The sequence below is a fragment of the Gymnogyps californianus genome, chromosome 1 (assembly GCF_018139145.2).
Source record: "Gymnogyps californianus isolate 813 chromosome 1, ASM1813914v2, whole genome shotgun sequence".
Taxonomy (NCBI): Eukaryota; Metazoa; Chordata; class Aves; order Accipitriformes; family Cathartidae; genus Gymnogyps; species Gymnogyps californianus.
In genome coordinates this window covers 103,940,213-103,995,610 of record NC_059471.1, presented here as the reverse complement: position 1 = coordinate 103,995,610, position 55,398 = coordinate 103,940,213, and the positions used below count along the sequence as shown (strand labels likewise).

At 39.4% G+C, this 55,398-nt stretch overlaps 1 protein-coding gene across 3 annotated transcripts; it reads left to right on the top strand.

The window, feature by feature from the left end:
- Nucleotides 1-27,452: 27,452 nt before the first annotated feature.
- On the top strand, nt 27,453-54,815 carry BACH1 (BTB domain and CNC homolog 1). 3 transcript variants are annotated; one of them, XR_007766297.1, is made up of 6 exons: nt 27,453-27,515; nt 40,427-40,724; nt 44,492-45,883; nt 47,643-47,849; nt 49,386-49,475; nt 52,865-52,930. XR_007766297.1 is itself a non-coding variant. In XM_050894972.1 (5 exons), exons 2-5 carry the CDS (start codon nt 40,485-40,487, stop codon nt 53,324-53,326), a joined length of 2,301 nt encoding a protein of 766 aa, XP_050750929.1. In that variant the 5' UTR covers nt 27,453-27,515; nt 40,427-40,484; the 3' UTR covers nt 53,327-54,815. The 3 variants fall into 3 exon arrangements, 2 of the variants coding, with proteins under 2 accessions (XP_050750929.1, XP_050750936.1); XM_050894972.1 differs by lacking the exon at nt 49,386-49,475 and having other exon boundaries at nt 52,865-54,815; XM_050894979.1 differs by lacking the exons at nt 27,453-27,515; nt 49,386-49,475 and adding an exon at nt 35,298-35,379 and having other exon boundaries at nt 52,865-54,815.
- The last annotated feature ends 583 nt before the right edge of the window (nt 54,816-55,398 follow it).

Sequence of the window (55,398 nt, the reverse complement as noted above, 5' to 3'; positions counted from 1 at the left end):
ATGAAAAATATATGAATACCACCATCGTAGTTTCAACTGAGAATATGTCAGTAAAAGTACTGTAAGGATATTTTGTTCTTATTTTCTGGTCTGTTTTGAAACATAAGTGGCTGTAAGTAGGGACAGGAGTTCCGTGATATACAAATAACCTGGAAGTAAATTGTTAGTTTTACTTGCTCTATTTATCCCTGTGTTTTCCTAGATCAACTGAAAATTCTTTGCTATACTTCCATTTCTATTCATACAGTATTTTTTTCATTAAAAGTGGATATAGAAAAGCCATTTTATGTTCTGAATGATGTTCTTAAATCACTCTGTATTTTTAACTCTGCATTGACAGATGCAGCTTGTTACATCTTCATGAGGTTGGAATTCAACCTGATGTGTCATTAGTACTGAAATGTGTCGTAGTAATTGGAAACTATGAACTTAAGATTTCTGCCAGATCTTTAGCTTTGATTATTATCACTAATCTGTTATAAAAATGGGATTTTGTGTTAATCAGAACAATTCCTGGGGAAGTCTTTTGGCACCAAAATGTTCCCCAGTAATTCTGGCAGCAAAGGGAGCAAAAGAATACAAGCTGCCCTTTATTTCTCTGTGCTCACTACCTACAGTATTCCCTGCAGCACAGGCGTGAAAACAGGCTCTGCGTTCCTACAAGCACCTGGCTTTGCAGTAAGAGAGTATGAGGAGGTAGCGGGAGAGGACAGCCTTGTCTCCACTTCTCCTCCTGAGGCGCCGGGGCAGGGGCAGCATATGTGCCCCGCACTGCTTACTACCTTACCCTTGCCAGTGCGGAGACACGAAGGGAAATCACCACTCTGAGGCATGTGCTTTCTGCTGGGATGCTCCGCGGGCACTATAACACTGTATTTATTCCTCTCTCATTGTTACCTGAGGGTCCAATTTTCACTATATCTTGTGAAAGTTGAAGAGAAAAAAACCATAATGAATAAAAAACACTTGGGATGTCAAGCCTGGCAATGCTGGAAAAGCCTCGTCTGAGTTTTGCACTGATGGGAAACACACCCTGTACAGACTTCAGGGTTTTGCTTTGAGCACAGGACGCTGAATAATCTGGGATGTATTATTTTTGTCTGTATTTATGTGTTTTGAACAACAGGATTGTAATTTTCAAAATTAATCTGTTGATTTAGTCACAGATTTTTCTATCTAGCTTTGAAAACGTCAGCCAGTCTGTGGTGATTTCAGTAAATTCATTGGACACTGCACAAAGCACATGAAATTATTTCATTAGCACACTGCCTTTGGATGCAGATGGATCAGACAGCAGAACTTTACTTACAGATAACTTTGTTCACCTTGAAATTTTCTATTTAAGTGCAACCGTTATGTTTTAGGTGTCAGAATAATATCAGATCATACTCTTCGAGAAAAACCTGAGGGAGAGCCAAGGTCATGTAGAGAAGGAAAGCTGGGCATGATTTGTGACACACAGCAATTTGAAAGTAGCCAGGGAATATGGCTTTTCTAACCTATAGAGACTGACCAGTATGGAAGTCTTCAGGAAACATTTTTATGGGTGTACAGACACCAAATCTGTGGTGTGGTCCAGCTACCAGCCTGGCTAAATATGGAACTCTTAAAACATCCCAAACTAATTGAAGTCAGAGATCTGTATTTAATCTGGACTGTGGCTATTTGCAATCAAATTTTCTTCCTACTTTTAGTTATGGTGAAAGTAAAAAATAACTGCTTTGTATCAATATATTTGCCTGCCAGCATGGATGCTCGTGTGCCTGAGAATAGTGACTCAGAGAAATTGCATCACAATCCAAATGGGTAAGACTGAAATAGAAGTACCAAGGAAGAAAAATTAAAGTATCTCACGAAAACAAATTTTTAAAGAAAAAATAGCAGCGAAATGGGATTCAAAGACAGGAGGGCAGATAAATGGAATTTTCCAGAAATATTCATAGGCAAGTGAAATTAAAATGCAGAAAACTCAGCACAACCCAGAAAATCATTCAGGTGTTGCAAAGAGTAAAATGGCTAGAACAGCCTTCTGAGAGGTAAATGCTGTATCTATCATCCATCTCTTTTTTTATCAAGAGCATAATAATGATAAACATTTTCATATTCAATAAATCTCCAATTTTGACATGCTGAATTTTTCTCTAGATATTACTTCAAACTGCGTGGCTCTGCTGACTCGATAGCTGAAATTAAGTTTTTTAAGAAAATGTTTGTTTGTCATATTTATGCTGTATTTTCCAAATAGACAATATGATTTGTGTCCTTCTGGTATTTAAGGAGAGACCTTAAATTGGTCTGCTAGCTAGGTCCATTGTAAGTATAGCACTGTAAAAAAGAATTTTATACAATTATTTCAAAGGTGGTGTTTTTACATCATATTTCACCCAAGAACTTAGAAGCGAGTTTCAGCTTTTGAGTTCAACTGCCAATGAAACGTTCAATTTTGTAACTTCTGACTACAGCCTGTGACAACTGCAGTTGTATTCAGCAAAACAGCAGTGCAGTCTGAGGCTCTTGCTGGCAATTCACCAGTGGTCAGAAGGCAAGGAAAGACATGTGAAAGGCTCAGATGACAAAAGAAGTTGCTAAACGCATACAGCTACATAGATACAGTCTGTTACACAGATAAAGTGTATTTCCTGCTATTATCCAGGTTATTCAGGTTAGCAAAAGTAAGCATGCCACTACGATGACAAATGCATTTGCTTCAGACCACTCAAGAGAACAGTGAAGGACATGGGTTTAAAAAACACGGGACCTGTGCTTTCCATTTCCTATCATTACTAACTTCCGTCCATCATAACAAATGCTGAACAAGCTTAATTTAAGTATTCCAGTTAGCAAGGATATGAGTCATGCAGTCTTGAAACAGCCAGAGGCTAGGGCGATTTTACACTTGAAAAGTCTGGAAGATAAGGACCTGCAGCTTTGGGTTGGGCGGCTTTTCTTTAATGTTTCCCTTTCTAGGATTATCTTTATTCCGGCTGGTTTTGTGAATTAATGACCTTTGGAAGTGTGTCACCTCCCCCCAGAGGCGTTGATGCCATCTAGGCCTTTGTGAGCATTACACACTGTTCATAGCGGGTACACATACGCACGGGTACGACACAAAGGTGTTCTCAGCCTTCCTTTGGGCTATGTGGTTGGGGAGCTCTGGCACGTGTCCATTTGCTGCTCGAATTCCAGTCACAGACCACCTTGCAGAAATGAGCTAGTCGCAGTCTTATTCATGGCGTCACTTGGTGTTTTTTCCTACACAAAATTCTTCGCTTGTTCAACGCACAAGATGGAAGTGTCTAGAGGAGCAGGGGAGACTGTTGTCTGGGAGGAGCCTTGCCTCTCTTCTTGTGGAGGGTGCAAGATGTGCAATGATCGAAGAAGAGGGTTGCAGGGAAAGGAAGTTTGGTCCAGGCAGTGACGTAGCAGGAGGAGCGCTGGCCCTGGCCAGCAGGATTGTGAGGAGAGTTGACAAAACCTGGGTACTGGCATGACTTTGCTCTCCCGTGCACATACTTCCACAGACATATGTGCGAACCCACAGCCCTGAGAGTCTTCTCCCTCCTGTTAGAGTGTCCTGGCACATGTATGCATGGATAATATGGTGGTGAACATCCTTGGAAAACCCATGATGAAACTATTAACTGTGTTCATGGCAGGCCTGGAAGGTGTGCAGCAATGAAGGCCTAGGGCTATTACTGAACAAATATCGAAAAGCTGGCCCCCGTTGTCCATTCTGCTGGGCTTCTCTGGGACAAGACCAGACTTTTTAAATCCAAAGAAGTCAATTATTTTATAAGAACGAAAAAAATCTACCTTGCTTGAGTCAATGCCAGTCACCTCTAGGTTCTTCAGTGGTCCTTACAAGGAATGTCATGCGTTACTCATACCCATATGAATGAAAGATTACAATTCACAAATTACTGTTAACCTCAACCCAGGCTTTCTAGACTGCACAGGCTGGTGGTTTACACTGTAGAAAGCACAAGATTTAGCGTATGAGTCGCTCAGCTTTTCTACCCACGAATCATCAGTTCCCCCTTCTAAACCTCAGTTCCTTTAATCCCCCCGCCTGACCACAACCCATGCATCTGTACCCCCTACTGAGTAAGCGGCATCAGTCTAGAGCTCAGATCCAGTTGACTGGTGATCTCATGACGTGGTCTGATGATCGCCGTGTGCTTGAGATGGTTTCCAAACACTACAGTCGTACAATGTTGTGTGATTCGGTGCTGGTATATGGCAGCAAGGCACTCTGCCAACCTGCAGGTGCTGTCTGTGAAATATGCTTGCTTTCTTTGAACTGGTTAGGAAAATATGAGAGCAGGTGGTCTGTGGATTTAGTTATTTGTCTGCATTTTGTATTGAATTTTAATACAGAAATTAAGGAAATGAAATGAGGATGTGTGTGCTGATGTAACAAGTGTGCGGCCAGATGCCAGACTGTGCCTTGGGTGCTCAGAATGAGTAAAGTGATATGAGAACTGTAAGTGACGGAAAGGAAGTAGTTACAGCTAGGAAGAGGAACTGGTGAGTGAGCTGTGTGCCTTAACTGCTTGCTTTCTTGCTTTTTATGGCTTGCACTAGTGGGATGTATAGGCTGTTGTCCTTAGCTCTGTAATAAAGATGCTCACAGCATTGCAGATGGTTTTTCTATAGAAAGAGGAATAACCAGTATCAGTATATGACTCTATTCTGCTAATCATAGAATCATGGAATATTTTGAGTTGGAAGGGACCCATAAGAATCATCGAGCCCAATACCATGCCAACTGCTGTATTTGCATTAAAGATAAATAAATTACAGCCTTGATAAATAGCCTATGTATAGTAAAAACTACACTGAAGCTAGAGCACTTTAGTACTGAAATAAATGCATCCCCACTAATGGGCTTTTGCTGCTTTCATTGCATGAGTTTGCTGCTTTTATTAACTAGATCCCCCGTCACCCACATGAAGGGATAGTGATGTGATGTTCCGTGATCGAAAAACTTCGGAAAACCTCTGTCTTGTGACTTTCCTACAAGCGTATGACACATCTCAGTGCACAACCCAGATTGCCCTGTGCCTACAGACTTTCTCCACAGCCATTTCATCGCAGTGCTCTCCCCAGCTTGTTCCTTTGACTCTTGCCTGTCACATCCCTCTGCTGTGCTTGGATAGCTGAAATAAGTCAACCACTCTGCATTTTTAAGAGTAGTCAGAAGCAAATGCATCATTTAAAAACATTACCTGCTAAAAACCTTGACTGTCTTGTGGTCAGACCCTTTTGTATTCATGTTCTGCAAGTACATCAGTATTTAGGTTTATTGATTAGATGTCAGTACAAAATAATACCAGGCAAGTGTTAATATTCAGGGAAGACAGAGGCACATTCAAACATACTCCTATAAATACTGTTCTAAATATTAGGCTTATTCAGGGAGCTCACTCCCTGGTTGTGTGTTTAATCAGAAAAAAAGCCCACTACTCACATATGAAGTAGTACCTCCTTATGAAGTTATCTGCACCAAGAAGAATGTGAACACTTATTTTTGAAATAATTTCAAAAAAGGAGTGTTCTTTCAAGGAAAAAAACCACCACATTACAGTTCCCAGCTAATATAAATTACATGCAGCTATGCACTAACTGCTAAAAATGTGCTTAAATCTATTTATAACCCTTTAAATAGCTCTCATTAGTTTACGTCTGTAAAAGATACCTTTACATTTGACTGTATGAGCTCCCTCTGGTGGGTAATGTGACATCTACCACTATTATTACGAAGCAAATAGAGATACCTCTGTAAATGTTTTGGGTATACAATTATGTTTGTCCAAGTGGAGTTTCGTTTATTTAAGTATTTATAGCTACTAATTCTTTATATATCTAGGTATAGAACAGTATACTAATTTCTCACCATTGGATCATATCTGAAACTACCAAAAGAGTGATATCCAATATTTTTAAGATACTAGAGATACTTGCACAAAGGTATAGTTTTCAACAACACATTGGACAACAGCTAACATGAGCACTCAAGTTAAATGAGTTCTGGCATCCTACAGAAGCTGAAAGAGTTCATAATACTTACAAATTATCTCATAATATCTTTATTTGTCCAAAGCACTTCTGTTGAGTTCGGTTGGATTTATGTGCCTGGAAATCTGGCCTATACGGCTTTACTTTTTCAAAGTACTAGACAGTACTAACTGATTGCAGACACTTTGTGTAAACAGTATTTATTTAATGGTACAAAACCTAAGAATTAAATATGCTTTAAATAACACAGTACAGAACAGCTGACTAAGGTACCTCTTTTTTGCTGGCAAATTTTAATATGCCTTAAATCTCATACAGCCTGGTGTTCATGATTTACACTTTTCTAAAAGAAAACATAAGTCTTATCTTCCTATTTTTCTCTTTGTATTTAGGTTAAGTAATCTGAACACGGGAAGTGTTAGACTTCGGAAGAGTGCCCTAATGCACGGGCAATGTTCCAGCCACAGTTCGAGTTTCAATGACCTGAAGTGGTTCTGCTGGAGTATTAGGATTGTTTTACCAGCAATGAATTTGGTGGCTTTTGCACACCCCACAGTTTATTTGAACAACCACGTTTTTGGAAAATTTGGGTTCCTAGAATGTTTTGGAAAGTAAAAGAGCAGAAAAAGCATGCTAGTAAGTTTGCTTTTCTACCTTAGCTATTTCAGAATTCCTCTTTAATTAATAAAAAGAAGTTTATGTTTTGTCACTTGGTTGAAACCTGGCAAGAGAAAATTCTAGTTACACTGTATTTAAAGGTGAGGCATGAAGACAAAAGAAAACAAGCGGGATTTTACCAAAGGCAGTGAACAACATTTTTACTAGCAGTTTTTGATAGCTGTGTATCTCCTGAGTATGACTGTATGTGCAGTGTTTTCAGATGTTTATGATATTCTCCTAATCCTGTAATTTCTATTCAAGAGACTTTTAATTCACAGTTTGACTGCCAGAGTGCTCTGATGTAAATCTACCACTATATTACTGTCCGAAAGGGAATCATCACTGAATTTTTATCATGAGAAAGTGGCATTTAAAAGTGCTTAACATATTGCTTCTGAAATGAGGGTGTCCACATCTAAGTGAGCAAGGCTGCCTGGTAGGTAATCAGCAACGCCAAGAAGGCACCACATGGTAAACTGGATTTAGGCCCTGGTTCAACACAGCACTTACCGTGGGGCACTGTGGCCACATCAAACAAATCTCTTGAACACATACCTAACTTTAAGCGATGAGTAGTTCCCACTGATTTGCCAATAGGACTATTCACAGTGGTAAAGTTTTATTCATGCACTGAAGTGTTTTGCTGGCTGAAGGCCAGAGAGACCAGCACCTCAGCTTGAAACTTGACTGTTAAAAGTTCATTGGAATTACGTGCTTGGAGTGTTTCAACACCGCGCTGCGTCGAGGCCTTTCCATTGAGCTGTCTGTCAATGAGCTAAACAGGTCCTCACAGCATCTAATAGCAGGGAGAACCTTCATGCTGTGAGGTGCGTACAAAACTCGGGCATCTTGCTCCAGCGCCTTGAGCTGGGTCTAGGTCCAGTTGCAGCTGCTGAACAAGCCAGATGCTGGCATAAGATGTCAAATGTCATGAAGAAAACATTCTCTTTTGTCATTCCTGGTAAGCACATTTGTTCCCACTCACACAACTGCAGCCATGCCAACCCTTATGAAGTGGCTCTGTAGGGTCATTATATGGAACTATATGAGTTTAAAAAAAAAAAGGCAAGCAAACACAGAAGAAATGTCAAATATTTACAAAGCACTATAAAACACATCTAGAAATGGCTCTTAACTAGAAGAGTAACAGCATAATACTGTTAAAGAATTTTAGAAATACTCCTCTTGCTTTTCTTTTCTTTGGAAAAATTTAGCAGAAATGCTGGACTAGGACGAAAATGCCATGAGTGTCTCCATCAGATAGGTCCCATTCCTCCTTTCCTCTCCCTTCACATACCCCTCCCTGTTCTTCCAGTAAGAGGAGATGTCAGCTGCTTCAAAGATGAGATAGCGAAATAAAATGTTTCTCAGAGTTGTGGTTGCGGCACCCTTTTCTTGGAGAAACTCCCCTCTGCTTTTGATGTAGCAACAGGGCAGAGGAGGAGTGCTTGGGTTCAAGGTGTGTTCTCTGCCCTCCATGTGAATGCCTGCTCAAATCTGGATGTGTAATAAGCACATGAAATTTTCAGTTTGCATGTGGTAAGTAGAGACTTAGAGCTAAAATATTTCCTAGCTGAACTTACTCCGTAACCCAAGAGCTTCAATGCATTGGGCACTGTTCAGCACACAGATTGCTCTCCCCCACAAATGCATACTTCAGACAGGCATATGTGACCACAGACTATTTTGCTTGTGATTTCATCTCGCAATTTGATTCTCCCATGCTGTCAATACCCTTCCTTTGGTCATTGTAAATTGTGAAGGAGGAAGATGTCATGTTCAAATACAAAATGATCGAACACCTGGACCCAGGAAGGAAGAAGACTCTGCCTTTACATTTGGCTAGAACCCATTGCTACTTTTCTGATTTGCTTTATCATCACTAATCACTACTAATCAAAACCAAAGCTTTCCCTTGCCTTGCCTTGCCTTGCCTTGCCTTCCTCTTCCCCTTCCCCTTCCCCTTCCCCTTCCCCTTCCCCTTCCCCTTCCCTTCCCCTTCCCTTCCTTCCCTTCCCTTCCCTTCCCTTCCCTTCCCTTCCCTTCCCCTTCCCTTCCCCTTCCCCCCTTCCCCTTCCCCTTCCCCTTCCCCTTCTCCTTCCTCTTCTCCTTCCCCTTCTCCTTCCCCTTCTCTTTCCCTTTATCCTTTCTTTTTTCCTTTCTTTTTTCCTTTCTTTTTTTCTTCTTTTTTATCTAGTCAGGAGTATTAAAACATATGCTTACAAAAGATAAAGAACTTAAAGTGGAGTGCCTTTATAAGGCAGACGATAGGCACTGAGCTCAGACCTATCATGATATGTACAGCTGAACAAACAAAATGACTATTTCAGTATGATCTTAAGCATTTGGAGCTTTTTGTCTGATGACGCACTTTCCTATTTCAAGAGTAGAAATTACTTAATATCTGTCTGAAGCAAGCAGAGGATTTATGAAACACATCATCTTCAGCTAGTCTCAGCCTTACTGGAGCATTATTGAGGACTTTTATTTAAAAATAAATAAAGAAAAAATTCCAGCCCCATTTAGTTATTTATTAAATACATTTTTAAATATCATTTTAGTTACAAGAGTCAGTGCCAGCTAAAGGATGAGGTTAGAAGAAGAGGAGTAGTCCACAGTGCGCTTAGATCGCTCACTATATAATTTAAGTCAAGTTTTCAAAACTAAGTAGCGTTTGAGTAAGCAGCATGCAGTAGTCTTTCTGGGCTTCATTCTCAGGGACTGGGTCATAGGGCCTTCTGAATATCTTATTTTTGAAATAAATCAAAATTGACACATCACAGCAAGGCAGACTTCACCTTTGAAAATTTAGACTGTATGAAGGTCTCCTCTGACATCTGACAAGGACTTGGACAACACAGAAAGTGCCCCAGTTCAAAAAAGACATGAGCAATTCAGATTGCATGTTATCTGGGGCTGATGTTATTCTGGGAACAGAGTCAATAGCAGGGAGCAGGCGTTTGTTCAGACTGTAAGTACTTCCTATAGAGGTCTTTTACTTTTCTACTTACTGTATAGGGACCTTGGGGTCCAGTCATCCACCATCTGGGTCTCCATGGGCCTCTTCCTTACTGCATCTTGCATCTGTATAAAAGAGCCATTCATTCACTTAAAACTTGGCTCTCTGCACTTAGCCTTCTGGGAATGCTGTTAAGACTGAGGCTCCTGGTACTCTGAGTCATGCTATGTGGACATAAAAAGTACCTAAAACTTGGATTCTGAGTAGCAGCAGCACCAAATTGTTCTGTCTTCACTTGAAAACCCCCTCTCAGAAACCAAATACGTATCAACAAACTATTCTGCCAACCACACAAAGGTGGGTATGGCATAGGTACGAACTGAGCATACATGAAAGGGAACTTGAAATCCTTATGGTTATGTTTGTGCAGCTACAGTCATTGCTCTCTTGAATTTAGGGGTCTGACGTAAAGCCCCACTGCGTGCCATACACAGTGCAGCAGGTTTGTGTGACTTCCCTTCCTTATGGAGCCACCTCCAAATTTTGCAGGGGAAGGTGGACCGAAGGGGACTGCTCCACACCTTGCCTGGCTGATTCTGCCTGTTGCTCTTCATGTGACTGGCGAAAGGCAGAGAGGTCTTCAGAGGACAGAAAATGTGGCCATTTGTCACCAGGGCTCCAGAGGCACCATCAGGTGGCAAAGAAGCAGCCAAAAAGACTTCAAACCTGCAGAGCAAATGCTCCTGCATCTCCATAGAGGCTCTAGAGCACTCGACAGTAAGAGGAGATACAATGGAAAACAAGATGGAAAATACAATGGAAACATGTACAAGATACAAATGGACAGTTGTCTGTACTATATGGACAACTACATTCAAGAAGAACTTGAGCTTTTTCAGGGTTCAGCCTGAAGTGTCTTCAAAATGGAACAAGATCATTTGGTACTCATGTAGTCTGTGAAAGAAAAATACAAAAAAAACCCAAATAAATGCTGTCTCTGTACTGCTTCTGGTCTGAAGCCTGATAAATGGAAATCCTGGAGACAGACAGCTGACCGGTGGTAGGACACTGCTTTTTTAATATGCTGAAAGAAGAAATTACTTGGTGATTTGAGCTAAAAAATACGGGAAATATACCCTACAAACAAGTTTGCTCATCTGCACTCTTTGACATTCAGAGGGTTTTGATAATGTCTTAGCTTAAGAATAGACTTTTTATTCTATCTTAGCAGAGTAATAAAGATCTGGAAAGAAGACAGATATGCACTGTAAACCTTGTAACAGTGTACGTGGGTCTTTTGGGGCATCCTTGGAAAACTGTTTTGGACTGTTTCCTTCACGTGCAGAGGACAGGTGGAGAAAAGCATGCAGTGATTTCTTGCCACCCTCCTCCTCAGAGTCAGTCTGTAGGACCTAAAAACCCAGGACACATCTGCTGACTCACCTCCGCTGCTGCAGGAACTCCTGGGGACTCCAAGCAGGAGAACACCCACGAGGGAGGGAGGGGAGGGAGGGAGGCGTCGTGCCTGGGCTCCCCGGCATCCTTTGCCGTGCCCCCACCTGCAGCCCACTGTGTCCGTTCACCCTGAACAGCTGACAAGCTCATCTGGATTGCTATTTTTTTCAGTTGTTATTCCAGGTGATTCCTTCCTGGATCTTGTTACTAATTTTCTTTAAAGCTGGGCTATGCACTCTGTGAAGTCAGCTCCAATTTCATCCTTCCTTCTGCATAATTATTTCTGGAAAATCTGTGTGCACTTTATCCATGCATCATTGGTATGAACCATCAGTCCATTTTGATAAAGCAGAAATGTTTAATTTTAATGCTGTTTATAAACAATCTTTGGACTGAACTTTTCTGTTACCTGTTCGTTCTGCTAGAACTTTTGTTCCACATTTCCTTTTGTGCATTTAACCTTTTTGTTGTTTTTTTTCATTAGAACTGCTCCAACCTGCTGTCAGATGGCTGTTTCTATAGCAAAATTAATTTAATACCCACACCAAAACTTTACTAAAAAAATTGAATTTTTTGGTAGCAACATAACTGTCTTAATTTATTAACAATTAACTTTCCTGATGAGCAGCTTTTCCCTGATTGTAAGAGTCTCTAGCAATAAACTACTTGTTTTATAATTATTCTGCTTTCCAATCTCTTACTGACCAGTTGATTCATTTTTCCTCAATGCTCTTTTCAGCCTCTTCTTTACTACTTTTTTTTTTTTTTTTTTAAAACCAACAGCAACAACTTTTCTCCCCAGTATAAGCTTATTTCTCTTTTACCACCTGTAGGGTAGGGAGAGGACTCTATCTCTAGTATGTCTGCTTTGGCACTGATAGTCTGGAGGCACCTTTCCTGCCTGGAACCCATTTTCCTAGAAGTTTGTTTCCTGCCTTTACTTGATAACACAAACATATTTTGTACTTTATCAGTTTCTATAAGCAGGATGACTTTAAATTCAACAGGCAACAATACAACTTTTTTCAGCATTTCTAATTTGTTTGCTGGAGGAGTTTTTGGTTAACTAATTCTACTTCATTCCATCAGTGGTTAAATTTTATGCTTTCACTGTAAGGATTTTCCAGGGCATTATCTACCTAAATACTATTTTTTTCCTTTGGATGAAGCTTCATTTTTAATATATATATCCCATAATACTTGCTCAACTATGGTGGCCATCTAGCCGATGAATCAAGTACATCTTGGATCTAGAAGTTAGCTAGCATAGTTGGCAATATGTTGTATTTTGCTGTTTGAAACCTTGACAGCATCTGAACAAGCTCAGTTTAATCCAACCTAATTTTCACATTTTTAATGGCCTGCTGCCTATTTTTATAACCCATCAATTACAAGCTTAAAATAATGCACATGGATTAAAATAAAATCCTTGTGATGTGTTCAGGAGAGTAGCTTTTTGATCAACAGAAAGAGGCTAATGTCTGGAGAACTAATAAACAGAAGGAGATGACAAGAACTAATGAAAACTGATGATGGCAGTTTTGTTATCCATGACTTTTCAGTAATTTCTACCAAAATCATTCAAAAAATGCTCAGAGGAAAGAAATGGAAAGTCTTGTCAGCTTTGAAGACAGTGTCCCCGTCACCAGAAAATAGGTTAAATAGGTCAAAGCACACATGCAGAGGATGAATGCTGATCCTCTCATGTTGCAAGCGGGTCCTTGTGCAGCAAATTTTGCAAAATCTGTGAGCAGGGGGAGAGCAAACAAGAAACAGGGCCCTAACGTTTGGGTACGGGGGCTCCCCACCCAAATTTTACGCTTATATTTTTTGATATAATTCGTAGCCCTGAGGTAAGGGGCTGAGTACTTTCTGTTTCCAGCTAGGTGCCCCAGTCAGAAGGCAAGGTGCTGCATTTTGCGGGAGGCCAGGCCTTGCCTGTGCCCATCGGATGCGCTGGGCTCGCAGACTGGGGACACTGGAAATGCTACTCGGCACTCCTGCACCCTGAAGTTCAAGCAGAGCACTTACGAGGCACCAACTTTCTCGGGCCGCGGCTGGCGGCCACGTGCACACTGAGAAGCACAACCGGAGGCACTGAGAGGATGCTCAGGTCAAACAGGGAAGGATGGAGTAAACTGAGCCATGTTCAGGAGGAGAAGCAAGGAACCTATTGCTTGGTTTAACATTTTGGATGTAAGTGGACCTCAGTTTTAGATAACCAGGTATATTTGTATACCTAGATATACCTAGGTATATTTCCAAACTCCTCCCACAGTCCAGTATTTGCAGTTGTGCTACTCTATCACCAGCTCACGACTGCTGTTTTAACTGCTATACCAAATGCAGTATGTTTAAAACACACTAGCTATTTGATTTGTGAAGTTGCCTCCCTCCTCTTTTTCTCCGGTTAATATTTTACATCTTCTAGCTCCCCAGAAGAATCACTGAAGAGCAATGCTTGCAAATAAAATGTTGTTCTTTAATTTTTCAACGCAAGCTTTTGTTAATGTCTTTGCTAATTATTTAAGCATAAGCTAGATGTCCTACCTAAACTTAGGGTAGAAGTGCAGATGCGTGCACAGACCCCAGCTAATATCATGACCCTTCTGAGGACACTGAGCACAGAAGACCCCCTCAAGGCTGGGCTGTGCGAATCACTGGAAAGTTCCTGGGGTGTGAGTCTGCTCAGCTCTCTGTGGGGACACTTGCTTTCAGATTATGATTAAGGGCCTGTAGGATCGTGCTTTGCTTCTCAGAGAGCCCCATCACAGGCCTCATCTGGGGAAATGCTGGCTTTCTTGATTGAGAGACTCATCATCTTTATTATCATTCATCGGGGTATACTGATTTATAGTACCGGTGGAGTTGTGTCACCTTGCACCAGTGCACATTAACTCACATCATTCTGGTTGTTCCCCTGTTCCAGTAAATCATAGCTATCTGCAGCAGCGGATGGCTGCTCTACAATGTACAATATTATTCTTTATGTAACTGTTAAGATACAATGCCATTTAAGGAATGTCATGACAAATAAGATAAACAAGACATTTAATTTAAATGTAATTTTATATTTAATACTGAAAATAACAAGACATGACTTAAGAAGTAGCTTCTAAGGTAGATTTCTCTATTCTTACCAGCATCAGCAGCGTAAAAACTTGGCAGAAGCTGAATTCAAACAACTGCACCACTTGTGATAATCTACAGTGTTATTTTGAAAATCAGAACGTACCTAGAAAATACAACTGACTCTTCAGTCAGCAGTTTTTTGTGCTGCACCATTTCCACTGCAATTGGCAAATAAGGAAAAAACAAGCAAGCTGTTCATGTCCTGACAGAACTAAGGCTTCCTTGGCACTGTACAACTGAGAACTTTTAAACCCAAATCTATACTGCAACATGCATTTGAGAAGGTTCTACCAATTTTTAAGTGGTTATCTAAAGTATTTCTCGCTTTATGCAACAGCAAGTATTGATATCAACGACAGCCAACTTCGTATTAATAGAAACATGTGAAGCTTAGTCATCACGCCCTTACAAATACAACTGCCAACAACATAAAAGCAGTTATAAGTTTCTTGTTGGTAGAAGAACAGCCACTAATCCGAATAAACATGACTGTGCTGACACATGACCTCTCTCAGTCAAAGTGACAAGATTTGCACAATGAGAGACAGAACTGGTAGAACCTCAAACTGTGTTTTATTTATACATCTGTTTACATTTTAGCTGATCTGAATGAACTTTGACAGACAGGTTTAGAAGCCTCATATAGGGACCAGTTGGGGAAAAAAGTAATTTTCCAAAGACAGTAAAATTGGTTATTATTGATTATTACACAAGAGCATTTTCTCAAAACTGTTTTTATACAAAATATCTGCTATTCCTTGTTTTTTAAGATTGGTGTTTGGAAGTTTCCTTCCCATTCTGCTACATTATTTCAGTCTTCTGAATTATATTGTGCCACCAATGACACTGCCAAGCGGTATTAAAATAGCACAAATCAAAATGATGGAGAAAAAAAATCTCTGATATTTCCTGATGTGCAACAGAACAGAGTATCTTTTGAATAGATTTTTAAAGGGTTGCTCATTCAGATCTTAGCGGGACTACTCCTCTGCTTATTGACATGTACTCTGTTAAGTGTCTTAGCAGATGAGGGACGCAGCGTATACTATATTCCATTTTACTCTCTCTTTGGAGTATTTAGCACACAACCCTAGAGTTGTGTAATTTTGCATAAACATTATTTACGTAGGCTATAAATGCCAATGCCAAAGCCTATGTTCCCAGCTGGAGTGGCAGCTCATTTGCGTTCCTGAATGCTTGTGTTTCATTTATTGCTTTGTTCCAGAAACATTGTAAAAATGCCCCTGGATTGTTCATTCTTACCTATGCCTTACAATCTATTAATAAGGCAATATTCACTACTGTGTATCTACATGCAATTTCTGCATGTGTTTATTAAGATCATAGAGAAAGATATCTCAATTGTGTTCTACTCTCTGCATGCAAAAAAATTGTATGTTTTTGTTACTTAAGCTATCATTTTAAGATTTATTCTCCTAGCACTGTGCCAACTGCACAGTTTCTGCTACGTTTCTCTGCCTGAAAGGAATGCGCAGTGTAATATATCTCATGGTGTCATATAATAACCACTGTACAACGCAGCCACTAGCTGCCTCAGTTCAGTACGTTCTCCTCATTTTCTGAGACCGTACGTGAAATGTGACAGGTGGTGTCATTTTTTACAGGGTTGTGATTCATAAGCATTTGACTAGAACATTGGTATTTTATTCTTTCTTAGAGGGACTTCATGTGAGGTAATTACCACAATTTCTGATTTACAGCATTTGTCATAAAGTACAAGGCGTTTGCATTTTCTTAGGCAGTAACTTGCTTTTACATGGTGGGAAGGCATGCAAATGAGCACTCAGAGCTGAAGGTTTATATCTTATCAGGACCAAACACGACTGTGCTTTGCCATGGCTGCATGTAGAGACGTAAACAGGTTGACCGTGACTTGCAAAATTCCACCTGAACCCCAGAATCCCAGATTTTCCAACCCATTCTTAGGTGGAGGGATGCGAGGAGAAGTAGGTAATATGCACAGGTACAACACACCCCAGAGAACATTGCCCCTGGGAGCAACTCACAAACCCTAAGCAGACCTGGATGTTTTGAGAGGTTAGTGAACAGGAGACCACTCTGCTGAGCACTCCCTCTTGAAGCCCCAATAGTAGCAGCGTGCTTGGAAAAAGCAAGTAGAGAAGATATTGCTCCAGAGATCCTATAAACGGTCACATCCCTTAGAAAGGCTGTAAGGGTCTTGACCTCCTATGGAGTACACCCAACCATAGACAACAGCCTTGCACAAAGTCGTACAGCCATCCACTATGTACTCAGATAGTCTTTGAGTCAATATAGCCAGAATTTGCTAGATAGACAAAAAGATGAGGATTTTGTACAGGAGAAAAGAGATCATGGTGGCATATGAAATAATACGAGAAAATTAATCTAAGCTAAACAACAGTCGGAATACACCTTACAGGGAATTTAAGGTCATGTTTGCGATTCTCCTTATCAGGAAACAAGTCTGTGTGCAAAGAAGTACCCACAGGAATTTGATTCTCTCCCACCCTTCTGGTAGAGCAGCAGCCCTTCCCTCCCTCTGCCTTCCCTTCTCTTCCTCACCCCTTCAAATGCTTGTTGAGAGGTAAAGCAGCCAACATGTAACCCAGCTGGTCTCTTCTGGGGACTGAAGACCATATGTGAGCTCTGCAAACAAGAGATAGGGGCTCATTTCAGGAAAGATACAAAATATGCAATAGGAACTATCAACAACATACTCATAGGCTGCTTTTCATGACTACACTCAAGCCTAAGATACATTTGTCCAGCTTGGATATTGAATTTGGCACAAGGCATAAGGTAACAGTAGGCTGCTGTGTGGTTCAGGATGTCTAAATAAGTCTTCACCGACTTTTTCAGGTGTTTTTGCAGGGTGTTTTGAAAAGTTCCCAGGCTAGGTAAGCTCTGGCTGGGCCAGCGTCCAAGCTCCAACAAACACCCAAGACCCACACTGTCATTAAGTGCAACATTACACATTTGCCTGAGAAAAAGCAAGTCTCAAAAAGTGTCGTAATCATTCGACAGTAGCAGGACCAGCACCAGAGGTTTTTGCTGAGGAGATATGTCAGCTTAGTCCCTGACTAGGCAGCTTGACCTATTTGAGCCCTTCTTTAGTACTTCATCCCCGTTAAGGGAAGGCTGAGGGGGGATCTCATCAAGGGGTACAAATATCTGAAGGGAGGGTGTAAAGATGACGGAGACAGTCTCTTTTCAGTGGTATCCAGTGAGACGCAACAGGCACAAACTGGAACACAGGAGGCTCCATCTGAACATCAGGAAACACTTTTCACTATGAGGGTGGCTGAGCACTGGCACAGGTTGCCCAGAGAGGTTGTGAAGTCTCCATCCCTGGAATATTCAAAAGCCATCTGGACATGGTCCTTGGCAACTTGCTCTGGGTGGTCCTGCTTGAGCAGGGGAGTTGGACCAGATAATATCCAGAGGTCACTTCCAACCTCAACCACTCTGTGCTTCTGTGAAGGGAAAGGGGAAAAGAAACTGTGTTCCTGAAATAAACGTTGAAAGTGGTTTCAAGAAGTTCCTACCTTGCACCATGAGAAACCCAACTCCAAAAAGTTTCTAAAAAAGTTTGTGAGTCTCCACCAGTGCTGGCAGAATCAGTCTCCACAGGTGTGGATCATCAGCTGTCCAAACAAGGGAGAGGAAGAGCAGGAACAGTAGGAAACTGTCCGTCTATTGTGTCCTAGGCAATACCTCATAAGACGAAAAATTAACAAAGAACCAAGTTATCAGGAAATGACACTATATAATCAGTTCCATTGTTTCTATAACAAGTTCCAGATTTGCAAGTACACTTCCCAATTGTCAACTTGCTGTTTTCAGCAACTTTCATCCTCTGACAATAGGTGACCACTAGTTTGTGTATCACTTAATGCTCTGTTTTTGAGAAAAGACTCCATCACAGTCAGACCCAGCACAGAGAATTGCAGGTATATTTCTCTCTTCTTTTGCATGTTGATGGTGATACCTCCTTCTGTGTCTTATTTGCACCAGGTTACCTTTTGCTGTGTGTAGCAGTTTTGGGCTCTTTGTGACTTTCACAGAACTAAGCTACAGATAAAATGAAAAGTAGAGTTAAAATTGGCCTCATTCTCCTTTCAGTATGAGTTGTACACTTAAACCGTGACTCATCATGGCTTGCAGTCACACCCAAGCGCACGATGAGCTGACTGGCCAGTCGCTTGAGAACAGGAGGAAATCCAGATAGACGCAGCAGATGGGTGAAGATTGGCTCCCTCCTCTTACTGGATCACCGCAGTGACAAACAAACTAGTAATCACTCCAGTTTCTCAATTGAGACTCCAACCTGGTAATGAGTTCCAGAAACTGAACAGCTTCTGTTGTGGGGCATTTAACGTGCTGCTCTAAACAGAAGCAGGCACTGAATCAATTTTTCCTCTGTTACGACAAACGGGAAAATGTACAACCTCAGAAAAATAAATCCCCTTTTCAGAAAGCTGTAACAGTAGAGTTAGTATGTCGAACAGTCAAACTGTCTTCCTGGCAAGTCATTGTGTGATCAATACAGAAGCAGTAGGTTACATTAAGAACCTTATGCTGTGAAATTAAAACCTAGCCAAGTATTTGAATGTATGGTATTCTTTCCTAATTTTGGTATGCTTTCCAGTCTTAGCCAGGTCTTCAAATACATCATTCACTTTTGCAATCATCCTGTGTAGCAAAAGCAAGCTGGGTGATCATAAAGAAGAACTTATTTAAGCAAAAGAGTAGCTTAATTAGGTACTTCTAAAAAATAATGTTATACCATGCTGCAAAAAATCATATGTTGTCTCTTCTTTATGCCACTGTCAGACATCTCCAAAAGCAAATGCAATTTCGTTGTTCACCGTTCTGGTCCTGGTACGTTTACAATAGCCTTCAGACAGCCTAAGTGTAAGTCCTTCAGAAGCTTTGTACCAAAACATTTTAAAATTAATCCTTCTTCAGGCATTAGACTCAAAAGGCAAATATGCTTAGATATACTGGAATGACAATTCATTTCCATATTTTCTTTCAGAGTGCTTGAAATGTTTCTGTCTAATGCCAGAAAACCTAGCCTTTTGAATCATTTAACCAGTGTTTTTGTTGTTCATCTGTCTGTCTTGGTTGCGTCTGACCTCTGGGACGATTGTAATAGAAAAAACATTCAGCTTTTCTTTCCTTTCTTCACTGTGACTCAACATCCTTCTCCTCTCAGGGGTATGACTACAGTTCTTAGGGAATCGGTCCAAAGTTTCAACGTTCCAAGTATTGCAGAGATTTATGAATCTGCATGTGTGTGAGAGAGAAGCCACTTCTTTCCTACTTTCAAGGGTCTCACCCACAAATACTTCTGTCATTTAAGAAAACTCAGGGTACCTCCTCCCACAGATATAATGAATGTTCCCTGGGTTTTCAGCTGGGGCAGGGTGGGGAGGGTTTGCATTTTACTAGAAGAGCAACAAACCGGGACTCCAGATAGCACTGATAATGTAGCACTAACGAGCAGACTCCTCAGTTAGAGCAGTTTAGAGTGAAAGCAAGAGAAGAGCCCCGAACCAGACACACATGGGAATAACACACTGCCAGCTCTTAGTTCTCCTAAACTAAGGGTGTGCAGAGGAGCCATCCCAAGTTGCTAATTCAGGAGACTGTCAATAGACTATATTATAAATTAAACAGATGGGCTCTGCTTTCCCTAGTACTGCAAAGGCTATTTTCTGAAGAGATTACTTTCTTCCCCAGCATGACCCTTTCCTAGGGGAAGGGCACACGGAAACGGTGGGGGCTGCTATGCATTTAGTTTGTGGTCCTGTGAATGCACATCCTCAGCCCCCCAAGCACGAGGTGTTTCACCAGGTCTCCCTCCATCTTCCCAAAACCTCGGTCCTTCCATGAATCTACTTGCAGATCTGCATCTGGCTGAAAGCTAAGCTTCTGCTGGTTTCAGGCTTAGCAGTTTTCTGCTGCAGGGAGCGAATTCATCTAAAGCCCACACAGCTGCGATCCCACAGCATTACTTGAGACTGCAAACACTCATCGAGCCCCAGATGACGTACACTGGCTTTCCCACATACATCGAGGTTTCCTCCCAGGCTTCAAAAGAGCCACTGTGTGATAATGCCTGGTCTGGACAGTCTGGCTGCAGTAATTTCACCTCACCTCTTCAACATTTCTGGTCTTTTCCCAGATCCCTTAGATCAGGCATTGCCATCTGACAAAATTACAGCCACTACCAGTTTTACTCCAGGTTTCTAGGAAAGCAAATCCATTTTTCATGAATAAATCGTCTCCCTCTTTCAAGCTAAGTACCCGGATGGGGCTTTTTTAGCCTGCTGCAATTCTCATTCTTTGGTCTTTTCATACACCTCTCTCAGCCTATCTAAGCAAACCTCTTATTTTCCACAGCTAGACACTTTTAAATCTCTTTCCCAACTTTTGGCATTGTTTACACACGGTTTACAACCCTTCTCACAGAATAAAAAAAAATTCTCATTGTTTTCAAGAAAAAAAAAATCCCACTTTTTTCCCATTGAAATATTACTGTTTAATTTAAGGTTGCTGTCTTTTAAAATAATATCTGAAAAAAAATCAGTTTTAACTGAGAGGCCGGTTTTCATTTTAAGCAGCTTTGATGAGAATTTAGACCAAATTAGCTTTAGATTTAAAATAATCACTTTTATAATTGCACTTTAAAAGACAGTTTACTAGAATAGGATTTACTTATAGATGAAAAGCATTTTTTCTCTTTTTTTATAAACAATTTAAATATTTAAATATTTAAATATTTTAAAATATTTTCCTGTGATTAACAGTGTGTTTTCCCAGAAAGAACAAAAGACTTTTGTAAGCACGAAACCATGAAAAACAAACATGTGTGTTCCTACGAATTAGAACAGTACCACATACATACGGCAAAAGACAGTATGGAAATAAATTCTAAAAGAATGTATTTAAAGACTTCAAAAAACATTTTTAAATAAGAGTCAGATTTTCAGCTTATACATATTGACATAGCCCTGAGGTTTCAGTCACTTAAATACATCACATACCATAGTAGCTCCTTGATAGCTCAATTTACAGTTAGAAAATGTTATGAAATGTAGATTAAAAAAACAGCTTTTGTGTTTGTAAGTTCACAGGAGGGAGTGGTTTGGTTTTCGTTTACCCGAGTGTAAATGGACTAGTCTTCTGTATGACACCTACAGAAGTCATATTTGACGTGGATGTGTGTACAACGGGGTCTCCAGCCTCTGCCCCGTGAAGCCAGGGTGGCAGTTTCCGCCAGGTGACTCCTGCCACAGCTCGTGGTGTCGACGAGTGCAGGAGTACACCAGAAGCAGGCCACGAGCTCAGTTAGTTGTTCCAGAGAGACCAGACCGGTCCCAGCTGGGATCTTTTCCCACTCCATCTGCCACCACCGCATGCATGTCTTGCAGATGTGCAACACAGCTGCTGTTTGTATGCACGGAAAATCGGCTGCTCTGGGGAAATACTGGAATTGCTGCGCGTGCATGAACGTAACTTACTGCTTGTGAGACTATGGCCAGCGCTTCCAGGAAAGGATCGGACCTACTCCGTATATGCAGTGCATTCAATCTATGCGTGTAAACCTGGTACGTCTAGGACAAAAGCATGTCTTTTACACCTGATTTACTGTGGTGATCTGTACACTAATTTGGCTTACAAGCAGAAATGCTGGATTCACTACGTATGCTTAATCAGTCCGTTGCAGGGTAGGTAAGGGGCCAAGACAGAAACCTTCTTCTGACACTGAGGTAAGTGTCCTGCTCAGCCAGAAAAAAATGGACATTTCATGATGAAAGGAAGACGGGCCTTTCGCACCTATTTTTCTCAATGAGTTCATGACACTTTTGCTCTAGAGGATTCTGATCCCAGCATCCTGCAGAACGTAAGTGCGGAGGCACAGGTTCAATTAATGCGTAGTCCTCTGAGAGTTACGCCTCTAGCCTAACCCAGTTATCCACGTTCCCGCCACACACAAAGGCGTGAGACAGGCATCTCCAAAAGGAGTTTCATCACACCTGTCTCAGACACCTACCACAGGAAGGAAAGAATTACCCCGTGGAGATGCCTATCTAGTTCCATTGACTGCACTAGATAAGTAGCTTAGACTAGACAGCTAAATTTTAGATTGATAAAGATAGGTGAGATGAATCTCACCTTTAGCGTTGGGATATGTTGCAATTTACCTCTGGAGAATTTATTAGCCAAGTTTCTATGGTATGAAACCAGCTTCAGCGTAGGAAGAGAGGGCAACAGCAGAAGAGATCACACACAATATTAAAGATGGCCTAAATGTTCCTTATTTTAGGCTGTACCCTGTAGTCAACACAACTAACCTCCAGAGATTAGACCACTTTCATCTCTCTGGGCCGCTACCCGCACATAGACTAGTCAGAGCTCGGTGAAATCGAGCCACAAACTAGTGCTAGCTGAGGCTGGTGCATCTAGCATGCCAGAAGCAGTACACAACACTAGCAAAGAGACAGCTATAGCCAGGCTTCGTAGGGAAATAACAGCATTTGATATAATGAGACTTAAAATCCCGTTGTCGTCAATGTATCAGAAAAGAAAATCTATTGCAAAAAAAAAAGGACATTTTTCTTTGTTTTCTTCTAATTATATTTGTTATCATGCTTACTAATTCTGTGAGTGTTTATCATCTCAGTTTTTATATTGTTTTATCTTTAAAACATTCATTATTCATCTGCAGGAAGATGTACTTCCTTGTTTTTCAGCTTAACTCCTAGATCTCCTTTTTGCTGGTTTTACTTCTCCTTTTTAGGAAAAAATGGACTAACTTTTTTATTTTTCCTCTCTCCATTTGTGTCTAATTTCAATGAGGAAAGTACTTATTCAGTTCTTCAGTCTGACTACGGGTGAGAAGCAAGCTATTACGCCATAATTTCATTCCCTATTGTGTGGGAAGTCAGCATTGCATCATCCCTAGGATAGAGAACAAGAGATGAAGATCCCTTCTTGGTGGGTGCGGTCCAAGATTTGGTAGCCAATCTTCAAGCCAAAGTAAGAGCTCCTTTTGTTTTGATTTATTTCTTTTTGTTTTGATTTATTTCTTCTCTCTTCTGCTCCCCTCTCTTCCCCACAAAAATCTTAAGATCAGGAAAAAAAACCCTTTTAGCCCAGTGGTAGGTATATTAAGTTTTCTGCTTATGCGTAAACATTGAGAACATCCTGCATTTCTGCAATTCAATTTTTACCATCTAAACAGTTGTCTTAAAGCTGCTTTCTTCACGTCTGAGTACTAGGGGATTGGGAATTACAAACGTGTAAGAGCGTGAGAACTACAAGTCATAGAAAACATAAAGAGCAACTGTAGAAACTTAGATTCAGAATACGTTATTATTAAGAACTGGTAGTACCCAAATCTCAAGCAAAAAGGTACTATTTGGATATAATTATCAAATAGCTGTCCTTGAATTTATTTGCCAACAAATTGCTTATGTTATTTTGTAATGAAACTCTCATTGTACTGGGGAATATATTGACCAACTAATAACTAATTAAATGCAGCCTTCTTAATGAGGTGAAAGGCATTTATCGAACAGAGAAGGAAAATCTGTATTAGCCTGTGTCAAAACTGAAAACCTCAGAATTTTGCTCAATACACTCGTCATATCAATGGCAGAGAGAACCACACCCTCCCTCCACCATGCGTGATTTTGCCAAATCCTGTGTGAGATGAAAAACTTCTCAGATGCTCATGTTATAATACAGTTGTAGTTAGTAAACGGGGGCCACCAATAATTTCTTGCTTAATCAAAATAGGGGAGTTGTACAAACACGGGAATAACAGTTGTGTTACATATGTAAGAGAACTGTCGGAGGGGTTATTTCAGTTTATGAAGTACTGGATATAACTTGTTCCTTTAGCAGAAATACACATGAACACATTCATCAGAGAATTCCCAAGGAAAAGCGGTGAGCGGAGAGGCAATCCTTCCTGCTAGTGGGGGATTCTTCTCACCTCAAAGGCATCTTACCTCCTTCAGAGAATGCTGACAAGATCAGTGTGTAAAACAAGCGAGCAAAGACAAGTGTATGTATTTTTAAATTAGTAACTGAATATCCAGATTTGCTCTTAATTCAGCAAATACTTTTGAATCTTCCGTTCCTTGCCTGGTCCCACCCTTTACACTGCTGTTGTTCTTTATACCCTTTCAGCACCTCTTTTGATTTGATATCCTCTTTGCTTCACTAGCTTCAGCGTGGCATAGGTGCAACATTTTTGTCCCGGGTGTTACCGTGGATGATCATATGGGTATATAATCCTGTTTGCTGCAGGCCTTTCAGAGAAAGCATTGCTTGACTAATCTCATGCACAGCCAACACAGTAGATGATTGTTTACTTTATTGATGTTGCTTTTATTTGTTTTGTATGATTGTCAGTTACAAAAGACAATTGTTACTCAGCTGTATTAGCCCACAACAAAGACTCCGAGAATCCAGGCACATGTAAAAGTAAAATGAAAGGTGTGTCGCTTTGGAAGATGGCTACAGTTTACGTGCCAGGCCTACAGCAGGTATAACAAAAAGACAGACTGGCTTTCACCTGGTGCAAATCTATACAAGGTGTTAACATCTATATCTCGAATGTTGTCGATGGAGGAAAAGAAGACAGCTTTTATTTCTCAGACCTTTCCATCTGCATGCACAATTTTCAGAGTAAGTACTGTGAATTCTCAGAGCCTGGAGCAACTGGGAACCCTTGAGTAATTAATTTGGAACTGCTACTGGGGGAATGCTTGCACATCTGCTTTTACAGTGCTTCGGGTTGTCGTTTTTATTTTGGGTGCTAATGAAGATGTCTGTTTAAAGAAATGGGAGACAAAGAAATACTAACAAAATGCACCTTACAAAACTGAGACTAAAGGACCTAGAAATGATCCAAGGAAAAGTGAAGCCTGGCTGTGAAATGCAGCCACTCTCCACTTAAAAACCATTCCATTCAGAACCCTCTTTTCAGCTAGCAAACAAGTTAATAAAGCAGCAGGGATTTCCTGTCTGTTATCAGTTTTAATCTGGTGTAATGACTTTTGAAGAAAGCTATTGAAAAGTTCCTTTCTAGTTTGCTGCGAAAATGAAACTGGTTCACTGGGCGGGGGTGGAACAGTTCTAGATCCCTCAGACCTCCTACCTGTGTAATTTCTAACTAACTGGCTTGCCACTGAAAGTAAATAAAAGAAGAATTTCATTAGCATTACCATTGTAATGGCAGTAACTCTGTAGAAAAGAGTATTAATACATGTAGGAGTAAAGTAATACATAAAAGTATGCTTTTAAGAATGACACTCCATGCTTTTCAAACATAAGCATTATTCCCCACGGTTTCATCTGTTTCTGAATTATGCAAGGTCAGTCAGTACACCCAAACATGATGGGAACTCCCTCCCCTTTTATACACACCTATCATTACTAAATATTACCAGTAAGATCTTTGCTCATACCTTCCCCAAAAATTCTCCGGAAGGCTAAAATGAAGTTTAGAATGTCTACTGCAAAAACAGGTCAAGAAAGTTACGTGACACTTAAATACAGTGTAAAACAGATTGTGTATTTCTTATCTGCTTTATTTTATGAGGCATAAATACAATCTTATAATTAAAATGTAAACAAAATTGTTAAACTTTGTAAATGTAACAATGAAATTTCCATTAGTAATGTTGGCGGTGCATCTTTTGCCATCGTAAATGTTTTCTTCAGGATATGCAGCTTCCGGAAGGAGGTTGCCTTCAGTGGTGCCCTTGAATAAACAGGTCCATGGAGTCTACCCCCCGCTGATCTGGCCAACAGAGCATTTTTTCCCTTTCAATATACAAAAGAGGAGAGTTTTTTTCCATCTTTCAGTTTCCCTTTGCATTGCCTTCAAGATGACACTGGGGAGAACAAGCTGCCCTCTGGTTATTTTTAGCAGAAGGAAAGACCTTACTGCTACTCTAAGTTGCTTTGGAGGAGATGAGTATCTACCAGAGCCTAGAAGTACTCAAAATTCTCTGGTCCTGGACAGACTAGCACACAGCAGCAGTTTCTAAGACATCCTCTTAGCTACCTGAGGCTGAATTTGTACATGTAGATGGCATCACACAAAAATACTTGTCGGGACCTGAAAACAGTGTGCAAGCCACACACACACAGCACTGGACATCCTGGTCTGTCTTTCAATAGGGATACTAGCTCAACAGTAACAGCACACCATTTTCAGTTCTAGCACTGGTGTCCGTTGCTGGCTGAAGGCTATCTCTTCACCACAACTTGCTCCGCAGTATTTTTTTGCCTTACTTGACATCTTATCTCCTCTTACATAGCGCAGCACAGAGCTCGACAGCTGGGTGACAAACCAGACCCAGGCGAGGACAAGGTCTGTCAGTGGGACACTTGCCGCAAATCACCCTCGCATCAATGCAGCTTGAGCTTCCAGAAAGCATTTTGGACCACACGACATAAGCTCAGCAAGTCAGTAAGTTACACCAGCAAAACCTCTGGACGGTACCTTTACAAAATGTTAGTTTAACATTTCCTGGCACAAAAGCATCACTAATCACGTTACTGATCAAGCCCATTAATTGGTGGCACTTCCCAGCAGAGGTCTCGCGCCGCATTTCCAAAAGAATAAGAGTTTTACACCAGTAAAACACATGAAGCCCGCACCGCCCCACCACGTCCCCCCCACCGGACGACGCACGAGGCGACGGCTGCGGGGCCGAGGCCGGCGCCGCGACCAGCGCTTCCCACCCGCCAACGACTGCCCCTTGGGGGCATCTGCGCCTTCCCGCCCGCGGAGCCCCTTCCCCTCAGAGAAGCGGCGAACAGCCCGCCCAGCGCCCGCGCCAGCCCCAGCGGCCACCGCAGGTCTTCGGGCTGCCCCGGCGGGCGGGGAAGCCGCCGGCGGTGCCGGAGGCGGGCGGCAGGGCCCAGCGCCGCCCCTGGGAGCGCCTGCCGGCAGGGTGCCGGCAGCAGCGCGCATGCGCGCTGCGCAGCGGTGTAGGCGGCTGCGCGTCGGCGGGGAGCGCCGCGTACCAATCAGCGGGCGGGGTGTGTGCGCGGGGGGGAGGGGGCGGGGGGCAGGGGCGGCGGGCGGGTAATGTTGTTGGGAGTCACCTGACCGCTGGCGCCGCAGTCGGGCCGCAGCCTGTGCTGGGAGCAGCTGAGCCCGGGGGAGCGGGAGGAGGAAGGGGGCGAGGCGGGGACGGCGCTGCCCTCCGGCCGACCGGCCCGCGGGCGAGCGGCGGCGGCGGCAGGCGTTGAGGTGAGCCCAGCCGAACAGGCCGCCGTGGGGAGCGGGCGCCCGTCCGGTGCCCGTTGGTCTGAAGGGGGGGTGGTGGGGCGAGGGCAGTACTATTCGGGGGGGGGGTGGGGGGGTGGAGGAGGCGGAGGCGCGTTCACAGGGGCGGTGTTAGTCAGCCAGCCCCCCCCCTTCTCCCCCCCCCGCCTCTCTGCGGCCGGCGTAGTGGCCCGTCCCGCCGCGGCGGGGGAGGGCGGTCTCGGACCCTGGGCAAGGGCGGCGGGGGCGCCCTGTCAGCGCTGGGCACCGGGCGGCGGCCGGCTCCCCCTTCTCGGTGCGGTGCTTCAGGTATTCCCTCCGCCCGTCCCCCCCCTTCCTCTGAGGCCTGTGCCCAGCGCCGCCGCGGGGCTGGGCAGTCGGTCGTTACTCAGCGTCTCGTCCCCGGTTTCCGCGGGTGCCCATGTGCCCGTGCGCTCCGGTGATACAGGCGTGACTCTCCCACCCCGCGCTCCCTGGCCGTGTGCGAAAGGGGCAGCTCAGCCTTGCTGGAAATCCGGCGGTAATCCCCGCTTTGCCTGGGTGAAACGTACAACTGGTGTGTTTAGTGTTTGTTACCTGTTGTGGGAGCTGGGGAAGATTTATTTTAGACCGTAAACAACGAGATCCAAATCCTGTCTGTCTTGTTCTGTACAGTGAGATACTTGGCATGCTTTGGGGCATGCTGAAAATGTAGTAATTGTAAAAGAATCGTCACCTGCTTTTCTGTCAAATTATATTTACACTCTCCATTTTAGTATGGCGGTGTAACAGTAATCCCAAATTCATATACAGCTAGGCGCTCTAAATGTTTGTTGAAATAAAAAAGGAAAAAGCAAACCTTCTAGCAGTAAAGGTAAAGTGAAGATAACTGTATATACAGTTTCATCATGCAGTAACTTTTGACGGACATGTTAATTTGAGGCACTGCAGGAAGGCACTTTCAGTGTGTGAAAAACATATATGATGGCAGTAATGGAATAATTGCAGTCCAGAAACACTGTAAATTAAGGTTACACAGCACTCTGAATACTCTAGTAAAAGAGTCAGTTCTTTAATCTCAAATATGATGCCACACGAAAGAGAAAAGGAAAGAGTATATTCCTGTCAAACATGGTGAGTCCAAATTAAAGCAACTAAGATATTCTGAATTTTATTTCATGGTGTACGAGCTTAACTTTAAAGGTGACTTAAATGGCATAATTATTCTTGGATGCCCTGACACATGTGAGTAAATCTGTGTGTATGTTAGCAAGTAGTGAGGCCCAAAAGTGGCAGATTTGCAGAGAAACAGTTGTCACTGAAAACAGAATATCCACATTGTATGCTTTTCAGAAGGGCTTCCTTCGAGCTGACTACTGAATCCCTTAGTATTTGGACTTTAGATGTACTTTCAGAGTACATTTTCCAGTTTAATTTAGTCTAAAAAGAACCTGCTCTTGTTGTCCAGGTCCATCTTGTGAAGTGAATGAAAGCACAGTAAGTGGGATGTTTGGGAAGTTTGCTTCACTAGCACGCTCCTGATTCTAACCAAAATGCTAAAGTGGAGGTTTAACTGCCATCTACTGTATTTTTGAGTGTCTTAGACTGGAAAATGTGGAAGATCTTGGTGTGCTAAGTATTTATTTGCTTTTAATAGGTTCTAAAATCCTTATGCTAAGGATATTTTGAGCAGTAATAATTTCATGTTAATATTAGAATTCTCCAGTATTGAAAAACATACTCTTTACCTGATCATTTGGATCAGGTGGCACTCTCATTGGGCGTAGAATAGAGATGTCTCTGTACATGAGTTGTATGAGTCCCAGATAATTTTACCCTGTGGTTTAGGGAAACAGCTCAACAAATCTCCCTGTCATGTCATTCCCCCCCCTTCCCAGTTTTATAAGATGAGGTGTTCATATAGATTCTTCATAGATTTCCTTTTAATCATAGAGATGTCTTTCTCCCTGCTCTGGGCATGCTGGTGTGAGGGGGAGGAGTGGTAGGTCAGTCAAAGGATTCAGGTTTGTGTTTGAGTGCTGGCATTTTAGTTGTCCCTTAGAATTCGACCACTGAAAGTTTCATGGGGGAGGTTTTAGGGGTAGAAAAAAACCTTTGTGATATTTGTAGTGTAAGTCCTGTTTATATGCAATCCTTAGTTAAACTGTACGTAACATGTTAGTTGATGCAAATGTGGGTAGGAACAAAAACTTAAGTGAGCAAAAAATAACTGCTGAAACAACCATGAAGTTGTATGAATTCAGCCTAGTATGACCACAGTGGGGATAATGTATGAGGACCCACCTGCAGCTTTCTCTGCCCCCCACCTCCAGTTCGGAGGTTAGCGGTGTGGAGAGGACAAAAAAAAAAGTAATAGAAAGGCTCAATTGCTTTAACAAATTATAGGCTGTATCACAAAAGTAACTCCCATCTCCAGCAGTGTGCTGTATTTTTCAGTTAAGGCCCTTTTCAGGGTAGAAGGAAGTTTTGTCCTTGTTAAGTAATATGAAGGGAAACCTTAGTATTTTGTATAAATGTGAGTTAGCAGGTCAGAGTAAGGCTCAACTGACCGGTCAGCTGTTGAGGCTTTAGAAAGGAGGGGGAAGCGTGCTATGAAGGGCAAATTGACTTTAGAAGCACTGGTGAAATACAAATAAATTGAGTTTTATCATCAGACGTACATTGGAGAGTGGAAGAGGTAGCCTAGGGTATCAGTCACTCAAAATGCCTTTAAATGAGAGCCTGCGTCTTAAAGAATATTCAGTTAATCTTTAGAATCATGTTGAGATAATTTGTTTGTAAATGACTTCATTTGAACTGTCCAGATAATGTTTGTGGGTGTTTGTTTGGATTCCTGTCTTGGCCCATTGACTAATACTTTGATAAGTAAATAGATAGCATTTGCTATCCCTGTTTACTCTTCTTTTAAGATCAGTATTTTATGTGATACCATCCCAAAAATGCTTATTTACAGCTCAGCTAGTAAAGCCATGTCTTTTAACTTCGTGTGTCAGATAGGAAATGGTGTACAGTTTCCTGATGGGAAAACTGAAACACAGCTTTATGTGATTTGGTGGAGATCTTTACTAGAATTACCATTTGAAGTCTGATCATCCGCATCTTTTTATTATATAAATATTGCCAGTTCTGATGAACCTATGCTTTTCTGTTTTCATAGGAATGTTTCTGAAGTTCTTTCTGATTTATGTCTAAAATATTCATAGAACTTCGTTTCAGTTTCACGTACTGTGAAGAACAGTTGTGGAAACAAATCAGAGTTAAAAAGCTAATACCAGAAACAATATTATGAATATAATTTCCAGAAAGTATTTTCTTTGACTTGCCAATATATTTGCTTCTCAATTCTTTCAGGTTGTTTCTTGTGTCCTTCTAAGTTAGGGTAAGATACATTAGAACCACAGATGGTTAATTTAGTATTCATTATAAATATTTTGACATACATACTTATGAATGGATTCTGACAGTCATTAAAACAAAATAATTAATGTGCTTTCTTTAACTGTTGCAAGGAGTAGAATATGTAGCTATAAATGCAAAGGTATTTGTCCTTTAAGTAAAGGCAAGAGTTGACAGTAGATGTTAGTTGCGCATGCTTTACATTATGCCAGTTTACCCCTTATCCTAAGTGAATATTTTATTATTTAACCCAGTTCTTACTTTGAAGAAAAAAAAAAAAAATCAGTTTCTACTAGTATTTTTTTGGGTGTTGTGTTTGTGGGGGTTTTTTTGTTATTAAGCGTTTGGGTTTTTTTTTAGGTGAACCATGCCTTTAGGAAGTCTGTGCATTGTTGTTATCTTCCCAGAGTAACTCTGAATATCAGCGGAACTGAAGGATTATAAATGATGGGATTTTGCTGCAAAGGAGTCTCTGAAATCCCTTCAGTCCTATTTCATTTTTTAGCAGTGAAACAAACCAAATCCCACAACATTTTTATCGCTGATCCAAAAATTAAACAATTAGTCTTGTGTAAAATAATAGTAAACTGCAAAGTAGTGATATTTTTTTCTGGCTTTGATACAGACTGCTTTATATCATCTTCAGAGGGAAACTGTTCAAACCTCTGCTCTGTGGAAAATTTCTATGATTACACGGTATCAATCCTTTGCTTTTTTTCTTTAAAATCCCAGCTTCTGGTATCTTGTGACTGCTCGGAATCAGAGGTTCCACACTCCCACCCCCTCCCCGCCCCAATTTCTCATATAGCTTGCAAATATTAAAAAAGTGAATATTTAGGCTTAAAACCTTGAAAAAAAAATTAAGACTCAGCACAGACTTCAAACTTGCCAGACTTCCCGTGATTCTTTTTAATTCTTGCTTGTGACTTGACAAGAGTCCAAATGCTGTGGTAAGAATTATGTTGCAGAAATACAACCTAATAACTTTTAAAAAGTTCATTTATGTAATTAAGCTGTGAACAATGTCATCGAGGTGTTTAGACTAATACAGAATACAGTTTAGAATTTTAATTATGAATGTGCTAATCATCTGAAGATGAGACCTATTTTTTTGTTAGAGGACAAAGCATTGTTCTTATGAAGCACAGCTTATTTTTGCCTTTTTTTAATCACTTTTTTCTTTTAAAGTCTTTTTGAACTAAAGATGGAGAAGCAATAAACATGAACACTAAAATGCTTGTTCATTCCTTGTCAGCATAACATGAATCAGCAGCTATTAACCGCTGTAGGCATTCATCTGTAACATAACTTTATTTCCTTAAAAGGCGAGGTAGCTGGGGGCACAAGGACATAGATATAAAACTTTAGAAAAAAAGCCTTTGCAGTGTATTTTGAATAAACTGTCTCATATCCAAACTGTCTTGTTTTAGCAGTAGTAGATGATAGTTGTCCCTTTGTACTTTACATCTGTGGGTGACAGAATTATTTTGTAGGATAATGTAAATGTCCACCCTAAGGTAACTGACGAAGATAAGTGACCTGCTGGAAGTTACTCAATAGATTAATGTAGGAGTCAGAAATAGCACCCAGAGTTTGTTTTCTCTAAGCTATTTTTTCTGGGTCTGCAATGCCTTTTTTCCAACTGTTCAGGAATTTAAAGTGTTCTAAGAGTACAGGTATGTTACAAGCATGGTGATAGCCAAGCAGACCTTTATAGTCTGCTAGGTGCTAAATTAAACTTTGCTAGTTTTATTATGATGGTGATCACAACTGAAATTGAATCTGGATGTCCAAGTTCAACCAGCTCAGATAGCAGTAACAGCAAAGGTGTCCCACCTGGGTTCTGCAGCTACTGAAGGGGAGCTTCACTGTGCTTTCTCTTATTGTAACTTTACCTGTGTACAGGTAAGAGTTACTGTGATTACTACAGGGGGTTGATATCCGGTATGGTATTAGCGGATGGTTGTTCACTAAGTAAGTAAAGACTAAGGAACAGGGTTTTGTTTACTTTTTTAGTAAATTGGGTAACTTTTGGGCTGGATCCTTTACAGGAAATTTATGGTAGCTGAAGGTCAGAAAAAACCCCCATACATGTAGACTGAGTTGATTGTGATGGTAGAGCCACATAATTGATATCTGAGTCTAGGAATAAAAGATCAGCTCTTCTTTTTAGGATTACCTAAAATGGATTTATTGACTGATGGAAAATAAGTAAGAGGCTGTTGCTCTTTAAAAGAAAGCACTGACTTGATAGGATGTAACTCCTGTAGCTGATACATTTTTTGCTTGGCTCTTGCTAGTACCACTGCTATCTTAGTAGAGCTTAAGACAGAAGAACCACAGGTCAGTTTGTGCTGGTTTGTTGCCCTACTTGCTACTAAGTGTATTACAGGTGATGGTAACAAAGTACAGTCCTGTGTTTTATTTGACAGTGAGTCTGTCAGACAATCGTTAGGTTTGGATGCTAGACTTGATTGAATCCAAATGCCTGTGGATTCCCATTGTATCTTGGTGACCATTAGATACTGGATTTTCTTTTGCAGGTCCTTAGATTTACAGCCAAGAGTTTAGATTGTAAGTTTGGCAAATCAGCTATGTCTTTCCTGAAAGTGCAGGCGTTCTAAGTAGTAAAGGCATGACCATTATTGATTTCCATGGATTTCTGTGCTCTGATTTAGTATATTTAAGGACACTTGAAACATTCAAACTCAGAATGTTCAAAAAGTATTTCATAACGGTGTACACAAATCATAGGTGTATCATAATGTAAATAGAAGCAGAAATGACAGTGATTTGCACGCTTAAACCTATGTTTCAGTTTTAAGGGCCATTTTAGTATTCTTTGGCTGTTTGCCTTAAAGAGTCTCAGAGCCTATGGAGCTCATTTCTGTGACTCATTCATTCTTTCTAGTTGTGAATTTTCTTCTGACGCCACCAGCGGATCTTTCCAGTGTCAGCTGGTCCGACATTCAAAACACTCTTTAGCTGTAAAACATACTCCTTTGTATGTTGAAATCTCTCCCTTTTCAGTTTTGTGGTGTTTGAGTGTAAACTTAAGGACACTGAATTTACCTCTGTGTTAGCTGTCTTATTGTTGTTCTAAGTTATTCTGTGGTAAAGTTCCTGGCAGCTGTCACAGGCAGAGACACCTCCAGCTGCTATTTTTATCTTCTTTGTTCAGAAAGAATGATGCAAGTATACAATAAACCAGCTATAAGCATACAGAATTGGTGTTATCTGACTGTTTTTCTAAGTTACTGAAAAGCTTAGTTGTAAACTATATGGCATTTTTGGGGATTTTCTAACATTGATGCAAAATGCAAGATACTCTGTTTAAATCTTCATTTAAAGTCTAAAGAAGTTCTTACTTTTAATTCACTGCATTGAATAATAGTATGTTTTATTTATTTAGTCAGTTTGGTTGATTATTATGATCCTATATGTTTGGCAGTCATTATTAATAAAATACTTTGGACAAGGCATTTGTGTGTTAGAAATTCTCTACAGAAAAGCTAGAATTCTTTGGTAGTTGTCCAGTGGGCATCTGGATAAGTGGCAGTGATTTGGGATAATTGCTGCTGATGTTAATATTTGTAGTGAGCTGATGGGTGGTACAGTTGCTTTATTGTTCTAAGCTTTTGAATGTTGTCTTAACATGTGCATCTTACTGCTGTTGCTTCTGGTTAGCCATATAACTTTCCCCCTTGAATAGGATTTCTGTTTGTTATCAGCTTTTTGCAACCACAAAGGACTTAATCATTGTGGCAAATTGTGAAGTTTGGGCTCAACAACACAAAGAAAGGCTCATATTGAGTGTTCTGTGTCAGTGTACATACACTGTGTGTTTTGATGCCCTTTGCATAATGGGGAAAATTACTCATCAGCATTAAATACTTAAGAAAGTGGCACTGTGTCAAATCCTGACTTTCAGGAGTGGTTTGCTAGGAAGACCTATTGTAAAAGGCTTTTACTGGTTTTATTATTCTCATTTTAATATATGTGTGTGTATATATTATATGAAAATTTATGTATTATTTATATAATACATTATTTCTGTATTTATGGATATTATTCAAAAGTATATATCTTTTTTGTGAAATGCAATACAAAACTCTTTCCAGGACTATGTAATTGTCTGAATTTTCAGAGACAAACATCAAGCAGTTCTTTTGCACTATCATAAATGTATTGAGGTAAGCTGGTTTCCGTGCATGCTTTTGTTAGCTTCAGTGATAACTTGATGCTTCAAAGCTTCCTTCACCTCTCGCGTAACACTTTTCTTGTTGACCACAGGATGTTGAGTGCAGACTTTTGCATGTTGCGGTGGTGCTGCTGAGCATGAAAGTTAATCTACCTTGTGCCAGATTTATATGTGTGTGGATGAGAAATACATCACACTATTATGAGTTTTATCCTGGTAATATGTTCCTACTCTTACGCTATCTATTTCAAGGTAATATTATCTATTATTATTTTCCTTCTATAACTTAGCAACAGCAGTTCCTTTTAACTTCACCTGGTCTGAGCCATAATGATTATCATCTTTGGAATATATACTTTTTTTTTTTTAAGTATCACATGGGGAGATTTTATGGTTTACCTAAAGATCTGCACCAAGTGACTCTTTAAAGCAGATACTGTGGGGGAAGGAAGTAGAGGATCATTTAACTAACTTCTTTTATTCTGCAGTCAACTAGATGTTAAAGAGCAGTAATTGCTACCAATTGTAAGCAATCAGAGGAGCAAACCTGCTGTCTAAATTTAAAGCACCTTACACTTACTATACTTTGCAATTACCTCCATGTTAATAATATAAGCTAATTAATAATTTTAAATGCATGAGAAAAATGAGCCTTGGATGAGATCTGTATTTGCCAATGAGTCTTGATAGGCATCTTGCTCTGATCTCTACACTGTGTGCTTAAACAAATGTATATTCCTTTTTTAAGTGTTGTTGCAGTGCTAATTTTCATTAAGATAATAGGTATTTTATATATTCTTTGAAAATAAATATATATCTAATCAATTAAAAGTAGAGATGTCTAAATTTACTGAAGATATGATAATTTTACAGGTAACTGTTGGGCATAGTTTTCCTATTGATTTGTATGCTAGTAGGGAGGAAAAAAAAAATGGAGTTTCTTCACTTTGATAAAGCAGAATAAAGTTTATAGCCAGTATTTAGGAGAAAACATTTTTGCCATTAGGCAAAGCATTTTTTATCTCAAAATCACTGTCCGATAAAGAATGGAAACTTCATAGTAGCATGCTTGGTTGTGTTTTCAAAGCAGAACTTGATTCATTCAGCTGCAAGTGTTCCTTTATGTAGTTTTTATACTAGTGTGTGTGTTTATATACATTCTTTCCTTTTTTTTTTTCCTTCTCTCCTTCTCTCAAGACTATGAGGTTATTAGGTGTGCAGAATTTCAGGTGAGGGATTTGGAATGCTCTTGCACTGACAGTACTAGTTTTCTTCCACTAACTGAGGATTTGTAGTTAGTGAGCTTTCATGTTGTTTCTTCTTTAATCCTTTCAACCTGCATTGTAAGGACTATTTTAAGTTTTGGAAGATCTTTTTGGACTCCCCTTATTTTTGATGGTAACTGCTATATCAAATATCTTAAAGAATATTCTTGCATGTTTTTGTTTCTTAGCATATTTTGCATTCAGTCATGTGGTTGTTCATTGATACTGACTTAGTAAGCAGTGATTTAAATATACAGTCATCTGCTGACTTTTGGAATACTTTTACAAGTTATCTGTGCCTGCTTTTAGTTTTCCTTATTTAAGTGTTAATTTTAAAAGAAAAATAGCATGGTAGAATAGGAGTTTTAGTCTGGTTTCCAAGGAAATAATTTGTGTTGTCATTGTTTGTAGTGTCCATTTTCCTTCGTTTTAGTAACTTGTTGCTGCTTTCATTTGAATTGTCGGGGGGGGGGGGGGGGGGGGGGGGGGGGGCGGAAATCTGGTAGATAATACCTGTAGAAAATTTAAATTACGTAAAATGGACACCTGCACTGGGAGGAAGAAAGCCTAGAAGGACCTGTCCTTGTAGGACAGTTGCAGCATGAGCTTGTAAGTTACAAAGCTTCTTTAAAAAGCACCATTGAATTGTTTTCTCCACTTCACACCTTTTTCCCTCTTTGTCCATCCATAAATGAAATTAATATTAAAAATTTCTGAGTGCTCCAGGAGAACAGTTAAAGTGGAAGAAAAACAGTTTGCAGAAGGGATGTACTTTTTCTCTTTGTTACAACAGTAAGTCTTGTTGTTGTGGATATGTATATAACAAGTCTGCTTATGGACAAGTGTATTTTGTACTCATGCCACTGTGGAAAATCTAGTTGGCTGTCATGACAAATACTATCATAAATGTGGTACCATGCCTTTATTACACAACTGGAAAACAGAATTAAGACATTCACAAGTTTGACCTCTGTTAGTACTTCTCTAAAGTGTTACAGCTTTTTACAGTGGTTACATTTTCCCTTTCCTGTTTGATGCTTTTTGTTTTCACCAGCATTTTCAGTCTTCTGGTTCTTTTAATTTCTGTCTTCATCATGTATGACAGTAATTAGATTTTACAAAGAAGACAGACAAATTTAGTGTTTGAGTGTGGTGTGTGTGGTAGTTTTTTTGTTTGTTGGGGTTTTTTTAAAGGTTCTTTTAAATTTTTAATTGCTTAATAAAATGCTGCATTTTATATTTTGGATACCTCAAAAAAACTTGCATCCTGTTTAAGTATAGTGGGGACGTAACCTGGCTGATGAAGTCCTCACATCAGGCAGTACAACATTCTGTCAGAGTAAAATGTTAAATTGAGTTATGCTCAAATATTTTCGCTTCTCAAGAAACAGAAGATAGTGTTTCAGTGTTGAAACCTAGGTTTTTTTGGCAGCAACAACATTGGAAGCTCACTAGCAGTGCTGCAAGTAGGCTGCACTCTGTTTTGAAAGCATGTTGTGTGCATTGTGAAGATCAAGTGAAAAGAAGGGTTGACTGTCCTCTGCATCTCTGTATCTATATCTACATATATATAAAAGAACTACTGTTCCTCTTAGCCTTCCATGCTGTGAAAGTGTAATGAGCTGAACTGGATATTGGAACTGATTTTATAAGGGAAAACACAAGAGCATATATGATACATGGGTTGTCTATCTGAGGGTTGGGAGAACTTGGGACTTCAAAAGAAGAAAGAAAAAAGAACCTTTAAAGGCCTGTCTGTAACTATAGTCTCCCTCATGAGTTTTGCCTAGGTGTTCACCCCAAAATATGTCCTTATCTTTAATACTTCCCTGTGCTCCTCACCACCATGGATTTAGTCTTCCATTTTGTCCTCCGTTGCTTTTTGATGATTTTTTTTAAGACTTTCTGGTAACAAATACGGAGTCATACTTTATTAAACTGTGTGTGCTGTAATATCTGAGGAATATGATAAGTTAAGGATATAGAGCAAACAAATTAGGAATGTATGATTTATATTGCGCTACTTCTCATGAGCTATTATAAGAATAGAGCTTCATGAATAGCTGTTTCACAGGGAATTATTTCATAATTCCCATTTAAACTGATTGGAAATTAAATATTTCCTAAGTAAACAAATCTCTGTCGTCTTGTCATTAGGTATATGAAAATGTTTAAACTGGTTTTTTGCTTCCAAAAATAAGCTCTTTAGGGTTAACAGTGCATGGTATAGCTATTGCCTAGTGGGGAAAACTGTGATTTGTGTAACTTTTTTTTTTCTCAGAACTTTTATTTGCACAAAACAAAATCTTGTATATTTAAGGAAATGCCCCAAAACACTTACATTCTTTGTCTTTGCCAAGTTATGATCTGTACATTTTGTTGGTAAAGTTGACTGTGAAGTTGAGCATACAGTGTTCCATGAGGGAGTGGGAAGGGCAGATAATGCTGATGCTCTGCATTTTGCTGGAGTCCAGACTGGTACTGTGCTACTACTGCCGCTGGAAATGTGGATCTTTTTCTTCTTTCTGTTCAAAAGATCACTAAAAATGCCTGTATCCTGTGAAAATAACTTGAGTAGTGAGTAACCAGGAGTATAGCTGGCAAGGTGGTTGATTTTTTTCCCCACTGTGTTTAAAAATGGCCATGCCCTCCTCCCTCCCCATGTTGTGAAAGTTTCCCATATTTGAAAACTGAAGATTTGCATTGGCTACAGTTTTGTTGTTGTTGGGAGCTGGCATATCATAACAACTTCTGTTGAGCAATATAATGATTGGGTAGTCCTATGTCAGCTGAAGTGAGTCTAAGCAGCTGTGTTCAGTTACAGTAACTCTTGGGTAGAATAGTCCAGTGTAATCTAAATGCTTGGTTTGTTAAGGTAACACTTTTCGTAGTAATATCATATTTTCCTTGCAGGATGGTTTCAAATCTGATTATGTGGTTTCTTGTTCGAGCTTTAGATGCGAGGACACTTCTTGTTAGGCTTTTTTTTTTAAACTGGAAGAAAGGCTCAATCCAAAGAAGATAGGAATTTAGAAATACAGTGTAAAGATCAGACTTGGAAATGCTGTTAAACTTCGCACTCTCTAGGAGGGCTGACTTCTCCCTAGCTCTTTTTTTTGCAAATATTAGGATTTCAGGAATAGCTTCAGGACAATGATATATGAGCTTATTTCAAGCTTTTAAATATCATGTAACTTTTACTGTTGTTTATTATCTGATAAATACTATTATTTCAGAACTTTGATGCTCTGACACAAAAGGGATTCCATTGCCAGGTGATCTGAATCATAGTCATCCATTAGGAAAGCAAACTTCTAACAAGCATGACAAATCAAATAGTGATGAGCAGGAGAGAGAAAAAAAGGCTGCATTAGAGAATTAAGGCAGGTGGAAAATAGTAGAACTAATCTGCTTTTAAAACAAAACACCAACCTACCAGAGAGAAAATGAGAGTATTTTACCAATGCCTGATTGGTTTAGCAGGCAAACTACTTTTGAAAGAAGATAGAACACAAATATTTTAGTCTGTACTGGGTGAATCAGTAAACAGAAGTAGCTTACATAGTATTTCGGTGAATTTTGGCTTAATGCATTTGTTTTTTATTTCTCTTTACATTTTTATAGTATTGGAGTCAGGATACACTGATAACTAAAAATGAAGGCTTAAATAATTTTTAGGTGTTACAATAAAGTTATGACTTAATCACTTGCTGAGGAAAAATCTGTTCTTTATCACTGAAGTCACATGAAAAATTGTTCCCTTTTGGTCTATGAGACTACTAAAGCAATATTTTAAGATGTACATATTAAGACTTGGGTACTTTGCTTATAAACATGTATTTATGTATTAACATGTATGAAATATTGAGTATTAGTCTTGAAAAGAATTACAACAGGCAATGCATGTTTAACAGTTTGGAAAAGAATTAAAACAGGCAATGCATGTTTAACAGTTTGCTTATTATGTTTTAGTATCAGTAGGTTCCTGTTGGATATGACTTTCACATGTACAACTTGTTTTTTTCTTCCTCCAGATTTGAAGAACAGAAGCATGCTTTCCACTGAGACTTACACTACCATTTGTGATACAGAATGTCTCTAAGTGAGAAGAATAGCGTGGTTTTCGCATATGAATCTTCAGTACACAGTACCAATGTACTTCTCAGTCTTGATGATCAGAGAAAGCAAGATATTCTTTGTGATGTTACTATTTTAGTGGAAGATCAGCGATTTCGGGCTCACAAAGCTGTGCTTGCAGCTTGCAGCAGTTACTTCCTTTCAAGAATTGTGGGCCAGGTGGATGCTGATCTTATCATCACTTTACCGGAAGAGGTGAGTGTCACTCCCTTCTGTATTTTACCTGCCAGTGCTTCTAATCTGTTTTGTTCAATTTTGTTTTACAATAGGCTGGTGCTTAACTGAGAAGTTAAGGTAAGGGATTTGAGAACTGAAGGGAAGGAATTTCTAAGTTGTAAAGCTGCCATTGGTTGAGGTAAAGGCTAGACAGATCAGAGTGTATATCACAGACTGAAGGAAAGTGAATGCTGTCTTGGGGAATGTATAGGAGAGATCTTTTCAACTAAGTATATATTACTTTTAAAATTGTGCACCTGTTTCAAAGCATGTAAGTTTGTCAAAAAACAGGCCTTAAATGGTAAGGAGGTATTGCAGAACTAGTCTTCCTGTATGAAAAAAGAATGCTTTTGGAATAATAAATAAAGAAATTAAAGCTTAAAGTGGTCATACCTTTAAATCAGTACCATTAAGATTTGGTTTCATATGTTTGAGTAATACAACCGTGCATATATTCCTTGCTTACTGCTTACTGGTCTTAACAATTTTCTTCTGCTCAGTTCCCCATCCTTTTTACACGCTGATCATTAGCAGCTTGTTTTTTTTTTTCTACTGTGTTTTATTACTTTTAAGACTGAGAAGTAGTATTGCAATTACTTGCTTTCTTTTTTTACCCCTCAAATACATATTCTTAAATCAGATTGAATTTAAAGGCATTCAGTGGGAACCTGACATCTGTAGGAAGGATAATTTATTATTACATATCTGGAGTGTCCAAGACATTGAAAGATTCCAGTTGGTATTTAGTTAAGAGGCATGAGGCAAGTAAGTGACTGGATTTTTGTATGAAATGCTGTGCTTGTGGATGAAAAGTAAAGAGCCTCCAAGTGCTCTGATTTTGCCCAGTGGCAGCAGTAATCTGAAGAGTTGGTTGTTAAATAATCAATGGCTTTCTGGGAGGTAGTTTATGGTAATTAGCTTTTGGGGGTGGGAAATAACATGCAAATTGTTGGCAACTCAACTAGAATCATTGAAGTTGGAGGAAAGGTGTGCATCAATGAATATTTATGGTGACATTGGAGATTACATTATAGACTTGTTCATGTGCAAGACTAAGTTGAGTGTTAATGCAGAGATGATGTATTCAGAAAGCCTGTACTTCCACTGGCTTTGTAACATACGGAGATAAGCCCAAGGATTCTCTGTTACCAGCATCTTTCTGATTTTACAGAAAACAGAAAACTAAAAGGGATCAAGTGATCTCTTTAAGGAGCTTCAGTGGTCTTTGCTATTCTCTGATCAACGAATTTGTTACATAATTATGTTACAGCATAATACCGCTATGTCACTTTTATTCAACCTTCTTGCTGTGTCTGTGTGTTCATTTCTTCGTATACTTTTTTTCCTAGTAGCTTAATAAGTTGATAACCTGAACGTCTCTCAGATTAAAAGAAAAGTAATGATGGGAGCTGATATGGAAAGGAAGTAGGATGTTGGGGGACACAAAGCCATGATTTGGAGTAAAAGAGGGAAATTAGTGGCATGTAAAACTTGAAGAGAGAATTTTGCTTTGGGATGGTGGAAAATATAGGATATTGGAAGAATAAGAAATGTACATTACAGTTGGAGAGGGGAAAAATAATCTCTGGTGCAAAGCAACAGTGTTCCAATGAACCCATGAAATAAACCTGAGTTAGAAGGGACCAGAGTTTGTAAAGAAAATAGAGGAACATAATAATCCTGATATTTACTACAATGTAGACTTAAGAGGACTCTTAGTGTAATTTAGTATTACTGATGTAAGAACTGAATCCACTGAAGCAAGCAGCAAAAGTACTAACAGTGAATCTCATCTTTTAATCATTTGATCTGATCACTTATTTGGTAAAAGCATTTTAAAACTCAGCAACTTGAACTTGTCTTCTGGGAACTGCTAAATATTTTGAAATGAGTCAGTTTATGAAGCTGCATATTTGAGAGAGGCAAACACTGATCACATGGTTTGACATGTGATTTTTTTTTAACCTTTTTAATCATCCAAAGTATTTGAAGTTTAAAATGAAAGACATCAGTCCACAATCTGAGATACTGAAATATTTTTGGAATTAAAGTACTTCATATATATTATATTATAAAGACTAACTACTGACATCTTTGTATAGGTTCTGTGTTGTTTTTCTACCAGTGTTTTTACTGTGAGTTAACTTTAAGCCCAAATACAAATTAAATAAATGGCTACTGCAAGAGTTGCTTTTCTAGGTCAGTCAGACCAACAGTCTTTTTAGCGTTCTTTCTTGTTTGAGGATAGCTAGCTAGAAATGTGTAAGAGAAAGTGAAAGGAGTACAAAGTGTTTTTTCCCCTCTTGGTCCTTCCAGTTTTTAGCTATAAGTGTTTGTACCTTATATAAAAGAATGTACAGTTTTGAAATAACATTGTATTTGTTTTGTTCAGTTTCATGTATGAATGTCACTTGTTTGTAAACCCACTTTAATGATTTATTGACTATACTAAGTTTGAAGACTTCTTGCCAGCTTATTGATAAACTGTCTTTAATTCATCCTTAATAATGTGGGGGAGCATAAATGTGGTGGTGTAATCAGTAGTCTTCTCTCCAGAGCATATTTCAAATGCTCTTTTAAGAATTCTTTGGATAGGTCGTAAGACTTTACGGACAGTTTTGATGAACTGTCTCTGTGCAGATCTCATCAACTTCCTTTCATGTGTTGTTTTTGTGTTCTTTAAAAAAAACAAAAAAAAATCAAACCACCACTAAAAAACCAAACAAAACAAACCCTCAACTGATTCCTAAATTAAATTGCATGTATAGCTAATTATCTTGCTGGCAGAAGAATTTATTATATTTAATGCATTAATATAGCACTTTATTCAGCAGAAAGTCCTGTTCATTTCAGTAAAGGAGGGGAGCAGAATGTGGGCTTGAGTTTTTGAGTAGTAATAATGGAGATACTGCTTTATCCTTCACTTGCAGAGAAAGGCTAAAGGAAGTGTCATGTGATTTGTGATATAGTGATCTGTTTACAGCTTTCTGCCTGATTCCTTAGTAATTTTTTCATGCATAGAAGACGATCTTGTTCAGTTTGTAATGATACAGGTTTTGTTTATCTCTGGATTCCCTGTTAGGCAACTTTTCTGTGGTAAAAACTGAGATGATGATGATGGAAGTGTTCAAACAAAACTACCTACTCGAAAGAGGCTTTAAACTGAGAATAACTGGGTTTGGAGTACAGTTTTTGGGTACAATTCTTTTAATCTGTGGGAGGAAGAAAGGAGTAGGTGGCTATAGTGGTAAATAATCAAGTGTGATCAAATTCCATTTTTTCAAACTTTTTTATATCAATGATGCACAAGACTGAGCAAATAAAACTAACTGCTCTTTAAAGGAACAATTAAATACCAGCAGCATTTTGATCTTATTCTAGAGTAATTCATGTACAACTCAGGTTTGAAAGATATCTTTGTAAAGTTGGAATCCAGTTACTGGCTTTCAGTGTACAACTATTTTTCAGTTGTTAGTACTGTATTGTCAGAACATTGTATTAAGGGATTGATCACAATGAAGAAGATAATTGCCACAGAATGTACAGGATAAAATTCTGTCAGAAGGTTTGTTTCAGAATGAGTGTGGCTAGGTTTCCTCTGTGGAACAAATCCGTTAGTTTTGTCTTGTACTCTGTCCTACTGGTGTGGTTTGCTCTCAGGTAAGTTTGGGTTCTGTGTGTTTCTCCATTTAAACCCATATTGGCTGTACTAATATTTTTTGTTTCCTTTTTTTTTTTTTAAATAGGTAACACTTAAAGGATTTAGTCCTTTGCTTCAGTTTGCATACACAGCTAAACTTATTTTAAATAAAGACAATGTGTCTGAAGTTTGCAAATGTGCTGAATTTTTGGGTGTACACAACATTGAAGAGTCTTGCTTTCAGTTTCTCAAATTCAAATTTTTGGACTTTAAATTGGATCAGCAGGAATGTCCTAGGAAGAAGTGTTGTACACAGCGTTGTCGGAAAACAAACCCTAAAATTGGCAATGTGGATGATGGAGACCTAGAAATAGATGATGAAGCAGAAGAACTTTTAGAAAAGGAATATATTCAAACTCCAGACACAAAGCTCTGTAAAGACGATGAAAATGCTAAATCATCGCCTGCTCTCCAAGATAACGCCAATCAAACATGTGATCCTGTACATTTAGAAAGGAGTAGTGTTTCCAGCCTATCTTCCCAATGCCCAAAGTATAGGAAATTCCAGAAAGCTTTTGGAAATGACAAAGTTCATACTTCAGAGTCCAATTCCAGTATTAAAGACATTCAGGTGCCACCAATTGCAACTTTTCTTGAGAAGGAAATATCTGATAATGATGGCATACAAAAAGCTCAGGACTGTGTATCTATGCAGCTGGTCTCAAAATGTGAAGAGACTCAGGTAAAAATGGAAGAAGGGGAGGAAGGCATTGAGAAAAAGGAAGAGTCAAAAAGAGATTCTGTGACTCAGAATGTGTTGTGTCCTGTGGAGAAAATGGATCTTGCTGCTTTCCCCCAAAACTCTACTGCACCTCATGGACTCAATTCTGTGTCTTTTTTACATACTTGTGAGCAATATGGTAACTTGAATTTCAGTAGTATGCAAAACAACACAGTCTTGGCTGAAAAAGCTGTATCAGGTACTGGAGTTGGGAATGACAAAATGGAAGGTCAAGATGACACACATTCAAAGGTCGATTTGTGTTCTAGGGAAGCCACTAACATTACATCAGCTGGTGATCGAAGCAGTGTGGAGAGAGAGGTAGCAGAACATCTAGCAAAAGGGTTCTGGAGTGATATTTACAGCACAGAAGCCTGTCAAATACATTTACCACCTGCAGTTCCAAAAGAGTGCTTGGACCCAGTATATTCAGGGAAAAAATCAGAGTGTCCATGGCTGGGTATCAGGATCAGTGAAAGTCCTGAACCTTGCTCTCAACGAACTTTTACAACATTGAATTCTGTCAATTGCCCCTTTATAAGCAACCTTAGTACTGAAGGATGCTCCAACAGTTCTGAAATAAGCAGTGGAGATTATGTTCAGGGACAGCAGCAAGAACAGTGTCCCTATAATTATGTGATAAGTTTGGGAGAGGATTCGGAAACTGACACGGAGGGAGACAGTGAATCCTGTTCAGCAAGAGAACAAGAATGTGAGGTAAGAACATCCTGGTGTATCCTTTGCTTCCCTGTCTCTTAAGGCCCTATTCAGAAACCTAATTCTGAGTCAGTTGTGGGTTTTTTGTGGTTGCTTGTTTTAAAAATCTGGGTAATGAAACTTTAAATAACCATTCAAAGGTTTATATGAAAGATTACTGTTAATTCAGGGGGACTTAGTATTTTTTGGTAGGATGTTGAAGTGGTAGATGCTTAGGTATTAGATCTCTTTGGATATTTTTCAGTAACAACTTTATCAGAAAAGGTTATGAGTCTTAAACCAAGGCATGGGGGTTCTTTTTTTAGAGGATTTTTTTTTGTCTACTTCAGTTAAACTTAAGAAAACTCTAAACTTCTTGGAACCTTTGATTTATAGAAACTTAACAGTTTTCTTGGCTTTATTCTGAGTTGTGGGGAGAAGGTGGGAGATAAATGATACTTCAGATTTGCTGTGAAATGAAAATTAAGTTTTCAGGCTGGCTTCAGTAGCTGTGTATTTAAGACTGCTTTAATAGTATCACCTTCTCTAAAACTGAGGTTATATTTGTTCCTCCGACTGCAGAAATTATTTGGCACTTCTTTCATTTATGTCATTGCTTTGGTAGTGTTTTAGGCAGATGCTATACATAAGTAGTCTAATCCCAAAAGATTTTACTATATACCTAGAATGATTTATGTCACAGTTCTTGGGATTGCAGAATTGCAATGTGACTCTCTGTATGATGGATCACTTAAAAACAACTGAATTTTCATGATGTTAAAGCACTAGGTTTTTTTCTTTTCAAGATGCAGGGCCTTACTGAGACTTAAAATACATGGAAGCTACCATCAATATAGAAAGTTGGCAGGCCAAACAAAAAGCCAGAATTGGTTAAATACATCCTTCGTCTTTACATTACAAAGAAGTAGGTGGCATCATTGCTGAGGGCAGTACTCTGTCCTTTTTTTTGCCTGTTTGTCACCAGTGGTAGCTAAACACAGAAAGGGTTTCTCTGTTTGCTTTTTAAACGAAATTCAGATCTTTGACCACAGCAAGGTAACATATTCTGCTACTTAATACACTCAAATGTAGGGATTAAAATAAAGTGTCTTTAGTTGGATACTTCATAAAATGTGGCAATTGTTTTGTAAAGGTAAAGATGTTTTTCAGTATTAATCAGGACTTCGTGATTTATGTATGTTTCAGAAGCTCCTGCTTCTGTAGCTCAGGTGTACAGACAGTAGCAAGAGCCTGGTTCTCTCTCTTCTCCAGCATTAAGAATTACAAGGCAAATATTGTAACTTCTATATTTTAAGTAAATGCCTGTTTCAGATTAACTTTTCCTGTAGAAAACTATGGGTATAAAAATGTATGCAGGATACAGTCTTAATAGCAGCTTAGGGGAAACTTTAGACTGTATTAGTGATTCTTGACACCTGTTTTGTGCACCACCTAACCATAACTTATTTTCCTGGAGCGTACCACCTAATTTGGTGCACACATGGTTAGGTTTCATCCTACTCTGAATATGCTTTTGAGGATCTAGTGTAAATGTGCAAAGTACTCAGTTATTTTGCCCGTGCTTGAACTCATGTAGTTGAAACCCCTGGGTTTTATCCACCTCACCTGATGGCTACATTAGCTTGCTCTTGTCTCTGAGATCTAGGAAGAAAGATGAGTTGTGTGGTAAAGAATGCTTAAAATGAAAACTTGAGTTGGCCTGTTGGTGTTTGAGTATATCAGTTTCACCTTTGATTTACAACTGTATCTTACATTCTAGGTAAAACTGCCATTTAATGCACAAAGGATTATCTCGCTTTCCAGAAATGACTTCCAGTCATTTCTGAAAATGCATAAATTAACTCCTGAACAATTGGACTGTATTCATGATATCCGAAGACGAAGTAAGAATAGAATTGCAGCACAGCGATGTCGTAAGAGAAAACTTGACTGCATACAAAATCTTGAATCTGAAATTGAAAAACTGGTATGTATAAATATTCATTACTGTTGACTTGAGTCTTTCTCTAAACATCTTGACTGGACATCTGGCAGTAGATTGAGAGTGAGGTGGCTTACTACTTTTTCCACTCAAGCTTAGAAAACTTTTACCAGTCTTAGATGACTTCTTGATAGCATTTCCAAATTTTCTGTGCTTTACTCTAAAGTCCACAGAAGGAAAAATGTGTATACTTGTTTCCATTCAAGTAAAAGTGCATCACAGCATAATTTTTGGTGAATGGTGTTTCTGAAGCCCATCAGCATTGAGCTTAATTGTACAGAATGATTCCCAAGTCATCATCCCACTCTACTCTTTCTACTTCTTTCCCCTTTCTTGCTTTGTGCTTTTGTTCTTCAGCTTCTGGTATTGCTCATGATCAAGTTTACAGTTATGCAATTGTTAGTTGTGTAAGTATTGTTCTTGTAACATATCAACATGGACTGGTGAACTGTTTCCTGAGTCTTGAATCTTAAAAAGGAGACCCTTGCAGAAAGGCGGAAGATATAGCAGAACTTAGGAAGCTGCTTGCCTTTTTAGCAGTTGTATCAAGGTTGTAGCTGAGGAATTAATGCATCCAGATTTCTCTGCAACCATTTGTTAATATGATTTCTCCTTCTTAAAAGGCAATAAAAAGGTAAATGTGTAAGTTAAGAGAAATGTGTATAATCTGAAGTTCTCCTGGCAAGAAAATGATTGTGAGTGGCTTTTTTCTGGTCTTTGTTTCTGACCTTCTCATCTCGGTTTCATAGTTGATAATACCATGTACACTAAATAGTTCAGTTGTTTAGGGTTACTGTACTCTTAATTCTTGTTTATGGAGTGTTTTAGACTTTGTGTATATGTACATTAATTTGGTATCTGCATCAGCTAGGAACATACATAGTCATGTTGCGCCTTTCTCCTTATGACTTCAGAATGAAAAGGAAAATAAAATTAGAGCAAAGTGCCATGGGCTAGAAACTTACTTTCCTGAAGTGGTCCGTTGTCTTTCACTACATGCACTTCTTCTGCAATAAAGGAGATAGAGTTTGAAGGAAGGCCTGCAGTGCCATACAGCCGTGATAAGTTGACAGAGCAAGTCATTCAGTGTTTTGAAATGAAGAAGATACTGTAGGAGGGAGGGAAATCAGGTGATCGTGTTAATAAGTTATATTATTCTGACTAAAGAAAGAATTTGCATTTCTGACAGTTCAGAACTTTTTGCCTGTTCTTGTCATCATATTGTCATTTCTGTTTGTTATGTAATTTTGTCAATATTGTGCAATGCTTTAGGGAGGGGGAGGAAATTAGAGATTCATCTGCAAGAGTAGACCTGTAGTTGACTAAGTGACTGATAATCATACTATAATGTCCTTTCTTCTATGGACATGTGCTAGAACAAACTGAATGTCTGGTGTTTGACAGATAACACTGTGCAAGGTCTAGCCAATGAGTGTTGAGAATTGTGAGGTGAGGTCTGAGTTATGAATCATGCTCTAGGCACAAACATATTCCAGTCGCTTATTTTTTCCAACTGTGCAGGTAAGTTTCTTCAGAACTTCCTGAAAAGACCTTGCTTGGAGCTGTTGAGCATGTCTGACAGCAACTGATGTTATGCACCATCAAACTTGTGTAAGTTGTGCACAAATACTGAAACTTTAAGATCTGTCTAGGCATAATTTGCAGGTGGGTGGAAGAAGAGAGACATTTGTGAAAGGCATTGTGTGGTACATACAGGGTGCTTCATGCATGATGACTCCTGCCTCGTTCCTGCTTCTCTGGGTCAGTCATGTGTCTCAGACCTGTTAGTCTTTGGTCTTCTCATGGTATCCTCTGTAATGTGGCTTTGAGAGAGGATAATACAGCGTAGCTATAGTTTGAAAACTCTTGACAAGTAGATAATACTCTCTACTATAGCCTGTTAGGAAATATTTGGTTAAATTCCTCATCCTGGCTTCTGGTACGTGCAGCATGTTGTCATGTATTAATTTCTATTCATTGTTGCTTATCAGGTTTTTGTTCTCTCAGATTAAAAGATAGTATTTGTGGTGTGATTCTTGGGAAAGTCATATATCTGGAACAGACTAACCCCCTGCATGAGTAGAGGCTGGAGACCGACTGGCTGGGGAGTAGCTTTGCTGAAAAGGACCTCGTGGGTCTGGGCAGACAGCAAGCTGAGTACAGGTCAGCAGCATGTCCAGGCTGAAAAAAAAGGCCACCAGTGTCCTGGGCTCTATTAACAGGAGCACAGCCAGTGGTTCGAGGGCAGTGATTGCACTCCTATACTTAGCACATGTAAGACTGAATCTTTTGCCCAGTTTTGACCCCTCCTAGTGCCAGAAGTACATTGACAAACTGGAGCAAGGTTAGGAGAAGGCCACTGGGATGGTCAGGCCTGGAGTACTTCTCCTGTGGTGAGAGGCAGAGGAAACAGGGCTTCTGCTTGGAGAAGAGATGGCTGTGGGGAGACCTAATAGCCACCTGCCCATATATAGATATGGGAAGTCCTCAAGATCATGTAGCCAGTGGGAGTGGAAGATCTTCGGCTTCCCAGGGGGTAGTACTTCACAGCAGGAGAACAAGAGACATTGTCATAAATTAAAATGGGAGGTTTCAACTGGATGTAAGGAAACTCTTTTTTTCAAATGGGGACAGGCAGGCAATGGAGCAGGTTACCCAGAGAGGTTGTGCATGCTCTATCCTTGGAGGTTTTCGTGACGTGACTGAGCAAAGCCCTGAGCAGCCTGATCTTACCCAGAGCTGACTTTGTTTTGAGCAGGAGGTTGGACTACAGATCTCCTGAGGTACCGCCCCACCCAAGTGATTCTGTAAAATTGAAAGTCTTACGTTAAGCTCTACTTATATTGAAGAAAAATGCTGTTCGGTACTGAATCTAACTGTTACCTGGGAGAATTAAGTTTGGTTGTTTCTCTTGATCTTCTGTACTGATAATGTAATTTTTGACCCCCGTATAGCCTTTGCTTATTGATCTTTCAGGTGAACCTATGTGTTCTTGTTGTTCACTAATGTTCCATATTTGAGAATACATGTGGGCCACTCAAGGAGCTGTTGTCTTGTTAGAAACAGCTCTTTCTGAGCACCTGTGTATATTCACATTCCTTGTACTTTCTCACTTCAAAGCTGTAAAATGAGGGTATTTGTGAGGGGGAGCATAGTAAAGGACAGCTGGCCTCAAGAAGCACTACTTCTCTGAAGATTCTGTAGCTTGGAGAAGGATGTGTCAGTGAGTGACATACTATAAGCTGTGATCCAAGAAATGTAGTTGAGATCTTGTTATATATACTATAGCAGGGAAAGGAAGTGTGTGAACTAAATAGATTCTTCACCAGAAGAGTTAAAAGACCACTCAATTTGATGATTATTATGACCTCAAAACTAGCTGGCATTACTTTGCAGTATTAGTATAATGCTGCTAAAATAAAACAATAATATTTAAATGTATTAATCTGTCAACAACTTCAGACCAGGGTGGAGAACTTACGCTGGAATAACTATTTCTGAATGATGAAGTTTGTGTTAAATAGCAGTCCAGATAATTTCATCAGTCCGTAATACATAGCTGAGTGCCTTTTCGTACCCAAAATGTACATAAAGTGATCTCAGATTAGGAGATCTGGCAACAGCTGCTCCCAGTATGCTGACAAGTAGAAGTTTATTAGCAAAGCACTCTTTCTAATTATTTCAGGGAAAAAGGACTGGCCACAACTGCTTCTCTTGCAAAATACCACTTAAAGTTAGTCAGTTCTTTCAAAAAGAAGTTGTAGAGGTTGCAGTATGAGTTTCTTCTGCAAAAGGGAATGTGAGAAGGACTGAAAATAATTAAACTTTCTAGGAGTGAATTGACATAGCAATAGTGATAACACACAGTCCCTATGAGTTTCCTCTTTTTTTTTTTTTTCTGGATGTTGCTTGTTTCCATCATTAGACCAGCCCCTCAGTTATCCACGTCCTTTCATCTTTGGCCAGTTGTATCAGAAGTCTCACAAAAATTCATGACATCGAAGTAAAAACAAAAAAAAAAAAAGGAAAAGCTAATTTTTAATGAATGGTACTTTTTTCTATTTGATATTCATTAGTGAATTGCTGTCCCTTTTGCTGCCCTGTGTTTGGAAAATCTTTTTGCGTTATGTAGCTAGATTGTAAAGAGCAAGGACAGTCTTATTTCGTGTCTGAGCGGTATCTGCCACTCTTCAGCATGTTTACTGTGTAAATAAAACTCAAGCATTCAACTGGTATTCTCCTGTTCCAATAGTAGGTTACCTACCTGGTGGCACCTCTGTTCTTGTCTCTTCAATTCACTAATCTGTCACTCCTCTGTCATTCTACTTTAAATTCTTTAACTTCCAATGTTCTAGTCGGTGCCTTGAAACAAACTGAAGTGCTGCATTTCCAGAGAAAATATTTTGTTTACAATTTCAGCATGTTTTATTTCTTTAATTTTCCTATATTTTCTATTTACTTTAGAAACTTTTCTTAACTCCATTGTTTGTTCTACACTGCACTTGGCACTTAAGAATTGAATTTATTTTTATCTAGCAGAGTAGTATCAATAGTGAAAATGTGATGTCTGGTTTTCAACATTTAACTTCTAAAATATAAATCTCTGAGGACTGCTTTGCTTAGTGTTTTGTTGACCCAGTGGTAATGGTTTAAATGTTACCCTGTAGAATTAGTGTTTCAGGAATATTTATAGTAAGTGAAGCTAGGTTTCATTTATTAAATAACTACAAATTACTGTTTTGGCTGCCAGCGCAAGTTTTGAAAAAGCTGTATGTCTGAAAAATCCCTTCAAATAGCTGAGTTAATGAAGCTTCAAGAGAGGTTAGGATTGTCCTTTTGATAGGCATCTAATTGTGTTGGTGTTTACCTTCTTATTGCCAAATTATTTCTGTTTCAGCAGACCAGATTATTTACAGTCTTGTTTTAGCTTTGTTAGGAACATAACAAACTATAGGTTTTGTGTTAAAATGTAGACTAAAAGACTATTTTTCTTCTTGCAGCAAAATGAGAAGGAGAACTTACTGAAGGAAAGAAACCACATTTTGTCAACTCTGGGTGAGACAAAGCAGAATCTGACTGGACTTTGTCAGCAGGTGTGTAAGGAAGCAGCCTTGAGTCATGAGCAAATACAAATACTTGCAAAATATTCTTCCTCAGATTGTCCGCTTTCGTTTTTATTTCCGGAGAGAGAACGAACAGCTCCATCTGATAGTGAGCGTGAGATACCAGTGTGTATAGAATTAGCAGATGGTCTTTCAGGTGTTACATCTACAAATGAGCAGAGTTCTTGTTATCAGTGTGTGAAAAGTGTGTGTGATGCAACATACGATCAAGTACAAGAACTGCATCCAGTTTCTGCAAGAACATCAGAGAAAACTTCGCTTGTGGAACAGTGTGGACAGAGCAGTGGTATCACAGACTTCTGTCAGCAAATGACTGACAAATGCACTACAGATGAGTGAATCTATTATCTTCCTATTGCCAGCCTCTCAACGTTGCAACTAAAAGTGAGATTGAGCATTATTGTTAAAGTAACTTACTAAGTGAAAGAAAAGATGAAACTTTACCTTTTGAAACTACATTGACAATTACATGGTCATTATATTATTTGGCAAGCTTTGGGTTTGCTCTTTGTAGTTCTAGAGTGTAATTTGTATGTGTCAGCCTTGGAGCTTCTTCTGTGTGGTGATGCCAAGGAGAGTTCAGGAAAGTTGTTGGGAAGTATAAACTCTGTGCACAGATGTTTAATTGTGAGGAAGCTTTCATTCAGGTATAAAGCGGCCTTCACTCTGATTTATGCCATAGTACCTAATGCTACTCTGCATCTCAAGAAAAGCCTCCTAACAGGTGTTTATGCACAATTACTTCTATACCTGGAATTCTTATCTCTTTGAGATTTCTTTTTTCCTAGTAGACAAACCTTAAGAAGCTTATATAGCTCTGTAAATGTTTATTTTGTGGCTGGGTTAGGATAACGTGACAGTATGAGGAGATTCTGGCAAGCGTGCTCTGGAACAGCTCATTGCTTCCTGCTGTTCCCATCCCTGTACCAGAGCCAGCTTTTATTGAATATATATGCCTTTGTCTTAGCTCTCCAGTATGTAGTTAAGACAAGTGGAACAGCGGAGGTGCTGCAGCATACTGCTCTCTTCTCTAAATTTTGTGGGAGGAATAACAACATGCTGGGAAAGGCAGAAGTTTGAAACTGATGCAATTCTTTGATTAGTGTGTATTGGATCCTCTGGCATCTGAATCCCATATGCTTGTTAAAATTCATTGCTGCATTGTGACTTCCTGTCCTAGCACCTTCAAGCTTGCTGCTGTTTGTGATAAGTTGGAATCAAAGTATTGTGGAAGTTGAAGGACATTTTTTTTTTTTAAGGTATCCAGGCACCAAATTCTTCGACTTCAGTGCCTAATTGCCTAAAGTAGTCTGTAAATGTGTGTGTTCTCTGATCACTGGGACCAGTAAAGATCTCTTTCAGAATTTTAGTCTTCAGGATACTTTTATGGCTAAACCTGTAGTACATTTTCAATGGCTTGTGCTATAAGTATAAACATACAGAAAGTATAATAAGGAAATGAGCTGGTGGATTTCCTTTATTTACTTTGCGAAGGAGAAATTCAGCCATTAAAAATAATCCCCGTTTTTTAGATTTTTACATGGCAGTAGATGCATATTGTATACCAATGATGCTTTGTTATTTAGATGTTATTCTCAGACCAGAACTAAGTATTGAACCTCACCACAGAAAACTTTGGTTTTGCTGGTTTACAAAACATGAAGAATCTTGTACAAGCCAGTGGAATTCTTCATTTCCTACCTCAGAATGTATATTAGCTTTTGGTGTCTTTTGTGTGCATGTACAGTAGGCAGCAACTAAGCAAAGGACTGTTGTAAATACTGCTTTGCAGTTTTATCTTGCAGTGAGACAAAACTTGTTCTAGGCAAGGCTCTTTTTTTTTTTTTTTTTTTTTCCCCCCTTCCCCCACCCCCCCATAGGTAACATAGCATTAATAAATATATTAAGATTATAAAGCCACTTATTTAAAACAAAAATTAAAATTTGACAGATTTGAACAGTACTTCTCATAACCAGCATGTAATACAAGTGACTACACTACCTCACCTATGGGATTGAAAGTTGATTTAAATCTCTAGTGATATCCTTGGATTTTCATCATATATCATTACTTTTTTAAGGGGAAAATTTATGTTGATGGAGCATAGCTTGTATAAATCACAGTGCTTGCAGTAATTGAAATTCAGAAATAAATGCTATATGGCAGACATCATGAGAGTTCTACTGCTTTGGATATATTTTCAGATAATTGAATTGAAATTCTTTTAAATGAATATCATTTATATATGTTGATCCTATATATGTATTACTCGTGAAGCGCTCTGGGTTTTTTCTCCAGCGTCTGTATATGCCTGGTTAATTTAATCCTGCCTCCCTCCTGTGCTGCCACCCTGGGCAGTGTTTTGCTCCGAAGTCTCCTTTTTATTTAAAAAGCAAACCAACAAGAAACA

What these genes read in the sequence shown, in the direction of transcription:
- BACH1 (XM_050894972.1), top strand. Translation starts at nt 40,485, where the DNA reads ATGTCTCTAAGTGAGAAGAATAGCGTGGTTTTCGCATATGAATCTTCA. An exon ending in CAAGAGAACAAGAATGTGAG is followed by an intron (nt 45,884 to 47,642) that starts GTAAGAACATCC and finishes CTTACATTCTAG; the next exon opens with GTAAAACTGCCATTTAATGC. An exon ending in AATCTGAAATTGAAAAACTG is followed by an intron (nt 47,850 to 52,864) that starts GTATGTATAAAT and finishes TTCTTCTTGCAG; the next exon opens with CAAAATGAGAAGGAGAACTT.